This window comes from Diabrotica undecimpunctata, chromosome 5 (assembly GCF_040954645.1).
Source record: "Diabrotica undecimpunctata isolate CICGRU chromosome 5, icDiaUnde3, whole genome shotgun sequence".
NCBI lineage: Eukaryota > Metazoa > Arthropoda > Insecta > Coleoptera > Chrysomelidae > Diabrotica > Diabrotica undecimpunctata.
The window spans coordinates 26,848,468-26,909,415 of record NC_092807.1 but is presented as its reverse complement, the minus strand read 5'-3'; the positions used below and the strand labels follow the sequence as shown (position 1 = coordinate 26,909,415).

The window sequence follows — 60,948 nt, the reverse complement described above, 5'->3', positions numbered from 1 at the left end:
TAAAATACCATCAGACTAGTTATACCAAAAATATCCAATGTCACACAATGCGATGACTATCGAATATTAGGCTTGATGTCTTATGTCCTGAAGAAAGATCAAAAAGAATTACTAGGCATAATCAAAGAGAGGAAAATAAAATACTTAGATCATGTGTTGAGAGGTGAAAGATATGAATTATTCCGAATCATATTGGAACGTAAAGTACAGGCAAAAGATCCGTTGGAAGACGCCTAAACTCGTGACTGAAAGAACTAAGGACATGGCTTGACCGCTCATCCGCAGAAATCTTTGGTGCAGCAGTTTCTAAAGCTACAATTGCCATTTGGATCGCTAACCTTCGAAAACAGATAGCGCAATAGAAGCAAGATTTTCCTAAACCACAAGTATCGTACTAAAGAGATTTACTAAAAAATCAAAGCGGCTATGTGTGTCATGGAGCGCTTGATGTTTTTCTTATTTGTCAAGGCTACAACCACTAGCAATTTAATTTTGTTATATTCAAATATGTCGTTTTCCTAGCTCTTATACTATAAACAGTATTTGATAGAAAACAAACACAAGCCGGTACTGCTCTGCATCATGATATGAGCGGCCCCTGACTCTCAATACAATCAAGTTAGAAAATATTCTTATTTAGTAGACAGATATCTAAATTTCACATATCGCTTTTAATATTTTGTGAATAATTCACTGGTTAAAAGATCGACATATTACCACATTGGAACTAATAAATAGTACGAGCATTTCCTTAAAACCTAGACAAAGTTCTTACACTTTACTGTTCAGAAAAGTAGTCATAATTTAAGCCAAAAATAACACGTATATCAGAAAGAAGTTTTGCTGGTGCTTCTATTTACATTTCAGTTCGAAGATGCTCACTATCTATTGGTTATACTGCAGTAGTACTACCCACTGAAATTGCATTATGAAGAGTCATTGGATTGAACTTAATTAAATAGGTAACTTGTCGCTGTTTATTAAAGTGATGTACTTACTAAATTACGTATATAAATTGTAAAAGTGACGAATCTTAAATTATTCTGAATTGGCTTTTATAGCTAGTAAACGTTTTTACAAATAAAACCCCCCAAATGGTGTTAAATTTATTACTTTAAATTATACCAACAAGAAAATTTTCACTAAATTTATTATTAATTCACGTCAGCGGTTTCAATGTAGGCCCTTTAAACTTCGATAAAATATTTTATCGCATTTAAGACATGATTGTCTTACTTTTCTTATCTATAAGTGTAGGGATCTGCCTTTCCTTATACGTGAAAAATATTATCACTAAGTTAACGATTTCCAAATTCTGTCTTCTAAATTTCTCGAGAGCGATATCTGAATTCCGAAAAGGTCTTAGTTGAGATTCAAAGCATTGAAATAAAACAGTATTATAGAAAATACGACAGCTTTAATATGCAAACAAAAATAAATGAATTAACAAGTACTAAAAAACAAGTAACTATATAATACTCAAGACGATGACTATAAAACTATTACAGATGTCAAGGATAAACTTAGATTATGGAAAATATACATAACGAGACAATTCTATGATGATAGAGAGATATGAGAAGAACTACAGAAACAAGCAGAACCGGAAATATTTAACAGATAATTAAAACAAGCAATTAAAAATGCAAAGAATGTAAAAGCAGTACGACCAGGTTGGTATATTTTCCTTCTTTTAGTACCCTGTCCGACTATCGAACGTTGGAGATCATATTGCTTTGTTTACAGCAACTCCAAACAGATTGGTGGATGTCTCTTGATATCACTCTCGGAGATTTCGGAGCCAGGATGTTCTTCTTCCGTCGATTTTGCCCTCTATTATGAGGTAGGTTATACCTCTCTGGATGTTCCATTACACGACCGAAATATTGTATCTTTCATTGTATTAATTTGTCCGCAATATTCGTCGGTAAAGCAACATCTCAAATGCCTCAAGTTTTTTTATTAGTGTTGCTGTAAAAGTCCAGCTCTCCATGTCATACAGCAATGTGGAGAATATGTAGCAGCATATTCATATGGTTTTAAGGTTTAATGTAATATCTCTATTAATCAGAATTTTCTTTTCCAATGCGAAATTCCTTGCCTCACTCCACGTCGTATTTCCTGCTTCCATCGTATTCTGATCAGTTCGTATACTTGCACATTAATACCAATACAAATTTTTAGAATATGTCTCGGTCATCAATTCCACAACTATCAGTTTGCCGTGGATGGCCCGGTCAAAGGTCTTTTTGAAAGTGATCCAGACTCTAAGTTAACTGAGTGCATTGACGATGAAACCAAACATATACTCTTAAACATATTTAACAGGGTCTACATAACCGGAGAAGTACCCGAAGAATGGTTAGTATGAGACTTGGCAAGACTATCAAAAACAGTACATTCATCAATATGTACAGAACACTGTCTTTGATAAACCACACGCTTAAGATATCCCTGAAAACAATACACGGAAAACTATATACAAAAAGATATATGTTGTAAAACAACCTATTTAAGAGTATTGTAAATGCAGTTATTTTGTCAACTTGTACGCTCAGCTCTCGTGTTAATGTGTGTGCGATCAGCTCCAGTATATTCTCTCTCCACCCCGCGTTATAGTTCAGTGCGAATTTGCTTTCCGGCATGTGAAGTTGTGAAGACCGGGTTTATCGGCGCTCCTGTATACACTGCGTGAGTAATAGATGCGCCAACGTGTAAAACCAGTGTTTTGTGTTAAATCGTATACCACTTTTGTTTCTCTCAATACTCTGTACTTTGTTATTGCCCCTTAGCAAAGCTAATGATATTTGTATAACTGTTTTTGTCACTATCAGAATTGCGATAATTATCAATGTATTGGAACACCTTAAGTTCACTATCAATACATCGAAGGAAAAAAGCGTCTGAAGTTTTTATTGCTTCAGTGGTCCTTAAATATTTTGGAGCAATTAGGTGTACAACTACGCCTCTCTAAAATGTGGAAAGTTTGGTAATAAATTTATCCTCTCCATCAATATACCAATATAGATGATACCCAGTTTGGCTTAAAATTATGTAGACGGTCAAGTATACATATTATAATTAATCTGTATTGGATCAAAGAGTAACTGTTCATCTTCTTCTAGTTGCATGACCGTTATTGATCATTGGATATCATGTTGGCTATCATATTCGCCATCGTGATTTTATTGATAGTAGATCTAAATAATGCTGTAGTCAATTTTTCGTACCATTGTCTTAGATTTTTCAGCCATGATGTTCTTCTTGTATCAGGACCACGTGTCTCATAATGTGACTGAAATAATCCAGCTTGCGTCTCTTTATTATATAGACCAGTTGCGTTGCTTGGTTCAGGCGTCTGAGGACCTCCTTATTTCTAATTCCGACTCAGTTTATTCGTAGGAACTGTTAGAATTGAGATAATACGTCTAAACGGATATAGCTGTTAAAAGGGGAGTTAGACAGGGATGTGTGTTGTCCCCGTTGTTATTCAACCTTTACAAGCAAAGCTTTTTTAAATACGCACTATCAGAAAAGAAATATGAAACTCTAAACAACATTTGATTGGATGATATGGGACAACTTATTTTTAAAACTTAATAGCTTACTCGCTGGTCTACGCTTTTGTCGGATCAATTAGATTATAGATGAATACTTCACAACTCGGAAAGGATCATTACAGATAATACAGGTATTGGAGCATTGCTTGATGAAATGATTACGTTAAAAAAAAACTTTTTTTGAAAGCATCAATTGTCGTTTTGATTGTCAGACCTAGAACTTTTCGGACTACCCACGTATATAAGACAGGACACTAACGCTTACTTACATAATATACAAAATGGAACTATAGAAATGTAGTAAACAATCTAAAACGAAGATACTCCACACATTTTAGTATAAAATAATCAGAATAAGTTTATTAGAGAAGGTTTTTGAGTAAACCATCAATGGATGATATCTGCTAATATCTCATCTTAAGTTTATTTTATCCCATCAATATACTGTATAAATTGTAATATATACATAAAAATTGTTATAAACAAATATAGAAGCTAAAATTTATCACCATTTGACTCAGATTTTAATAGAATTGCCCCACAAAACAATTAAACACCAAATTCAGAATAACTGTTCGTGATTTGTTGTACTAATATAAATAATACCAGTTATAACTAAAGTTAAACAATTCCTTTTTAGTAATTAAAAGATACAATTATCAGTATTCCAAATGCAGTAACTTTGGTATTTGTACTTAAATTTATATAGTTGTAGCGCTCGGTTTCATTTGTGTTGTTTTTCTGTTCCTTCGGAACAATGGTGAGTGCGACACTAGAGGAACGAATTGCCGTTAAATTTCACATGAAATTTGGAATAATTGCTACTGAAATTTATGTATAACAATCAATGTTATGAGTGTAGGTGTTCAGAAGAAGTTTCAAGGTTTTCAAGATGACCAAGAAGGCGCTGAAAATGATTCAAGCTTCTATCCCTCTTCCACATAAAAAATAGATGGTGTAAGACAGTAGAATTGTACAAATAAAAACACATTGCATACAACACCAATATGAAAATATCTTTTATGCCTACTTTTATTCCCGTATATAATTTTTGCTTTTATATCTTATAAAGGAATTGTTTATCTTATCTTAAAGCAAACTGTAACATCTTTATCGGCTACCTTTTAAGTTTTCACAAATAGTCACTAGATGTCGCCTATGACAAGTATTATCACTATATTTTTCGAATTCGAAGGTAGACATTCATTCAGTGGCGTATCTGCGAATTATTGTTATTATAACAGTGTTGTATTTGTGAATATTATATACCGGCTATTGAAAAGTCTTTCCCTCGGCGTAATAAAACATAAACCAACTATTACAAGTAAAGCAAACAAAATAGGGTTCTTTTTATATAGGATATTGAATTAAGCGTTTACTCTCTTTAAATTTAAATAAAACAAAGTGTTGAGAAAACTCCAATTTTCCATGATTTTGGCCCATAAATTAGGCTGAATTTGACCAATAGCCTAAATTATTTTAGCTTTGAGGGCCTCTGTGATTGTGGCTTATCCGCATAGACCTGCGACTTAGGAAAACGGCGCAAGAAAGAGTATAACGGGGTCAAACTGCAAGATCTCGGGGGGAAACTTTGACAGGAAAAACTATAACAAAAAACAAGAAAAGCATAAATCATTGGGAAGAAGCAAGTCTTACAAGACGAAAACATCAGAATTACAGACAGAAATGAAATAATACAACTCGTGACTAAATTCTACAACGAACTATACAAAGCCCCCGACCCACTTGAAGAAGTAATCAGTAACCAAGAAGATGTACCAGAAGTCCTTATGGAAGAAGTAGAATCGACAATTATAAAAATGAAAAGTGGTAAAGCAGCTAGAATAGAAGATATAACAGTGGAACTGCTTAAATACGCTGGCAATAAAACCTGGAAAATTTTAGCAGGCATATTTACGAACTGTCTAAGATCAAGATGCATACCAGACCACTGGAATACAGCAAACATAATTCTCCTTCATAAGAAAGGGAGCAAAGGGGATATCAAAAACTACAGACCTATAAGTCTACTACCAATCATACACAAGATATTCACAAAGATCATCAACAACAGATTAACAAATGCATTAGATGCTGCACAGCCAAGAGAGCAAGCTGGCTTCAGAAGTGGATTCAGTACGCTGGATCATATCCATATCCTTCGAGAACGAATGTTGAGTTAAAGAATATGAAATACCGCTAGCATTAACCTTCATAGATTTCGAGAAGGCTTTCGATTCTATATATCCCAAGGCAGTAATAGAAGCTTGGACACTACTAAGAAAGAGATAATAGCGAAACTCGAAAGTCACTCAAAGGTCCGTGGAGCGATGCGTGCTAGGCCTAACAAAGAGAGATCGAAAAAGAATAGAATGGATCAAACAGAAAACCAAGGTCATTGATGTAATCCACAGAATTAAATTTTTAAAATGGCTGTGGTGGGATATTTAGCGTGAAGAACTGACAATAGATGGTGCACTAGAATTACACTGTGGTATCCAAGAGACCAAGAAGATGGGACTATGACATAAGGAAACAAGCCGCGATAACATGGCACAGAAGGGCGAATATTAGACAATCGTGGACAGAAATGGAGAACAACAATCGTGGATAGAAATGTAAGGGAGGCTGCACCATAATCGATAGAATACGCTGAGACTGATGATGATATAAAATTTGAAACAAATTTCACAATTGGTCACTTTTTGTTGTTATTTCGATGTGTTGTTTGTAAAAGATGCTAGCATAACCACTGAAACTATGTTTCCGTTATATTCTTTTTATTAATCGACCGATCTCGATGAAATTCTTACAGCCAATGAAGTACTGAATTTAGATTTTGGCATTGGATTACTTTCAGTACTAAAAGTAAAGAAGATATGTTTTTTAACTTTTTTTATATTCGATCAAAGTGTTTGATTGTTTGTTTATATAATTTTGGCAGAAACTATTTTTCTATTTGTAAAAAGTTAAAAGGTAGCCGCACCTATCACCTAAATAATAAGATTGACATCATCTAATTCTCCTCCTGGCAATGGGCAACTCGCCATTAATCATTCAAAGTTAACTTTTATAAAAACTCAATAAACTTCTAGTCTAATAAATAAAACTTTTGTACTGTAACAACAAAGGAAAACTCTTTCATTCATCTTCACACTTCGACTTCCAAAAATCATAAGCCACTTAAACTAACCAATAAATTTAGAATGATACAGCCACCAAACTGAATTTACTCGGGGTAACCAGTGCACTTGCATATATCCTATTTAAAACAAACTGAGAGTTGGGTAGGCCTTTATATGATTTTATCAATGGAATGCTAAAGTATTTTACGGATATCTTATGGAAAACATTGTAAGTTATGTATGAAATTCATTATAGCAATAAGTACATTTTTCTTTTTCTGTCAAGACAAATGGTTTAAAAAATTATTATGTTATATTACATTTATACAAAAATTAACTTCTGTTTAATGTAAAGCTGTTCAAAATATTAAATAACAAATGCTAGTAAAGAGGTTTTTAAACTGTTTTGTTGTGGCATGTCTAAGACACGTTGCATGCTAATCACGCCTATGAGCTTCAAGATATCGCTTCAGTCATATGCCGATGACGCACATGTGAATTTTTAAGATACCTATGTTTTGTATTGTCTAGCATAAATATCCTTGTGTATAAAAGTTTACTTTTTGGAAGAGTTTGTAGAGGAAACTATCTGTTAACCTATTTATCAAGCGGTTCCCAAAAACATTTTCTACCTTCCCTTCTACTACCAATAGTTCCATAGTTCCCGTTTTTATGCCTAAAGTAATTTAGGTATTCTCGGTTTACTTTTTTTATTAGCCAGTCGTTTATATGAAGCTGTTCCAGAAGTGACGGGTTGGTCCTGCCAGACCGACCACGGCATTTTTATATACATAATGAGAAATACTCTGTCTATGTCCTTATTATTTCTTTTTCTCCTGTTAGAATTTTTCCATTACGTTCTTCAATTTCACTTGTGTTTCAGTAATTTCTTCTCGGGTGCTGTATTAAATCAAATTATTTCCGATTTGCTTCGTAAATTGGGGTTAAAAAATAATGTTTATGGTAAAATTTTTCAAAGAAAAGCAGTAAAAATTTCAAGTAAACTAAGCATTGATATGAAGGCTTCTAGTTCTTCTAGGTTTGAGACATTTTGAAAGCGACAAAATAGTTGCTTCAAATTTATATATGACGACACAGCTGCGGAAAATTCAGTGAATCCAATAATAGTGTAGTTCTGTCAGTTGAAGACACAGGTATGTTTATTATAAAGTACAGATATGATTCCAACACGAGATTTGAGAAATGAATTCAAAATTATATCATAACTTCATTTGCATACATGTTTTGAAATGTTTATTTCTAATATCAACCTTTTAGAATATTATCAACAGAATTATTTTGCAGCATTAGATTTTCTTGTCATCATCATCCAGCCTTTAGAGTCCACTGCTAAACATAGGCCTCTTCCCCATGTTTCCAACCCCGTCTACCTTGCGCCGCTCTTATCCAGTTTTTATTGAGTCTTCTTAAATCGTCAGTCCATCTTGTAGGTGGTCGACCGACGCTTCTCTTGTCTTCCCTTGGCCTCCATTCCAATAACCTCTTTGTCCATCGCCCATCTGTCATTCTGGCTATGTGTCCTGCCCATCTCCATTTTAGTCTGGCTATCTTCTCGATGATGTCAGTCACTCCGGTTCTTCTCCCGATGTCTTCGTTGGTTATTCTGTCTCGCAGAGTTATTCCTAACATAGACCTCTCCATTCTCCTCTGCGTGACTCTCAGTTTGGTAGCTGCTGCTTTTGTTAAGGTAAGTGTTTCTGCTCCGTACGTCAAGACTGGGGGGGACGCACTGGTCAAATACCTTTCTCTTTAGGCATGTTGGCAGCTCACTTTTAAAAGTTTCTCTCAGTTTTCCAAATGCTGCCCACCCAAGGCTGATTCTTCTCTTCAATTCATGAGTCTGGTTATCCCTGCCAATCATAATTTCATGTCCCAGGTATTTATATCTATCTACGAGTTCTATTTCTTTCCCACCAATACTGATGTTCTGGTTGGGTACCAAATTGGTCATGATTTTTGTTTTCGAGATATTTATATTTAAACCTACACTTTCTGTAGGCACAACGAGTTCCTGTACCATCTCTCTTGCCATACCTAGATCTTCAGCTATTATAAGTATATCATCGGCTTAACGTAAGTTGTTTAGATATTCTCCATTTATTTTTATTCCCTTTGTCATCCAATCCAAATTCTTAAAAGCGTGTTCTAGCACCGTATTAAAAAGTTTAGGTGACATTGGGTCTCCTTGTCTAACCCCCCGTTCTATTTTTATGCGATTACTGTTAGTATGCAATATGACGACAGTGGTTGTTGCCTGCAGGTATATTTTGTATAATAATTTAGTATATCTATAATCGAGCCTGCATTCTTTAAGCGCCTGTAATATTTTGCTTAGCTCAACTGTGTCAAAGGCTTTGTGAAAATCGATAAATATTTTTATTGTACGATTTTCTTGTACAATTGCTTTATTTTCTTTTTTTTTTTTTAGATATTGAAGAAGAAAACGATAATTCTGTATTGGTTGAAGCGTTACATGGAAATGCAGGTAGAAAGAAAATATACAGGAGGAGCCAAATTTAAGTGAGGATTCGTGGAAAGACGATCCTATTGGAATGCAAAATTTTAATTTTACCAAATCTTCTGGGTTATTAGTAGATGTTCCAGGGACTGGTGTTCCATATGATTTTTTTTTGCCTTCTTGTAGAAGATATTTTTTCGAGATGATAGTGCAGGAAACAAATGTTTATGCCGAATCGTTATTTTTATCCGGTGTTGCAGAACATTCACGTATAAATCAATGGAAGCCTGTGCATGTTAATGCATGGAAAAGCAATAGAATCCAGAAGTACTGAAATACCGATCCTCTTTTTCAATTGAAATGTTTCCATAATAATATGAGCCGAGATCGTTACTTGCTTATTTTGATATGTCTACATTTTGCCAGAAATCCAGAAGAGGGTATAATACAAGATACACTATAAAATGAAACCACTTTTAAATCACTTCAATAATATAATGGCTGATATATATCAACCAAGAAAAAATCTATCCCTTGATGAAAGTATGGTATTATCTTTTAGAATGTATATGAAAAGCAAACGTCACAAATACGGACTTAAATTGTATGTGTTGGCAGAATCCAACGGCTTAGAGCTTTGTATGAAATTATATACAAGACGTTATGACTCTGCAGGTGAAAACGCCACTCTGAAAAAGTAGTTTTAGAACTAATGCGAGATAAACTTAATGTTGGGCATTCTTTTTTTATAGATAATTTTTGTGGAAGTGTTGATTTAGCAAAAACGCTTTTACAAAACAATACCTTCTGCACAGGAACTTTAATTTCCAAGAGAAAAGATAACCCTAAAACAGTTTTAGAAGCTAAACTAGCACAAGAACAGACAGTAGGGCAATACAGAGATGACATTTTAGTAGGAAAGTGGAGAGATAAAAGAGAAGTTATGTACATATCCACGAAATTTAAAAATGATCTTATCGAAACTGAAAACAAAAGAAACCAAATAAAAATAAAATCCCTACCTATATCCAAATATAATAAGTTTATGAGTGGTGTTGATCGCAAAGATCAAATGCTCGCTTACTATCCATGTGAGCGAAAGACGCTCAGATGGTATACAAAAATATGTATTCACATATTTCAAGTTTTGTTATTAAATTACTATTATTTGTACAAACGTTATACTCCATACACTGGTAGAAAAATGAATTTATATGAATATCGTTTAGAAATTATCAGATATCTTTTAAAAAATTCGGAAATAGTATTGGTTACTCAAGCATACAAACAACAACAGACAAGCACAACATTTTAAAATTTCAAATGTTGATAGTAAAGGTCGGATAAAGAGAAAAATATGTAAGGTTGTTCAAAGAATAATTTAAGAAAACACACCATATTTGGGTGCAGCTTCTGTCCTGAAAAACCTAGCCTTTGTCTTGTAAATTGTTTTGTACAGTTTCAAATCTTGGAAAAGACTAGTGAATTTAATATAGACACACATCATCTTTACATTGACTTTGAGAGTGCCTATGATAGCATCCATCGAGAATTTCTGATCCACGCACTGAAAGAGTTTAATATTCTAACTCAACTCATTGATATCATAAAAGAAACACTTAAAGTACAAAGCAAAATTCGAATTCAAAAAGAACTAACAGATACAATCCATGTGAGAACGGACCTTACACAGGGAGATGCCCTATCCTGTATTCTATTCAACATCACATTAGAGAAAATAATTAGGGAGTCAAAAGTCAACACCAGAGGAACAATAATAACAAAAAGTGTACAAATATTGGCATTTGCAGATGATGTTGATATCATAGCTAGAAGCGAAAGAGAGATGATAGAAGCATTTAATGCGATAGAAAGAGAGGCACAAAACAGTGGCCTAAACATTAATGAAATAAAAACCAAATACATGAAGGCCAGTAAATCGACAGGCCAAAGAAACCTACAGAATCTGACAATAGGAGACTATAACATCGAAAGCGTGAAAAATTTTACATACCTAGGATCACTAGTTACCGCAGATAACAATGTCAGTGAAGAAGTTAAGAGAAGAATACATATCGCTAATAAAACATATATTGGACTAATTAAACATCTAAGATCTAACAACATCACAAGAAAAACCAAATGCAAAATATACAAGACCCTGATAAAACCGGTCCTTGTATATGGATCAGAGACATGGACACTGTCGAAAAGCGATGAAAACCTATTAGGCACATTTGAACGAAAAATCCTTAGACACATATATAAGGGGGTAAAGGAAAATGACATATGGCGCAGAAGATATAACTTTGAACTATACACAGCATACAATGAACCCGAGATCATAACATCCATAAAGATCGGACGTCTGCGCTGGATGGGCCATGTTGAAAGAATGTTGGAGACTGAAACACCAAAACATATTATGAGGCAAACACCAGTAGGAAGAAGGTCAAAGGGAAGACCCAAACTTAGATACATGGAACAAGATCTGAAAACACTTAAGATTACCAACTGGAAAAACAAAGCAAGGAACAGAACAAAATGGCGGAAAATCCTCGAACAAGCCAGGACCCAGAAAGGGTTGTCGAGCTACTGATGATGATGATAACAGTTTCATAATGATAATAATTGGTAATTATTAATATTATTATTGTAATTTTTTCTATTAAAATTTCCAGTAAATGTTTCTTTTGACAATAATGACTTTCTGCAATTTAAAAATTAAAGACGCACATGTGAGCCTCTTAGCATATGGATGAAACATTAATGATCTAGTTCTGACGACGCCTATGTGCGTCACGTGTTAAAAAAGACAAAATTTAGCAAAAACTTTATAAATGTATTCTGCCAACAAGAAACTAATCACAGTTATAACGATTTACAAAAAAAAAGTACTCTCAGAACCTATCAATAGCATATCGTTTGGCTTTAAGCATGCGACGTGTTAAATATTATGTTTATAGTTAATTAAACCACAATTGATTGTAATGAAAATTATATTTTATAATTGTTTGACGTTTCGACATCCACTCCGGAAATCGTTTTCAAAAAATATTTAAAAAATTAAAATTACTTTAAGGAGGTTATTACACATTATGTTGTTTATTGGTTTGGAGCTTAATCAAAAAAATTGACAGGTTGTTCACCCTGCCTCGATCTAACAAAGATATAGCCTTGTTTTGAGTTGTTTCACCTTGAAGTTGATATCAAACTGTAATTTGTTGTGTATATATGTATTGTCTATTGTGTGTTTACGTATTGTTTATTATACAGTGCATAAATCTTTCAGCTGGACATAGGTAATATACATTGAGCTAAGTGTGGCAACTGCGCTTTCTTAAGCCCACTGCTGTTGTAACGGCCACCTGTTGGAAAATCATACAATTCCAGAGGCAGGGTTATTTCATTTTTTTTTTAGAATTGAATTATTTTAATATAAATTAATTCTATCATTATGTCTCTGTTAGTGCCTTTGTCGCTCTATGAATTTCGTAATTACCCGATCTTAACTTACTATTATAGGAATATAGGTACGTGACTTCATATGATTAAAGCTTTTACTGGAATCAATTTCTAAAATTTACACATATCATTCAAAAATGATTCATCTAAAAACTGTTCTCGACAAGGAAATGTGTGCTGCGACGGCGAAGATAGTACTACCATGAAATTCATACTTGTCATTGTATTACATTTTTGTTGATTATTAAAAATTAAATGGATAGTCTGGATAATATCTTACTGGGAATTGCATAACTGGTAAATGATCAGTCAATAGGTAAAAATGTTATTTAAAACATTAGAACAACGATAAAAGTGTTTATCGTTGTTGTTATAGTATCGGCTATTTGAAATTATTTAATAAAATAAAATAATTTCTTACTTTACTTACTTAGATTTATTCAACTTACATTTTATTGATTATTTTGTCAATGTTACTTTTACATATTTAAATAATTGTTTCTGCTCAAATAATTTAATAAAATTTAGATAAAATAAAATAGATTCATAGAATCTATATAATTCTCAGTTCCAAATGTATGAACCTTGGACTAATGGAGGTTGAATCAATCTTCACCTGTGGCTGGCTATTCTGCCACAGCATTAACTTTTTAAAACATGCCTTGCTGTTCTGTCAAATTTTTGACCTCAAGGTTACTGTCTTTTCTCGTTCGGCGTGGTACCTAAATTCCTGTCGCAGCGACTGAGAAGCTTAAGAGTGGTAACTTCATTATATATTTTTTTAAATATCTATAATTCAATTTTAATAACGTTACCTAAAGATAAAATCAAATTTAAATAATTATATACTGTTGGAAGTGCATCATATGATATTTTTGGTTCTCTATAGATTAATGTTTTTTACTTAAGTTTTTTCACATATTTTTTTTATATACATGTACCATTACCACATGTCTTTTGCTGTGCTAAGTTGAGTTAATTTGTAAACTGTATTCAGTTCAATCAATTGTCTATACAACATAATATTTAATGTCCATTATCATAAGCTTCTTTACACATTGTATATCTTTGACTGCTACATATCTTTTTAAGGTAACCCACTTATAATAACTTTTCCATGGATGTTTGGTTTTTCATATTGTTCTTTTTAGATGAACTGATGATGCTTCTTGATTTAGAAGCGAAACGTCTTCAATAAATAGATGAAGTAGCCACCTTCTTTGTCTTTTATTTCTCCACTTTGACCGAAAAACCCACCACTCTTCGAGTGTTCCTTAGTTTATATTGGATTGATGGTCGTACTCCTTTTCTCGATATATATATATATATATATATATATATATATATATATATATATATATATATATATATATATATATATATATATATATATATATATAAAGTAGTTAGGTATTATTGACTGACACGTTATGTAAAATAAAGTTTTATTTTGAGGTTGCAGTCATTAATAGGGCGGGAAAGTAAAACTCTTTGTTCTTATTCAAGCTTTCGCAAAATTTATTTGCTTCTTCAGGATATGCTAAAATATGGTATCAGTAAATACAACGAAATTAGAACTAAATAGCATTGTATAAAACTAGTATAAAAACTTACAACATGAGGTTAATCCATTAAATTTTGAAATTTGCAAAACATTAAAACTTAACTTATTTTAAAAATTATACAGTTATGTAAGTACAATATTCCAATTTAATTTAATTTTGTAAAAATTCATTATGACATTGATTATGTTGATGTTTGATTTATGTCAGAAAGACACTCGTTTCTGTTTATTATATTTTTTGTTGTTGATAACTAGCTCTTGATTATTATTATGGTTAGGTACAAAGTGGCGCCAAATATGAATATTTAAATTTTTTGAAATTCTAATATTTATAGTCAGAAAATCTAATATTGGAAAATTATAGTATTAATTTTCGTAAGACAGAATGTAATTATAGATATTGCTTAGTTTATCAATATCAGTTTTTTTATTAACGCATTGATATTTATTTATGCATACCATTTCTAAGAATTCTCTTTTATTTAATTGGTTTTCACGTCTTAATATATTAGTTTCATTGAAATTAAATGAATGATTTTTATTAATTGCATTTTGTATTGCCACTTTGTACCTAACCATAATAATAATCAAGAGCTAGTTATCAACAACAAAAAATATAATAAACAGAAACGAGTGTCTTTCTGACATAAATCAAACATCAACATAATCAATGTCATAATGAATTTTTACAAAATTAAATTAAATTGGAATATTGTACTTACATAACTGTATAATTTTTAAAATAAGTTAAGTTTTAATGTTTTGCAAATTTCAAAATTTAATGGATTAACCTCATGTTGTAAGTTTTTATACTAGTTTTATACAATGCTATTTAGTTCTAATTTCGTTGTATTTACTGATACCATATTTTAGCATATCCTGAAGAAGCAAATAAATTTTGCGAAAGCTTGAATAAGAACAAAGAGTTTTACTTTCCCGCCCTATTAATGACTGCAACCTCAAAATAAAACTTTATATTATATATATATATATATATATATATATATATATATATATATATATATATATATATATATATATATATATATATATATATATATATATACATATATATACATATATACATATATAATCATCGTGTAATAATAATACATCTATAATAAACAATTCATTTATAATGAATTTAAGTCAAAGACAAATTGAAGTCTATTAATACATTAAATAATTTAGTTAATAAACCCAGACACGTGATTCGTTTAAACCACTTTTAATCCGTAAGTCAAATTATTAAAACATCTTTTCTACCACTCTTAAATTATAGATAAAGGTCAATTCCAATAGCTAAAATCATATAATTCCACCGTTTCTACTCTCTCCTCAACAATAGATAGAAAACAATTAGGACGTAGAGCACTGAAGTAAAACTCTTCAACATTTATCACTCACATAAGAGAATAGACAACATCATATCTAAAAACTCAAATGTTACCAGAATTACTTGGGTAAAAGAGAAAACTTCCCGGTCCGTAATGTACGGGAGTTTTGGGACTCGAGCAAGTGTAAATGAAGTCGTCCGATTGAAGGTGAGTCCTGTTCATGTTCGGTTCCGAAGTGGATCTGCTGATTTTTGGATGATTGCTTAGTAATCCTTCGAGGGTGGCGTGAATTTGACGGAACAACGGCCGTTCTTCTCGTTTGAACTTAATGCAGTCTTCTGTCAATCGTCTGAGAGCCTTTGATGTGTCCGACCTAAGCAATAAAAAGAGAAGAATATAAAAATTTTGGCTTTAAACAATTAACTAAAATATAATGTAGATCTTGGGCACAAAATGGGTATCCAAGAATTTGCATATTCTAAATAAATTTGTAAGAGTTGTGAAAGTAATATATATATATATATATATATATATATATATATTATATATATATATATATATATATATATATATATATATATATATATATATATATATATATATCTAAAGTAAAATCATACCCCGGAGCTGATGTGAGATCAGATCACAACTCAGTTGTAGGAAGGTTTAGAATTAATCTAAAAAATCCCGTTTGAGAGATCCATCAACAAAGGAGCAAGTAACACTAAAAATTAAAGAAGAGCTCACCAAAATAGAAATTATTCCTACTGAAGATGCGAACAGGAAATGGCATATGTTAAAAGATGTTCTAATACGCACATGTGAGACAACACTAACACCTAAGCTGATCAAGAACAAAAATTAATGGATGACCGATGAGATTCTGGATCTCATGGAAGCAAGCAGATCCTATAAAACCAAAAACAAAAACATGTATAATATTATACACACAGAAATAAGGAGAAAGATCAGAGATGCAAAGGAAAAATGGTATAGTGACAGATGCGAAGAGATTGAACAGTTGGTAGAGAAACATGAATAACTTAAACCTTTATAAAAAAAATTAGGGAAATAACAGGCACTAATATTAAGAAAAAATCATACATACTGCTGGATAAAAATGGCAAAATAATTATAGACGTCGGTGAAAGGTATAAAAGATGGCAGGAATATATTCAAGAGCTATTTAAAGACGAACGGACTGAGATAGTACTAGAGCAGGAAAAGTTCGACAACGGCCCAGACATAACAGAAGAAGAGGTATTAGAAGCGATAAAGCGAACAAAGAACAACAGGGCAACAGGTCCTGACGAAATACCTGTAGACATAATACGGTTAATAGAAGAACAGCAAATTGGAATATTGGTCGACTTATTCAATACAATATACAGTACAGGAATCATTCCCAGAGATTGGCTGATGTCAACATTCATAACACTACCAAAAAAACCAAATGAAAAAGAATGCCAAGACCACCGGATAATAAGTTTAATGAGTCATACGCTCAAAATATTTTTAAAAATTATACACCGGAGAATACACAACAAACTTGAGCAGGACATAAGTGACACACAATTTGGATTTAGAAATGCACTGGGAATGAGGGAAGCTCTATTCGCTGTGAATGTACTTGTGCAAAGGTGCATGGTTGTTAATCGGCCAGTATGTGTTTCTTGGATTACAATAAAGCCTTCGATAAGGTCAGACATAACCGTCTTATCGAATTACTTGAAAAGAAAAACTTAGATATGAGAGATATCAGGACCATTAGCGCTATCTATTATAATCAGATCGCTGTGGTAAAAGAGAACGTCTTTTCAAATGAAATACAGATTGAGAGGGGTGACAGGCAGGGTTGTGTCCTACCTCCTACTTTGTTCAATTTGTATTCAGAGGAAATAATCCAGCAAGCACTAGAAGAACTAACTATGGGAATAAAAGTAAATGGCCGACCAATCAATAATATACGGTTTGCCGACGACACTATTTTATTAGCGGAATGTCTTGAGGATTTACAACAAATGGTTGACAGAGTGGTAGAAGTCAGTGAAGAAAACGGACTGTCCCTAAACACAAAAAAGACACAATTTATGATAATTACAAAATCCCAACAGCGCCAAGAAAACATAACGATACAAGGAGAAAAAATTAAAAAAGTTGAAAAATATAAATATCTGGGTACAATAATTAACGAAAATAATGAGTACACAGAAGAGATTAAGGCAAGAATAGGACAGGCAAGAAATTCTTTCAACAAACTGAAAAAAGTACTCTGCAGCAGGGATATTTCAATTTCTTTAAAGATAAGACTTCTGAGATGCTACGTGTTCTCCGTATTATTTTGTGGGTTGGAGGCTTGGACTTTAAAGAAAGATGTTTCGGACAGATTGGAAGCCTTCGAGTTATGGGCCTACAACAGGATATTAAGGATAAGTTGGATGGATAGAGTCACTAATGTGGAGGTGTTGAGAATAATGGGAAAAGATAAAGAGGTTTTAAATACAATTAAAGTCAGAAAACTGCAATATCTGGGACATGTCATGAGGGGCGAGCTTTATAACTTGTTGCAATTAATAATGTAAGGAAGAATAAAGGACAGAAGGAGAATAAACGTTAAAAAAGGTCCAAATTTGCAAATCATAATATATATATATATATATATATATATATATATATATATATATATATATATATATATCTCTATATAGTGGGTAAACACAAATAATATAAAAAATTGTACCTAAGTTTAGTAAGGTCAGGTTTTAGATATCCTCTGCCGACCATAAAGAGAATCTGATCCTTGTTGTTAATGTGAGAATAAGGCAACTGTCCCGCTAACTTCTCGAACATCACAATACCAAATGCGTAAACGTCAGATTGGAAACTGTACGGATTATCTTCTTGCATCCTAATAACCTCGGGCGCCATCCATAGGATGGAACCGGTTGGTTGGCGGAATTGTTGAGAACCAGACCTAAAAAATAAGTAGAAATTAATCTTACTACATATACGTAATCTGTTGTCTTCCAGTTTTATCTCCCGTGTATAAAGACGCTTTTCCATTATTATGAAAGTTGTCGCTTAATGCTCATTTGCCTTACAACTTTCGTTTCTGACATGGTCCGTTCATGGAATCTTCAGAATGCGGCGAAACACCCACATCTAAAAGTTGTTGGTATTGTACTAATTTCCAACGTCCATGCTTCCAAGTCGTACAGCATGGTGTTATATACATAGCATTTCAGCAAGCGGTTTCTGACCATTTGGAGAGTAAGACACACATTATTCTGCAGTACATACATTTAATTATTTCTTCAATGATATCCACACTATTCATTTAATTTCTGGAGAAATTTTGTTGCTAAAGGAATACTTAAATGCTCATTTTTGCTGAATAAGTAAACTACATCCTTTGTATTCTACTCGGAAATGCGGAAAAAAGATTTTTTGTCTGTAAATAAAATATTTAAAGAAAACTTTACATAGTGATCAAATCCGAAAAAAAACCTCTTTATTATTATTTGACAAAACACCATCCGTCGTTCTCGGTGACTTGATAGATTATACTGAATATGGTGGACGAATCAAGCCAATATTCGTATTTTTTTTAATGGGTTTCTAATCCCTCGTGATTAGACAAGACAAAAATGGAGATGGGCGAGACATGTTGTAAAAATGAAAGACGTCAGGTGCACACAAAAACTGCTTAAGTGGAGACCACGGACCGACTACCTCAAAAGAATTGTTACCAATTGGATGGCAGAGATGCACAATGCACAAATCGCCATAACCAAATCTTTAGAATTGTTTTACATATTTTTGTCCTTTCAAGAATGTTTAAAGTTATTAACTTAATAAAAAACTGGCAAAGATAAGCCTCTTCTTCTGTCTCATTTGAAATCATGCCATTGAATACCTCGTTAAATCTTATATACTCAGTTTCTAGTTCATTATGATATAAATTCTTCAAGCAGTAAATCAATGTCCATACTTACCATCTAGTTTTAGCTGTAGCTAGACCAAAATCGCCAATTTTCACTGTTAAATCGTCATGTAAAAATATATTATTAGATTTAAGATCTCTATGGATGATATTCTTAGCATGAAGGTAATCCATTCCTTGTGCTATTTGCCTAGCTGTAATAGCAAACAAGTTTATTAATAAGACTAATAATCGTTGATGAATATAGTTTAAATATACCAAGAATTTCACACATAACTGATAATTTTATCTGGTCATATTAAGATTAACTGATAAGACTATTTTCACCGTGTTTCAGTTATTTTTAAAATAAAGTATACTATTTTATTTATATTCATGTTGATGTTAAATGTTACCATATGGTAACGTTAGTCAGATACGGCTAGTTGATAATTTTTTTTATCGTAGTATGACGTTTGAAAAAGCTTTGAAAATCGTTTATAATGATGATGAAGACTCGGTTGCAGAGGACAATGATGATATTGTTGCTAATTTGAACCGACAACATCTAACAGTATGATTCAAGTCTAATTACGACCTCTCAAGGGTAACACAGGCACTGCAGAGAAACAGGACCAAATTCTTCGAAGAACTTGGTTTCTGGTCCTTCATGATTTTGAGTGACTGATTCATTTTGCGTTGCTGTATTGATGGTACCACTGTTTATGTTATCCCATCTTTCTTCGACTGTTGGTATATTGTATTTTTGGGTGATACTGTCTCGTATTTTGTTGTTCATAGTGATGTTTAAACTCATCTTGTTTTAATTTTTGTCTATTATATTTCTTTTTATAAAAAGGACTTTTTAATTGTCTTTAGTTTTAGGATGATTCTGTCTTAGTGCATTTACATGAGTTTCGGAATCTATTATTTATAATGATATAATCTATTTGATTACGTATTAGACTACCATGGCCATCTCTCGGTGATATTCATGTACAGAGACGCATTTTTACGACGTAATGGTCGCAGTCATTTACACCAAATAAAACCTAAAAAAGAATATCTAATAATGATGAATACCCATTCCAACGTACGAATAAAATATTTAAAATGTGATGTAGAATATGTATAGAACCTGATCAAATACTTAATACCAGATCAACATGTAAATGACTAGCGTTACGATATGGCAACAGTCTTATTTTGATAAAATTATCTAAATTTTCATTAGATACGTGTATATCATAAACATTTCAATATTTACTTTTCGCTTAAATAACAAATACAAGTTTCACTGTTACAGGGTTAAATACCATTATATACAGGGTGTTTCACGATGCGCCTATCTACATATCGGAATCTATTTACACGATATTTATTAAAATTGGTTTATGGGGATTATCATTTATGACGAACTTAAAGTAAAAGTTTTAACAGATACCATTTCCGGAAGTGAACAGCAACTTGGTTATTTTAAATACAACACCCTCTGTATTATTGTATTTTTAGATTCTGCGTAAAATTCTAGAGGACATTTGTATGAGGTACCATAGGTCAACACTTTATATTTTTTGAGTTACTCATCTTTTTAACAAATTTCGACGTATAGAGACAAGTTTTTTAAATATCTCATTTATTTACAAACATTATGCCTTGAAAACTTTTGCACACAAAGAATAGGTAACGTTCTTTTAGGAATTTACACCGAAATCGAATTTCTAAATGCAGGGTGTTCACAAATATTACTCCATTTCTTTAAATTTCAAACCATAGTAAATCAATAATTTTAAATGAAACATATTTTATAATTTTAATTAAAAAAAGAATAAGTGGTCTTTCAAATAGTATTGGAGTTCCCTTTACCTAAATTTAATACTTTTGGAGATAACTGTGGTTTAATGTTAAAGATAAGAAAGATATTTATCTTTTTATTCTATAGAAAATGTCACACTGAGAGTGCAGTACGGGTAAGATACGGCAATGCTTTTCTTATGGAGAATAAACGCTCAGGGTTGTCGGTTTTCTCCAGCTGTTGATTGCTCATTGTCTCACAGGACCGGCTTGGATAAAATGCATCTGCCGGTAGTACGAGTAAAATATTTTATATCATATATACGTATACAGTAGAATAAAAAGGCATTGATGAGTTATTGACAACGAAAACTGTGAATTTTGCATATAAAACGTCAACATGAGATATACAATTGAATCATATTCATAAGAGTAACATTTGAACACCTCTTTACAAGAACAACATACAATAACTGGAGTTTTAATGTTTTACATAAAATAGAAAAAACCTACATAATTTCTAGGAAAGAATTTGGAAACTTAGAAATGATATTATTTATAGATATTACATATATATAATATTCAAATTTCCAATTCTTTCATAGAAATTAGATTTTTTCTATTGTATGTAAAATATTAAAAATACAGTTATGTTGTTTCTATAAATAGGTCTTCATTTCTTTTGTAAAACTTCTGCTACAAATTACCATCATTAATATAATCACCTAAATATGGCCATAAACTTGTTTGTCATAATTGGTATTTGATAAACTCCAAACTTTCCCTATTTCACCCCCTACCCATCCTAAGGATTTCAACAGAGAGCATGGAGTCCCATAAGTTTAAATCCGGTGAATTATTCAACGGTTGCGCTAAACTCGTAGTGTTAAATGTGTTGTGTTTTTTACAAAATACGGAACAACTTAAAGTAAGTGCTGCTGTAAGACGTACTTCGTTGATGACTGGTGTTAGCGAAAGAAGCATTTACGATTTCAAAAAAGAAAAAGAACAGAGTGGAACGTTGAAATCGCCAAAAAAACGTAAAAAACGAGTGTGTCAATCAAATTCTAGAATATTCACATATGACGAGGGTGTAAGAAGTATTCTACGGAGAATTGTTCATTGTGAATTTTTCATGAAAAATTTGCCGCCATTCTTAAAGCATATACATAACTTCATACAAGGTAATGAGAATATACAGCCGTTGTCTCTTTCTACTTTATACAGACTTCTGAAAGATATTGGATTTGTATATAAGAAACGTGGCCGAAGAAGCATCATGGTGGAGCGAGAGGATATTATTCATTGGCGCCATAATTATTTGAGAACTATACGACGTTTGCGAAAAGACCATTGCAATATCATATATTTGGACGAATCGTGGGTTAATGTTGGCCAATCTATAAATTACGAATGGTGCGATACTACGATACAAAACAGTCGTGATGCTTTTCTCAAAGGTTTAAGTACTGGCTTAAAAGCACCTACTAAACGAGGTCCACGATATGTTTTATTGCATGCAGGTTTTTCAGGAGGTTTCCTTCCTGGCACACAGCGTGTTTTTCTGGCAAAGAAAAATGATGGCGACTATCACGATGAAATGGATGCCGCATATTTTGAGTCGTGGTTTAAGGAGACATTAATATCAAATTTACCAAATAATGGTCGCAGGAATGTCATTGTAATGGACAATGCATCGTACCACTCCCGTAAAGAGAGATTCCCTAACAATTCCTGGAATAAAGCTGCAATCAAGGAATGGCTAGTGGAAAAAGACATTTTTTTCGAGGAGTGTTATTTGAAATCCGAGCTATTAGAAGCAGCGCGTGCTTTTAAAGTTCAATACGATAAGTATCATCTTGATGAGTATGCTTCACAACATACTGTTTATATTTTAAGGCTTCCTCCATATCACTGCGAATTGAATCCTATAGAAATGGTGTGGAACCAAGTTAAGCGATATGTAGGTACCCATAATACCACTTTTAAAAACGACGAGGTACGCCAGTTGATCGACGACGGTTTCGCACGCGTCACAGAGCAAAATTGGCGCAATTATGTCACTCATGTTGTTATGAAAACGGAAACTGAGATGTGGACTGCGGACAACCTGCAAGATGACGTAGACCAATTGATAATACACGCGAACACAAGGGAGAGTAGCGAAAGCAAATCCGACATCTCGGATGTAGAGGACGACTTTAGTATAATTAATTGAATATCTGTGAGTAACCTCGATTATTTTACACTGTGTAACCAATAAAATGCATTTACCAGTCCAATCAGAGTATGGGCTTTTCGGATATTGGGCTGGGTGCACGGAAATCGAGGGCCCGGAGGTTCCACCCGGTATATTTATAGCTATCAAGAAATGTAATTTAAAATACATTTGTTAGTTTAATAAAGTATACAGTTTTATAATAAAATTCTTGCTAAAAACTTAAGGTCTTTTTATTCAAATTCATGCCTCTTATTTGGCTACTTGAAGGCAATTATTTTATCAATATATTATTTTATAATAAATAACAGAGCCCGGCGTAGAGATCTGGGTACGGTTCTGTGACTACCACTTGGACCTGTTTGTATCGCCAAGCACAAGGCGTGAAATCCGGCAATTGTGCATTCCTATATTAGCCGTACTGCACTCTCGGTGTGACATTTTCTATAGCAAACCGTGTATGAATATGTCACAATTGTCATTATTTATGGTTACCAAGTGATAGAAATGTCTAGTTATAAATTAAACAATGAAGAATGCGTAAATTTCCTTTTAATACATGGAGAATGTGACAGAGTTTTTACTGGAACATGTGCTTATTTGCTAACCACGAACAACCCGTGACACTGTGTAGAGATTTTTGTGAAGAATTAATACATTTTGGTTGTTTTCAACAAAAAGTTAACAAACCGAAGTCTATTGTTGATAATCTCTCTCTCTCTTGTCGTTTCCCCATTACTGAGGATCGTGATTACTTCCAATATTCCTAACAATTTTTCTCCATTGATCTCTATCTTCAGCTGCTGTGAGAGCTTCGCAGAATGAGTTTCCAGCTGAATTCTTAATTTGGTCAGACCATCTAGTTGGTGATCGTCCTCTTGATCTTCTCAACGGAACGTTTCCAGAAACAATTGATCTCTCCAAATTATCGTCATCTCTGCTAATCACGTGACCGAAAAATTGCAGAATATGTTGCAGACATATTGTGGACAGACTTTTTTTAATCTCGAGTTGGTTTAGAATGGAAACGTTTGTCCTATGAGTTGTCCAAGGTATACGCAGCATGCTTCTCCAGCACCACATCAATTTTTTGGCTCTCGCGTCCGCGAAGAGTCCAAGTCTCTGTCCCGTACAGAAATATGCATAATACAAGGGCATTCTTAGGTCTCATCTTGATATTTTGAGAGGTAGATCTGTCTTTTCAAATTTTAGTTAGGCGACTTATCGCATTTTTTGCCCTACCAATAGGTCTCCGAACTTCTGCTTCACAGTTACTATTGTTAGTTATACTAGACCCGAGATAGACAAAACTGTCCACTATCAGGTATTTCTGTAACATTTTAGTCAATTGAATATTGTGGAATCTGTCGATCACCATTATTTTTGTCGTAGCTTTATTGATTTTCAGACCAACTTTATTGCTTTCGTACTTAACTCTTCGTAAGAGATTAAACATTTCTTGCTATAAGTGTAGTGTCATCAGCAAATCTTAAATATTATATGGTGTAAGTAGTTTTTGATATATAGATAGTGTAAGCTTGTCGTGAAATACCCTGTATAGTAACTACGTAAAACACAAATAAAAATATATTTATCTATTTAATAAAATAATTTTAATATTTACCTATTTCTATAAGCGTAAATACTTGAAATTTTGTTTCTAACACATGTAAATGTTTGTACAAACTAGAACTTTCACACCACTGTGTTACAATAGCCAACTGTGGTTTGCTGACACAACCCATGAAGAGGAGAATGTTCACATGCCGAGTTTTCCTTAAGACCGCCACTTCATTCTTAAACGCCTGTAATTGGGCTACTGTTGGAATTTTCACGTTAAGTGTTTTTACCTACAAAATAATTATAATTAATAGTTATTTACGAATCAGTTCTTTATAAATCACGACACAAATATGATTTATGCGCACATCTTAGCATCTCTATAGAGAGTTGTATATGAAGCCTTGTGAAAAGAGAGCAAACCTACCGACGGACAAATAAGAGCATATCATGGATTGATGAACTAGAACAACTAGAATGATTTACCTCAAAAAAAAGAAGAGAAAACATGGGCAGACTATTTTCGATCCCTATTTTTTAAATGTGACAATAATGAACCAACAATACCAGAGGTGACAACAAACGAAGAAATAAATATTGAAGAGGAAGAGGTAAAGGAAGCATTAAGGAAATTAAAAAATAGAAAATGACCAGGAGAGGACAGAATACCACACGAAATCCTAAAGTAAGAAGGACTAGATCTGACCAAATAACTATTAAAACTAATCCAAAAAATAATAGGACAAAACAAAATACCACAAGAATGGAGATCAAGCATCCTAATGCTTCTCTTCAAAAATCGAGACAGATCGGACACGGAAAATTACAGAGAACTTATTTATTACACACAACACTAAAATTAACAACCAAAGTCATAACAACTACTTTACTTTACTTAATCAGTAGACCCATTTGTACCTTTCGGTGTTGGGCCGTTTAAAATACAATTCATTAAATTACAATATTTGACAGTCTTCTGAGGTGTCCTAGCTCTTAACGAACTTTCTCCATTCCTTCATATTGGATGCCATCTGTGTTGCTTCCTGCCAAGTCTTACCCTTACTCTGCAGTATCTGCGAGATGTCACTGTTCCATTCTTTAATGGGTCTTCCTCTTCTGTTTTTCCCTATTGGTTTGGCGTCCCACACTCTTTTTACTTGTCTATTATTGTCCATCCAGGTTAGATGTCCGAACCATGCCAATTTTTTCTCTTTGATTGACTCGAGTATCGGTTTGATTTTGAGTCTTTCTCTTATTTCTTCATTTCTGATTCTATCAGTTCTTTTTACTCCTATTGTTCTTCTGAGGTATTTCATCTCTGCTGCCTGAATTCTGCTCTGATGTCTTTTGTTTAATATCCAATTTTCTGCTCCATATGTCACTGTAGGTCTATATATTGTTTTGTATATTGTCATCTTGGTCTTTGTTGATATTTCTTTGTTATTAAGGAATCCTCTATTTAGTGCTTGGAATAGTTTTCCTGTGTTTTCCATTCTGTTGTTAAGATCATCCTCGATGTCTCCTTTGTTGTTGATTACTGTTCCTAAGTATTTGTATGAATTTGTCTGTATTATTTTTTGTTGGTCTATCATTACTTCTATTTGATCTTCCGTCCCTTGTTTCCTTGATATTTTCATTATTTGAGTCTTCTCTTTGTTTACGTTTAAGTTGTATTTGCTTGCTTCTAGGTTCCATTTCTCTAAGTTGTATTTCAGTTTTTCTGCAGTTTCCGTAATTAATACTATGTCGTCTGCAAATATACACATCTCAGCATTTATCATTTGCATTCTGTTCCAACCGATGCAGTATTTCTTGAATGTTTTCTTACATTCACTATCTCATCTATTACATTTATGAATAGTACTGGGCTGAGACTTCCCCCTTGTCTAACTCCTTGGGTTGTTTCAACTGGTTCTGACTGTATATTTAACATTCTTACTGTATTTGTTGTTTTCATGTATATACTCTTTGTTGCTTCTATCAGTTCTTCACTTACTTGTTTCTTCTTTAGGCTTTCCCATATATCTTTTCTTTTGACTGAGTCGAATGCTTTTTCCATGTATGTATAAAGCTCAGATGTATTTCTTTATTTTTCTTTAAGGCTTTTTCTATTACTTGTTGCATGGTGAATATATGGTCTTGTGTGTTGTGTCCTTTCCTGAATCCACTTCGTACATCCTCTAATTTATGTTCTACTTATTTTCTAATTTTCCTTTCTATTATGGTTTCGTATACTTTTGCTGCTACACATAGCAGTGATATACCTCTATAGTTCCTTGTCTCTTGTGTTTCCTTTCTTGTATATAGGTATAATTACTGCATTTGTCCATTCTCTGGGTATTACTTTTCTCTTCCATATTAGGTTATATATGTATAACAATTTTTCTTTTGCTTTTACTCCTATATATTTCATCATTTCTGGTGCTACTTCATCGCTTCCTGGTGCTTTTCCAATCTTTATCTTTCTTATTGCTTCTTCCAGTTCTTCTTTTTCTATAGTCTGGATTTTCCGTGTTTCTCATGGATACTCTCCTGTTGTGGCTTTCCTTCTACGTTGTATTCGCTTGATTTCCATTTAGTATCAGCTGAAAATGTTCCCTCCATCTTTCCATTATTGTCTTATCGTCGTTTATTATTGTTCCTTCCTTGTTCATTATTTGTTTCAGTTTCGTTTCTTTGTTGCTTCTTCGGTTTTTCAGTGTTCTGTAAAATAATTTTACGTTTTCTGTGCTGTTTTCTTCCATTTTTTCCCCGAATTTTTCCCAACTTTTCTTTTTCTCTTTCTTAACTATCTCTTTACTTTTGTTCTTTGTCTCTTATAATTTTCATATTTTTGTTGTGTTTTGTCTTGGATGTATTCTTTCCATAATTTCTTCTTTTCTTTTATTTCTCTTTTCACTTCATCGTTCCACCAAGATGTTCGTTTCCCTCTGTTGTTATTTCTTGTGGTTCCACATATTGATTTAGCTGTTTTTATCATCGCATTTTTAAATTTTCCCCATTCTTCTTCTATTGTTTCTGTTATTTCATGTTGATTGTCCATCTCTTTCTCTAGTCCTTCTGAGTATCTTATTCTCGTTGTTTCTTCCCTTAGTTTATAAATTTTTATTATTTCTTTGTGTTTTCTGTTTATATTCTCATTTCTTTTCTTTTGCTTTTGAATGTGGTTTCTAGTAGATAGTGGTCACTACCAATTTCATAACTCCTTTTTACCCTTACGTCTCTTATCCAGTTCTTCTCTATTTTTTGCACTATAGTATAGTCTATAATTGATTGTTCGTCTCTTGATTTGACTTCTCTTGTGATCTTGTGTATCCTTTTATGTTGGAAGTGTGTGTTCATAATCACCAGGTTATTGTCTAGACAGAATTCGAGTAGTGATTTTCCATTTTTGTTTAGTTTGTCCTCCCCATAAGGTCCGATGACATTGTTCCATAACAACTGTCATAACAACTAAATTGAATGAAATTATAATACTAGCAGAAAAAACAACGAGGTTTTAGGCCGGAAAGATCATACACCGACGCTATATTCACAGTGAAGCAAGTGCAAGAGAAATCATTAGAATACCACAAACCGGCATATCTAAATATCCCATTCCTCACAAAATAGCTATAAGAGTCCAGACCTGAATATCGCCAACCAGAGGATACTAAATGCATGGATCAGAAATCAACATCGGAGACGACCTAACTTCAAACTTATAAAAACCATGTACAGGGCCTTTGGTATGGTAAAGCAAAGTATGGGTCACTTGGGCATGGGAAAATGTTGTATCTAAATAGCATTGTAAGCTCCTCCCACTCTGACGTCACACATTACGTCGAAGGAATCTGCATTACTGACTGTCATAATTCAATTATTATCCGCTAGTCGACGTCAGTATTTCGCCATTTTTATTCCAAATTAATTTACAAATTATTTTTGCCCATCGGCCCGTGGAAACTTTCTTATCGATGGCATCCTTTGATGTAATCGCCAGGGGGGCTCATTGGATAGGTGAGCTAGCTCTCATAACAATTGTTTGCCTTGTATTAAGGCGAGAGAGAACTGACAGAGACGCGAGTTTAAAGTAGGCAGGTAATAATGTAACGATAGTCCTTGACCTAACCTAAACCTTAAAATTTCATGACAACTGTTAGCATGAACCGTACCGCTAGAGGAGAGGATATTGAAGACAACATTAAAAGTATATATCAAATGTGCTTCAACGATTTGAAAAAGCTGTTACACAAGTGTTTTATATCTGAGGGGGATTACTTTAAAGGGATCAAAACAGATATTGAAATTTAATTTTTTTTCATATAAACATAGTCACATTTTTTAAAACTTCGTATATATACATAATGATTTTAGTGCACTATACCAAACGTTACTAATTTATATCTCGCTTGTCAACATTGGTCAGATATAATCAGTGGTTTTGCGGTCGATTGGGATTTTCTAGCCATTTTGAATAAGTTTTAGCAGCATTAGAACTACATAATTGTACTTTTAATTAAAAATATAATAAAAAGTAAGTATGTTAATTAAGGAATAGTTTCTATGCTCGGTAACTCCATTACCAACATTCCACAAGGGCAAAAATTTATAACCCTCCCTGTATATTCAGGTAAACATATTAATTCCGCGCTTCCTTGGTATGTACCAAACGATTTTTGCTTGTTTCAACATTCTTGACACACAAAGGAAGCAAATATAAATACTCACTGCTACAGGTCCATGCCAATGGGCTTTATATACGGTTCCAAAAGATCCTGATCCAACTCGGGCACCGACGAGAATCTCGTCAGCGGGAATTTCCCAGTCTTCGATACTCTCACGTGGTGCTAGAAGGGGTTTACTCTCGTCTGCCGAACGGGCCCGTGGCCGTCTGGGCTGTAGTGATCCTGTAGGAGATGCTTGGGTACTTCTACAATGTGGGGACGATTCTCCTTCGAGCGCTCTGCAATCAATAAATAATATAAATTAGACTAGACATATAATAAAATTGATACGTTAAGAGAAAGTTTCTAGATTTAATAATTCCACAATTATATGTTTAAGAATGCAGTTAATCACAAAACAATGATTGTTCAGTAGTTTCGATTGATACTACTAAACATACCATACATTGAGTGTATATTACCCGACATATAACAGATGGAAGATCGAAATATGGAACATCAACGAACAATTGATGACTCTCATAAAAGCTGGAAAAATTAATGGAAAAAATTGTAATTCAAGAGAGTACACTAAAATTAATAATACTGTCCGAAAATTAAGTGGACAACAAGCAGAAGTAAAAAATATAGTATATAAAATAAAACTATGAAATGGCTCAAACTCAAATAAGTCAGAATAAAAATAATAAAGATTAAAGACATAAAAGGTGGAGAAATAAATGACATAGAAAAGACACTAGAAAGATCTACAACTACTATCAAGAATAACATGAGACACAGTCACAAATACCAGAAGACATAAAAAGATATTTCCAACGGAAAATAAGAAATGCTGGGTTTTATCATCGCCGGAGAGTACACTTGTGCCTACGTCGACACTGAATCATGAACCACACACGGTAGTGCATTTTCACAATGAATAAATATTTTTGAAATTATTACAATATAGTCTTAAACTGATTTATACTTAATTGAAAATAAACTGATGACATTAATTAAAATTAAAATAAATTTTATGTATAAATTGGCAAGAGCAAGATACAAATTCATCAATTCATCAAAATGAAAAAGCTCTTAAGCAACAGCCACCTAAGCGTTAACCTCCGATGGCGCGCCACGAAATGCTACGTACTCTCTACGCTACTTTACGGAGTTGAAGGGTGGACGTTAACAGCAGCATGTATAAAGAAGTTAGCGGCTCTAGAAATGTGGCTGTATCGACGCATACTGAGAATAGCTTGGACAGACAGAGTGACCAACACAGAGGTATTAAAACGAATGGGTAAAGAGGTGGAATTGTTAACAACTGTTAAAAGGAGGAAAGCGTCATACCTGGGCCATGTATTCCGTAATGAAAAGTACAGTCTGCTACAGCTTTTCGTGGAAGGCAAGATTGAAGGTAGAAGAGGTTTGGGCAGAAAGAAGAAATCCTGGCTGAGAAACTTGAGAGAATGGTTTCAAATACCAGAAGCTGCGAACATAATACATGAGGCACAAAACAGAGAAACCTATCGTTTGATGGTCGCCAACCTTCGGTAGAAGACGGTACATAAAGAAGAAGCATAAATTGGCATGCCGTTTTTTAATAGTTTGGTGTTACTACTGCCCCAGGTCAGATGGTAGTCATTCGTATCATAGCCAATGATTAATTGAAGTTCATTTTTCATGCAATCTCTTCCTAACTGTTCCAACTCCCGTGACGGTTGTTCGGGATCATCATATGGGAGGTATGCTGATCTGAGAACTATCTCCTTCATAACTTCTCCCTCTATGACCTTTATCTTTACTATCGTTCAGTCTGTGGAACAGAGATCACAATCAGTCTTCTGTGTTAAGGTCTTGATTTTGCCTCTTTAGACGAATCCTGATGGTTTCTTTATCAAGCTCTTTCTCGGGGACGCGAGTGAGGACCAAGCGGCGCTTGGGCATATTATTTGGATGAACTGTATTTAAGTTTGCTCCAGCCCACAGACCCTCAATAGTCTTTACCACTTCAGTTCAAGTTTACCAAGTTCATTTTGACCTCCGATAGGAGCGTCATCAAGTGCTTGCTCCAGTTTCTTAATGGTCAAATTTGCTTGAGCCCGATCTAGTTGAGTATCAGGATGGTGTCTGTGTGCTACCACCATTCTGAATACTTTTGCCACGTTGCTTTATGACCTAGTCTGCTCGTTAAAGCCCCTTGGTTTCTTAGCAATTCTGTTACGGGGGGGGGGGTGACGGTATTCTCCCGAAGTCTCTTTTTATCCTCGCGTGTTGTTGATTTGGCTTTCTTGGGATTTGCTATGGTCGATGTCCCAGCAGCCATTTTTGCCTTTTTTTCTCATCTTTTGTTGATCTCTAGTGAGGCGTTATTTGAGACTTACTTATTTATTAACTTAAAAATCCAAAATTATACTTAACAATTTCGAATTTTCAAATTGTAAAAAATAATTTTTTGATATATGTGCTAAAAAGCAATTACTCTAGCGTACTAACAGCATCAGGAATTGTTTTTTGATCCTTACAATTGTTTGATCTTTCTCTCCCGGTGATTGACTTTTAATTAATTTTATTTATAGTTTATAAGAAGAGAGTTTTAATTATATTATTTGTAGATTTGTACATATTTAAATTTAAAATTTGAATCAAATGTTTTCTAAAAAGATTCGTTTATGAAAAGTTAAAATAATATTTTATTTTCTTCAAAAAATGTTATAAAACGCAAAAATTTAATGTTATTCTACGACCACGCGGCATCTACATATAAAAAAATATCTAAAGTTGCATTTGTTGCCCCACTCTTTCTTATTTTATAAGCAATGATAGCGTTGATATAACCGCTCCTTAGTGGTACAAATAAAGAACTAAAATCATGATAAACTTCTCATTGTTTTGTATATAACCTTTGCCGACGCTAAAAAATGACAGTGAAAGATTCTTCTATATGCGTCTATATTCTTTGGTCCAAGACTCTCAGATTCTCCCCAGCGACAGTACCTTACTTAATGTAATATACAAACTACAGACTAAAACAGGAACTTGATAATGAGTAACTACCAACAGAAAGAAAAAGCTGAATTTAAAAAAAGCTGTACCACAAAAGACCATCTACAAAATTAATATAATTTACATTTATTGGCTACGAAAAAGATTTATAACATTAACATTAAAGGTTATAGCGGGATCAGATGTGCCCCCGCACCGATCAGCACCACGACTTGTGCTTTAAATAAAGGCTTGAAAAAAGGTTGAATTATCAACTGAGTTTTGAGGTTATGTGCAAATAAATGAGTAAACGGTTTTTTTGATTTTTAGATGCTTTCCGCTCAGAAATTGAAAATTCTGCCTTGGCCATTTAAAAGAACGAAAAAAAAATACATAAGAAATTACTATTTAAAAAATAGCCAAAAATTATTAATATAACCTAAGAAATTATTGAAAATTTCAATGATTTTTTCTGAGCTCAATTTTCAATATAAAAATTTGAAAAAAATCAGGCTATTTTGTATTCAAAAGATACATCTTCACGAATTTTTTCAGATTTTTTAAAGCAAAATTGCGTCCAGAAAAAAATAAAGTCGAAAAACGCTTCTTTTTTAGATTTAAGAGGTTCTATGGACCCTGGGAAGCTAAAAATTTGTATGAAGTCATGTTTTTATATGCTTTATTGAAAGCACAAGTCGCGGTGCTGATCGGTGCGGGGGCACTTTTGACCATCTTATCCCGCAATATCCATTCTCTAAAATTTTCAAAATAAACTTAATAAATAAAAAGTGAATAATATTTCGTATTTTACACATTTTTAACTATCCTACTGTTAGTCTATTTTTAGTTCCTTTAGGTAGATTAAAATCTTTTATTTGTTATAATATTTCTCGATTTCGCATCATGGTATTTGAATTGATTTTCATATATTTTACTAAATATCCTGGAGACGATATTCTAGATAATAAAACAAAGCATATCGTATTTCATTAGTGGTTTTTTAGTAACTTCTAAAATTATACAAAGTAATCTTTATGGTATTATTACATAATAGTATAATAATTTTAAACCACTTCCTTATGGTTATTTACTGTATATATCTAAGTGTTTAAGTTGTTTGAAATTATAAATATATCAAACCTAATTTTGTTGTCGTTAATATTTATTGTTTATTAACCTTACAAGTAAAATAAGTATCTAAGGTACATTTTGACAAACTATTATTATTTTTAACGTAATATATGCTTAAAAATAGTATTCGATACTGAGAATTAAATGTAAACTATCAACTATTTATAGATGCCAATTAAGGTGTTCGTTTGATTAGCACCTTAACGTATAATTTTGTTATTATTTTCATTAACACTTCAGGCATAATAAGATTATATAAACCCAAATGATGGAAACTGTAGCAAAAACAAACGTTTACACCAGTCTATCTGAGAAAAAATTATTCATTTCACGTAAAAATTTTATACAGATAGAAGACATACAGCTGATTTTGCTTTGTTTTTGTTTTAAATAATCTTAAAAAGTGAAAAAGATATTTTTTGCCTATAAAACGTTTTTTATGCAGTTTAAGAGGAAAATGGTTCAAATAAAAATTATAGATCTTAACATGTCCTTCAATTTGCGAGTTTTAAATTAAAATACATACAGAAAAGAACAAATTATGTAATAAATTGTTCTGACGTAGATGTTGGAGAACTGACTGTGGGAGATTGAAGACGTAAACAAAAAGATATTGGACAATGGGTTAATAAAAGTGTGAGTGGAGGAAGTGATTTGTTGCGGAAAACTATGAAAAAAGGAGAATACGAACAGACTTTTGAAGCCTTATTTTTTCGAATACAGCTTTAGAATATAGTTTCGAATCTTCGAGGGTTGGGAAGTCCAATTAGTGGCATCATGCTTTAAGCTAAGGCCGTCAAGTTTCACAAACGGTTTAAGGATGGCGAAGAAAATTTTACGTAAGTGATGGTTAGCTCCACAGATGAAAGAAGAGGTATGGAATCCAACAACTGAACATTTCGGGTGAAAAACTTTCAGCCGATTCATCTGAAATTGAGCCGTTTAATTTAAAATTGAGAGATCTCATTTTAGAGCATGGTCTCACGTCAGACCAAATCTTCAATTGTGACGAAACGGATCTCAATTTCAGAATGCTTCCATCCAAAACACTGGCAGCCCAAAGTGAGAAAACTGCGCCTAGATTCAAAAAAACGCAAAGAACGAGTAACTCTTTTGATGTGTAGCAACTCGTCTGGATCCTTAAAATTAAGACCTCTACTTATTGGAAAATCGAAGAATTCACGGGATTTTAAAAATATTCAAGTAAACTGCCTACCCACCAAGTACAGGAATCAACGTAGTGCGTGGATGGATTGCCAAATTTTTAAAGATTGGTTTTTCGACGAGTTCGTTTGCGTTGTTGAGGCTTACTTAAGCAAGTTCGTTGGCTAGCGCTGTTTTCTTGCCACCAAACGTCACATCTCCCATTCAACCTCTGAACTGAGGAGTTTTAGAGGCTATGAAATGGAACTATCGTCGAAGTCTTCTCCAAGTGTTGTTGATCTGGTTGGATGAGGGAATGACTGTGACAGCAGCCCTTAAAAAGATCACTGTTAAGGATGTGTCTTACTGGATAGATTCAGCGTGGGATGATGTGAGAGTAACAACTTTGCAAAAGTCATGGCGAAAGCTTTTTCAAATTAAAGCGAAAAGTGATGGAAAACATAACAATAACTGTATTGCTGAAATAGTAGACCTCGCTAGTCAGTTACCAATGGACCTGCCGATAAATGATGAAGACGTAAACGAGTGGATTATGCAAGATATGCAAATGGACATAGTTGTCAACTCACACAATGTCACTGAGTGTGTCTTCACTTTAAATTCGGATTTTTTCAAAACTATACATTCTAATGACACATATGAGATAATCGAGAAAATATCTCATTCCGAAGGATTGAAGGCGATTGGAGCTGCCCTCACCTACACTGAGCAACAGGAAGAGTCAACCTTTACCGATGTTCTTTATTTTCAGCATTGGCGCAACATCGCAGCGTCAAAACGAGGCCATAAGTTGACTTAGAAATCTATCAAAGACTTTTTTAAAACATGAAGATGATCCAGTACATAAATGTTTTTCTATCTATATATTTTAACTCGGTACTCTGTATAAAGGTTTACACACTTCAATTGTACATAATAAACTAATTACATACGTCACAACTTTTGAATTTTCCGTTTATTTTAAGCAAATACCCGATCTTCGTGTTTCAGAGTGATTCGGCATCCGAGGTATGTGCGGTACCAATTATCTCGGATAATCGCGAGTCTGTACTGTACTGTAATACAACTACTTACTTAAAATTATGGCAGTTAATGAGTTATTAAAATGTGTTAAACAAATAGATTGGCCGAATAGTTTATAAGTTATTCAATTTGTTTATCCCGGAGATAATTTAAACAACTGCTCTTGACCAGGCACTCACTCTGGTATTCTGTGTGTCGAAATCGACTCTAAAAGGGTGAAAAAGCACACTGTACATTAGCATTTTTTCCGAGTTATTTTGAAAAACAAGGGGATTTTTCGAGAAATTCCGAAAAGGGTGTCTTCACTTTAAATTCGGATTTTTTCAAAACTAAACATTCTAAACCAGTTAAACTTCCAGAATGTAATGATTGCATATAAATCAAGTAAATTGTAAATGAACAACGAATACTTTCAACCAGGGTGGTTTTGGCGGGGGTGAGTTTGTTACTTTCTGTGCCACAAAAAATATATGCGGACTTTATTTTAGTTATATCTTATTTTACATGCAAATCACTTTTACCAGTGATCATTTTAAAGGTTTAAAGGTTTTATATCTTTAAAAAAGTTTTGATAAAATTCCCATGAAAAATTTACTGTTTTCCGGCTATTCAACATCATATGTTTGGATTTTTGTATTCGACGAATAAAAGTCTACTTTTGAACAGCCATAACTTAAGTTAATATCACTCAATGTTTTATTTATACTAAAAAATATAAATCCACTTGATTAAAAAATATGAAATACATTTAAAGCATTACTTAAAGACTTAAAGCATTAATCTCACCTGGTTAGAGACAGCACTTTTGGATATTCATCCCCAGAAGCCTTAACGCTATTTAAACAAACATTAGGAGCAGAACTAGAGCGATCATGATGCCCTAAAGTGCCCGAATGTCTTCCTTGTTTAGGGGGCGGTCCCAATTCAGCTTGTCCAGTGTGCAGAATACCAGCAGGACTGGAATCTGCAGGTAATGCTAATAATGCTCTATAGTAGTCATCTGTCATTCGAACCTAGAAATAGAATACATTTTTGTGAAAGTTATTTAGCCGGCCAGTTTCTTTCTTAAAAAATTTAAGGACACAACAGCGCCTTCTTGTATTGAATATATTTATTTATTAAATAGACGGGATCACTCCATTACAGCATTATAACAACATTATATTTTTTAATCTAATTTATCTTATAACTACACTCTGAAATACAATACTTAGAAATAATTCTAGAGTTCATTATAAAAATCATGGTTTTAAATTGATTTAAACTTAAATTAAAAGGATCTACATCACAGTGACTAATTGAAAATCTTAAGGCCCTACCAAATGTATTTTTGCGAACATAATTGGTAGCATGAAAATTTATATGAAAAAGTTTAAAAGATCTTAGTCTATGCTGTGGAATATTGAAGTTTACTTTACTTAAAAGTTCCGGACATTGAATTAAGTTATTTAAAATTTATAAATAAATACAGAATCAAAGAATTTGTCTGTTATAAAGTGTTGTTAGATTTAATCTATCTAAAATTACTTTTTTGTCTATATTTGCAACTAGAATTCCCATTATGTAACATAATACAATGCAAATTGCATTGCAACCATAATACAATACATAAGAAACTTATTCTGAACTTTTTCAATGGAATTGATATACTGGTCATACATAGGAGACCAGACTAGCATGCCGTATTCTAGTTGAGAGTGTACAAGAAAACAATACACAACTTTCGTTACATCAATTGGGAACTTACTACAGCTTCTTAATGTAAATCTAAGAAATTTAAGACCTTTCAATGTAATCTGTAAAATATGGTCATTGAAATTAACGCTTTCATTAAAAGTGATGCCCAGGTCTCTAACTTGATTTTTATATTTTAAGTTAACATTATCCATAAGATAGTTTGAGTCATATTGTTTATTCCCCCTAAAAAAACTGATATAAAAGTCTTTATCGATATTTAATGTAAGATTATACTGTATACTCCAGTCCCATAACCTGTCAATATCCTTTTGCAATATATGTATGTCAGCTATAGATTTTATACAGCTAGATTACTTTAAGTCATCTTCAAAAAGTAAAACTAATGATTTAAGATTATCAGATATATCATTTATAAAGAGAATAAATAGTAATGATGAACAGTGGCCTCCTTGGGGGGACACCTGATAAAACCTCAAATGATTCAGACAGGAAATTAAATAGTTTCACCCTTTCTTCTCGATCCTTTATAAAACTTGATATCCATTCTATGGCCTCCTTAGTAAATCCTAAATTGTGGAGTTTTGCAGGCAAAATGTCAAAATCGACTCAGTCAAAGGCCTTGGAGAAGTCAGTGTAGATTGAGTCTACTTGTTCCTTCCTCGCAAATGCCTTCAACAGATCCATTTCATATACTGTAAAGTTAGTAATAGTGGATTTTCCAGCTGCAAACCCATGTTGAACTACAGATAATAATTCTTTACATTGCCAATATTGATTGTATACTATTTTATCAAATAACTTTGGTATTGCTGATTGCTTAGAGATACTACGATAATTTTTTATATTATTTTTGTCACCAGCTTTAAAAATAGGTGATACATAGCTTTCTTTCCAACTAGTCAGGAAGGAACATGTAAGCAAAGATAAATTAAACAGTAGGTATATTGGTTTGGAAATTGTAAATGATCAATGTTTCAAAAAATAATTTGGAATATTATCTCTTCCTGCTGAAAAAGAGTTTCTGAGTTGACATATATACCATAATAAATATCAGAGATTTTAATAGTATATAAAGAAATATTTGCTTTTGAACATGAGTGTTTTGGGCATGTGGATGAATCATATACACTAGCAAAATGTTAGGCAAACAAGTTAGCTATGTTTTGGGCATTATCTGCCATTTGGTTATCAAGGTACATGTGATTTGGAACATTGTTTGATTTTTTTTTTATCATTAATGTATCTCCAGAAATGTGCTGGATTATCTTTCAGGTTGTTAACAGTTTTTATATAATTAGAGTGACATTTTTGGGTTTCTATTTTACATTTAGATCTTAAGTTAGAAAATATCAAGTAACCTGCTTCAGATTTTATTTGTAAATATTTTTTGTGACTAGTTTTCTTTGCAATAATAAAATTTTTTAAATATGGGGAAAACCATTTTGGAAAGTTAGAGCTTTTAATGAGTTTTCTTGGAATAAACTGATTAAAGACAGCATCTAGAGTTTCTTAAAACTTTTGTACAGCAGACTCAATATCTAATTCATAATATAAGTTGTTCCAATTAATACCTGTCAGATAATCATTTATCGCTATATAATTACCATCTCTGAAGTCAACATAGTATTCTTCATATGTTAGGTTAATTTTAGTACTTAGTACATAAAAGATCAAATGTGTAAGCTATATAATTATTATGTGAAGGCATTAGAAGGTCTACAGCTGGTTCTACTTTGACTTTAGATATGTTTGTAAACATTAATCTAAATATTTACCCCTATCATTTGGATGTATTACTTTTTTAAAAAAATTATAAAAAGAAAAATATTCAGCAACTACTAATGCATTCGAGTTCTCAGGACAATCTACACAAACTCCCAGTATACCACATCGCCTCAGGTAAATTATATTCACCTAGTATTATAAACTTGCTATCTGTGTGTCCTTGGTATATGGTATATACAGTTGGACCTTTTTCTTTGCTTCATGGAGTTTTCTTGTATTTATTTTGGGTTACATCCTCATCAGATGCCCATACCAGTTCATTTGTCTCTTTTCTTCATTATTGGTTCTCATCTCCATTGTATTTATCTTGCTCTTATGTTTTTCCAGAATTGTCCAGTTTTCACTTGCATAGAGCAGAGTCAGTATCACTATTGTGTTACATATTTTTATCCTTGTCTCTCGTGTAAGTTCCCTTTTCCCAGTATTAGGGCTAATACATAGTTTAACTTGTTTGATTGCTTTGCCGTATTAGTTATTTCCCAGCCTTTTTTCCGTCATTAGTAATTAAACTTCCTAGGTATTCGTAAGTTGTAACTGAAGTATTTTTCACCTAAGAAGACTGCTTTGCAATTAAATGCTGGTAACTTTATTACTAGCGGACGATATATTTTACACTACCTTTATGAATAACATTTTACTGCTCTGTTGTTTCAATCAGCACTGCTCAACAAGTTATCATTTATTGGTTTTAATATTTTATTGCAATAGTACAAGTACGGAATCATGGGAAAATCATTTGTTTCCTGGTCTATATCAAAAATCACATTAGTTAATATGGCAAACAATGATATAAAAAGAATTTTCAGTGATACAAAAGAAATTGTATTAAAAAACTGCCTATTTTAAGCGGGATGAATACATTATGGATTGACCAGGCATGAAATGAGAAGTCTATGTTTTCAGTTTGCCTTGGCAAATGGCAAACTGTATCCATTTGGAATACTGATAAGAATGCTGGGAAAGAGTGACTAGGACAGTTTTTCTGTAGACACACTGATCTCACACTTCAGGAAAGAGTGACTAGGACAGTTTTTCTGTAGACACACTGATCTCACACTTCAAAGGTGAATTTCAAACCTGACATTTTGGAAGGTAGTCCTCCAGGGACATTAGGTGGAGCCAATTAACCTGGATGGTTGTTGTTGTTGTTGTGGTGGCAGTTGTTTTTTCAGTTTTTAATTTTACTTCAATATATAATATTGAAAGTCATGTTGGTGTTAAAAACATAGACTTCACCAAGGCTAATGGTATCATCCTTCCAACATTTCACCCACACTTATTATTCATAAAATGTCTACATCTATATGTATATTATGTTATAAATGGACATACGATTTATAACATAATATAGCATAGCCTTGTTTAAAAAATACCAATATTGGATTTGTTTATAATCTTCTTCAAGATACTTTCCAGAGGCAAACTGAAAGGTACACCTTTTGTTCTTAATAATTCACAGTTCAATGTACCTAGTATTCTATTATTAAACAAGAGGTGTAGCTTTTATGCCTCATTGGACATATCCTAATCTAATGCGAATATAGAATCACATTCACTGGATACACCTAAACAAACAAAGCACCAATGAACCTCATAAACTTTATATAATTTCTGTGTGTCCCAATATTATTAGAAAATTATCAACTATTTCGAGTTTCAGGATTACAAAAGATACTATAAAAGTGATGATTATGCTTACCTGGTGACATAGAGATGGTACTCGATTAGAACACCTTTGATGGAATTTATAGCCACAAGTCCTACAGTAAAAACCTTGAAATAACAGTTTTCTACAGCACTCACAAAAAGCTAGCGAAAAATAAGTCTTTCTAACAAAATTATGGGAAATACTAGTAGGAATAGGAATTTTATCCAAAATTTTAACAGTAATTTCACCACAGTCTAATGTACTAATATCTGTATCCCAGTTTATGGGTTCTTCTGATGGTACAAACCCTGGATATACCCTACACGTCTCACACACTAAATTTCTAAGTTTCATAGCTTTTGATAAAGCATCTCTTAGTGAAAGTCCCTTACGCACTTGAACACTCGTTCGTTGCTCGTTAGGTAGATAAGCCCGCAGAAATTTAGGCCTAAGAGTGTCGTACTGCGGTTTAGCTTCCTCGTATTGTAGATAATAAGGTTCAGGCTCGGGCTCACTAGGATCTTCTGGAGTCTCTTTTCCATTACTAAGCTGTTCCATCAGTCTCATTTCTTTAGATTCAAGCTCGTGAAGTTTGGACGTTAAATCTTCGTATTCTTTAATGTACATTGATGGTGGGTGCTGAAAGCCGGCAAACTTGGCATTTAGGGCATCGATATTTGCTCGAGTTAAACTGATAACATTTTCAATATTTTGGAGCTCTTGTTGAATGTCCATTTCTTCACTACTGTCTGATGACATTGTTTCGTTGAGAGCATCCACACAAGACAAAGGAATTAAATTTGCGATTACTTTTTTTTCTTGTGAATTTACTTCTTTAAATTCATAAAAAATTGCCATTGCACTCATCCATGTTTGTCAATTTGTCAGAGATGACAGTGACACTTATGTGACACTGACAGAACATAAACAAGTGAAATCCATCTGCGAATTACAGTATTTCATTTCACCAACGCTTTAAATCAATAACATACATCACCTTGTTATTATTCATAGGCTTATTTTAAACAAAAATATTTGCAGTATATCCTTTTAATTTGCATGTTTGGTTTTTATTATAACTTTACCTAAAACATTGTGTAATTTAATTATTTCACCTCGTATGTTTGTGTAATATAATTCTATGTAAAGATAATATTTTAAATTATTTATTTATTACGAAAATTTAAAAATTTTTACAAATTATCATATTTTACATGATCTGAGGATAATTTTATTTGACGTGAATGAAAATTATGTTAGTAAAATCAACAGTTGAAACGAAATAACGCTCTATTTTGACGATAGATGGCAGCACAAACAAACTTAAGCATTGGCGTAGCTGATTCTTTTAATTGGTATGTATTTATATTTTTGTTAACACATCATCGAGCAAAAAGACAAAAGAGGGAACCTAATCGTTATGAAAAGGAGACCAAAAAACTGGCCTCTGATGGCGTATATATCCGGAAATGCGAATGCGCCAAATTTAAATTTCATGACACTTCACAATAATCATACAGTGGTGTAGGAGTTCTAATTTATCTATGTATTTGTTATATTAGATAATATTAATATTACATAATATTAATACATAATACACTTAAAATACTTTTTTTAAACTAGGACACAATAAAGTTTTAATTAAATAATAACAATAATAGTCTAAAATGTGAAGCAATTGTTAAAAAACTTCAATAGAAAATACAAATAATCTTTCATGTGACAGTTGGAACAAACAATAACATCAGAAATAACATAACCTAACTAAATTTGATTTCTGAAACAAGGAAAGAGTCTCTCTTTCCTTGTTTAATTTGGTCTCTCAAGATGGCACTTCCTGTCTAACAATATTTTTGCCCCCACTACCTTTACATTCCCTCTTTTGCCTTTTTGCTCGATGTAACACATACAATAATGTGTTAACAATGTATAACACACAAAATATACATACTATATTTTTCTTTTCATTATTTTCGTTTGTATATTAACCATTTGTACAATAAATAAGTAGTTCACATTCAAAATGATATTTAAATATTTTAAAAAGAAGAATATTACTATTCAAAATTATTTAGTATAATATTTTAATATTTAAAATGATTCCTTTGTTTAGTTATTTTAAGTTTTAGCTGTTTAAGTCTGCAATAAATTATTTTATTACCATATTTCCTTGTTGCGTCGATTACATCTGGCATTGGAATCATCTATTGGATGTACCTATATGAAAATTGTTGAATAATTGTAGCATTTTATTATACAACATAAATTTGTATGTTCTTAATTACTGTAATATCGCCAATAAATTATGTAAAATAAATCATTTTTAGTCTAAATCACCATGTTCGATTAGATTACTGTTTCTATGAACCGTTCAAATAGTCTCTTTAACTAATTTTTATTTTTGTCTGATATTATCGATAGTGATTATACTTAACAGTCTCTTTCTGAATTTGATTTAGGATTCAGATGTCTTGAACTTTCAAGGTCTACTCGGGAATTCGCTGTCAGCTATGGTCATTATAAATTTATAAGTGAGTAATGAGTTTGTAAAGAAAACTTAAGGTCAATTACTACAAATTTTTAAAAATGAACTGCATGAACATTTTGGCTTTTCTATTCATCAAAGTGATAGCACGCTTTTGCTGAAATGTAATCCCTTTGTAAAGCCCATGTGTGCGTATGATTCGCATATCCAAAAACGGTATGCTATTATCAACCTCCAATTCACATGTAAATTGAATGTGAGGATCAACGCTATTGAAGACTGATAAGGTGCTCAAAATCTTATCAGGTGGTGTTGGTAGGATCAAATCGTCGACATAACGCTTTACAAAGGGAACCTAGAAATCTAATTTACTGATACTCTCATTGATAAGGTTGTCGAGTACGAAATTAACTAGAATGGTTGGAATTGGAATAAAATCTAACCACACAGTCCAGTATCATGGGAAACATTCTCGAAATTATTAAAACTGAAGGTTTATACCAATTATCTAATATTTAATGACAAATACTATCGTCATATTTTTGGAACTCTCATGGGATCGTCCATTTCCCCCATTCTAGTTAATTTCGTACTCGACTACCTTATCAATGAGAATATCAGTAAGTTAGATTTCCAGGTTCCCTTTGTAAAGCGTTATGTTGATGACTTGATCCTAGCAACACCACCTGATAAGATTTTGAGCACCTTATCAGTCTTCAGTAGCGTTGATCGTCAACTTCAATTTTTGGATATGCGAATCATACGCACACATAGTAACACATTGGGCACTACGTGGTACAGGAAGGAAATGGCGAGCAACCGGTTCTTAAATTATCACTCCACACACCCAATGAGATACAAACATAACCTTGTACAAGCTCTTAGCTTTAGAGTGCACATGTTGACTTTGGGAATCTTTGGATTTACTCAAATCCATTTTTATTGATAACTCTTATCCCATATTCATCATCACATCATCAACAGATATCTTTTCAAAGCACGTGGTGTTCGTGTGTATTAAGGTATAAAAACTATATTTTTATACCTTAATACACACGAACACCACGTGCTTTGTATTCAACAGGTATACTAGCCACTCCTGGATATTTCCACTTCATGGTTTGTTCCAGTTTCACTTTTAAGATATCTTTTCTCTAAAAGCTATGGTCACTCTATTTCGGAAGCACCTAACGGTGTAATACTAGCCTCCCCTGTGTAATAAATTCACCGTTAACCCCAAAATCAGTCACAAAATATGCTTCTCTTCCCTATTTCACACAAATTACGAACAAGCTTACTAAATTATTCGAAAACTAACCTGTCAAAATATCCATAAAAAATACCAAAACAATTGGAAAGTTATTCTCTAAGTCTAAAACTCCACTAAGCTCGTTAGAGCACACTAATGTTGTCTATCATATACCCTGTTCTGAATGTAACTCCTACTGTATTGGCCAGACCAGTTGGTCGCTTCTAGGGCGTATAACTTCACATAAAAGCGATATTAGACTTTCCAAACCCTTTTGTGCCCTTGCACAACACGCCATTTCCACCAAACATCACATTGACTTCACAAATATCAAAATACTAGCGAAACAAAATAACCATCAGAAACGCTCCTTTATTGAAATGTGTGAGATCCTCAAGAACCCATCTGCAATAAACAAAAGAACCGACATTGACAATTTGAGCCAGGTTTACCACTCTCTCATCTTACGAAATAAATAATACCAAATATTTCTTCAGTTAAAATGTGGCTTATTTTCCATTTAAAATAATAACACAATCATCTCATATTTCCAAGTTTTATTAAAACATAAATTAAAATAAATATATCAAATATTTCCGCCATACAAATCCACCCGTCCAACTAATCATTCAATTACCCCTGTAGAAGTTCATAATCGCCTCAAAGCTTAACAGGGATTGAATTTGGTGACATATGATCCTTAAATTTTCGCTTCACGTCGTTTTGCATAGATTGCAATAAATCAGTGCTGTGTAGCTGTGTTTGTCTTCATTGGAGAACCATCTCTAAATGAAGCCAAATGTCTGTTTAAAAAAATTTAAAATCTTCGTATTTTCGAATATGAACATTATTATCTGCAGTGTTTGTGTGTTTTTTGTTTTTTTTTGTTAAGTTAGTTTTAAATGTTGAGTAAAGTTTACAGTACATATTATAATAACATCGATAATATACTACATATTGAGTTGTAAGTTATGAACTATTAACACCTGTATTTCTTATAAACTCTATGTCATCTGTTGTATTTTTGAGAACTGATGAAGCTTTAGAAATATACAGCGAAACGTCTTCGATAAACTAATGAAGTAGTTGACTTCTTTTTTTATTTGCCAACCTGAATGACCGAATACGTGAGTGCAAAATTAACCGGACATCCAGATTCTTTCTAAATATCTGGCGTTTATAATAGTTTATGGTAGGTATTTCTAATTGAGTATTTAATAATAAACAAAATTTAAAAGTAAAATTTATTAAAAGTCAAGAATTTAACACAGAAAAAAAAATAAAAAATTACTTAACTTATTATTGTTCTAGTCATAGATGATATATAGAAGAGCAAGTATGATTTTTTAAATGTATTTTGAGCCTCAGTGATTAAACTATTAACATTTTATTAATCATCAGATCTATTTCTTAATCTTATGCCAATTCCATTTTCGGATGAAAGCACAACATTTGGGATTAATTTGACCTCGTGTGGTGGATCTGTTTCAAGTACTTCGAAATTTCTTATAACTTTTGATATAATACTCTTCATTTCCAGCATTGCAAACTTTTGACCTAAAAATAATGTTATTTTAAAAAACCGAATAATGTCCAATGTAAAATTTCAATATTTATTTGCTGGAGTTATAGTAACTTTAGTGTTTATTGTAACGAGTATTTACTACTGGTTTTTATATACATGTATTATACATGTTGTGTATGATTATTATTGTCTTTACTTTTGTTTCTTTTTTAAACAAATAGATTTTTTTTTGTCATGCAATTCCATTGCTTTTCGCCCCAACCCAACCATACCAATTTATTTTTTTTTATAAATATCTTACCAATACAGTTTCGAGGTCCCAAACTAAAAGGAAGATATGTAAAATTTTGAATATTATTGCCTTCCTCAAACCGTTCAGGAATAAATTTTTCTGGATCCGGAAAGTATTTGGGGTTTCGATGTATATAATAAACCCCGATTGCTACATTCTCCCTTTTTCTAAAAAGATTTCCTCCTAAAAATAATTTATTTAATCGAAATGTGAGTTAAATATGGTTAAAACTCTGTTAACATTTTTTAAGTTACAAATTGCATAAATATTTTCGTTAAATTTAAAATGCAGTAGGTAGCGGATTTGGAGATAACAGACGATCAGAACCAGAGTAATGAATTAATATATTCCTGCACAAGACAGGAAATAATGGATACCATTAAAGCGCTAAATATATAAAGCCAAAGGTGCTGCTAACATACCAGCAGAAATTCATAAAATTTGAGGATATACACTGATGATATATTTAATAAACTAATAACAGACGTGTGGAACCCAGAAGGAATTCCAGGAGACTGAAAAAAAGCAATTATTATATGTCCAATCCACAAGAAGAGAATTACTATTTAAATAGGAATAAGTTAAAGTAAGTTTATTCACGTTTCAATAAAAAAGAAAATAGGAAATTTTTTTATTACACCTCATTACAGTAAGACCCTTCATTTTTATGGAGTACCGAAAGTTCATAAAATGAAAATAACACTTAGACCCATTTAAGTACCAAGAATTCTCCTTGTAGTGAACTATCAAAATTTTTATTAAATATTATAGAACCATTTGCAAATAAAAATGACACATTTATAAAAAATACACAACATTTTTTAAATAAATTATCAAATATTGAATTTAATTCAGGTAATATTTTGGTAAGTTTTGAATAAATAGTTTATTTACGAATGTGCCATTAGATAAGACTTTAAATATAGTCAAGACAAAATTAGAGAGTGATGATACATTGGCAACTAGAACAAGACTAAACATTGTTAATATTAAAAAGGGAATCATTAACTCATATGATAGAGCCAAAATTGCTTGAACAACTTAGAACGAGATCCTACAGCATACACAAGGAATAATACGAGGAAAATAACAATAACATATATAAAAGGATTATCAGAAAAACTTAAAAGGATAAGAAATAAATTCAATAACATTTCAACAATATTCAAAACAACAATCACATTGAGATCTATTTTGTCTAAAACTAAACCTAACAATGAACAAGAAAGGACATAGAATTGCATTTATAAAATACCTTGTGAATGCGATCAGTTTTATTTAGCTGAAACATCAAGGCCATTAAATGTTAAAATAAGTGAACATCAGTCTTATATTAAAAATAGAGAATTTGATAAATCTCAAATATGTAAACACGCATGGGATAATAAACATAGGGTTCAACGGAATGATTCAAGCATAGTCCTAAAATAAACGGATGGTAAAAAGAGAGAAATAAAAGAAGCGGCTCTAATTATGATAAATGAGACCAATTGTGTCGCAAATTCCTTGGCAGAATGCAGTAGGATCTGGTTACCCATTCTAAAAGAAGAAGTTAATTAAAAGGAAATACCAGCATTAATAAGTCAGTAACATCCTAAGGCCTCTGTAAATATCATAATACTAATTACGGAACAAACAAATCTGTTCTGCTCCCAAAACGAAAATATTCAGAGAAGCCATATAAAACAATGGAGTAAAATAACAGTAAGTGAAATGTACTGTTTTATAGCTTTGTCAATTTTGATGGCGCAAGTAAAAAAACTACGGCTGGTAGACTATTGGTCTAAAGATTCTTTGTTGTCGACACCGATATTTTCACAAATTTTTACGCGAGACCGTCATTTATTGATTCAACGAAATTTGCATTTTGTCGCCAATAACGACGATACTAAGAAAAACGATAAACTACATAAAATAAGATTAGTTGTATCTCATCTTCTGAAAGCATACAAAGATGTGTTTTACCCGTTCGAAAATTTATGCATTGATGAAAGTTTGATGATGTTTAAAGGAAGACTAAGCTTCAAACAATACATACCTTTGAAAAGACATAGATTTGGGGTTAAATTTTTTGTTTTATGTGATTGTGAGACTGGATACATATTAAATTTTTATATATATTGTGGGACTGGAAGTAATATACCAGAAGAGGTTAATAATGTCGGTAAATCCGGAAATGTTGTTCTTGCTTTCATGAAAGATTCCCTAAATGCTGGCCATACTCTATGTACTGATAACTGGTATACCAGTCCAAATTTGTATAGCTTACTGTGATGAAAAAAGACAAATGCATGTGGCACTGTAAAAAGTAATAGAAAAATCATGCCTTCTATGAGACCAAAACTAAATCGGGGCGAGATAGAAGCCTTTACATCAAAAAATTTACTTGCGCTCAAATGGCAAGACAAACGCGAAGTTCGTATGTTGAGTACATTTTATAAACCAAATATTGTTGCTACGGAAAAAAAAAGACCATGCTGACAATGTTATATCAAAACCTCAGGTAGTAGTTGACTATAATAGTAACATGGGTGCTGTAGATCATACGGACATGTTACTAAGTTCGATCGAGTCTCCACGAAAAACCATCAAGTGGTACAAAAAAGTATTTTTTCGACTTCTTGATATGTCTATTCTAAATGCGCACGCTGTCTACAAAATGAAAACGTCATCTAAAATATCATTGGCAGATTTTCACCTTACATTGACACAAGAATCACTCCAAGGCAATCCACTAAAACTAAGGACCATCAAGATTCTCCTTTGTGACTCATTGAGAGGCACTTCCCATCACGTTTGGAAACGACTAATCAAAATAAGCAAATTAGAAAAAGTTGTCTGGTTTGCAGTAAAAAAAAGTACGCATATCTTATGTGGACCATGTCACCAACATTGAGGTCCTACAGCGCATGACAAAAGAAAAAGAAGTGCTTAATTTAATTAAACAACGTAAGCTTGAGTACCTCGGCCACGTGATGCGGAACGAAGAAAAATATCGAATTCTTCAACTCGTTATGCAGGGTAAAGTATTTGGCAGAAGAGGGCCGGGACGCCGTCGTATCTCGTGGTTGAAAAATCTCCGACAATGGTTTGGGATGAGCTCAGCGGAGCTGTTTTGCAGAGCAGTCAACAAAACCATGATAGCCTTGATGATCGCCAACATCCGGACCGGATAAGGCACTGAAGAAGAAGAAGAAAGAAAGGATCTATTGTTGCCAACAGTATGAGGCTCCTCTTTGTATGGTATCTTGTTTTGAAAACTACCATAATAAAAAAATATACTGGGTCTAAACTTCTGCTATTCTAATATAGAATTATATGTTTTAGTTTTTTGAATAATAGCGACAAAAATAAACGAACGAATATCTCTGCAAGAGGAACAGCACGGATTTCGGACAGGAAGATCATGCACGGATGCAGTTTTTGTAATAAGACAAATAAAAGAAAAAATTTTCAATAAAATCCTTTATAAAAAGGTATATAAAAACCCAGTCGGGCTATGTTAAATAGACAAAACGTTTTCGGAATAAGTATTCCATCATCAGTGTCAGGTTAATACATGAATGTAGCCACTAAATATGGGGGTAAAAACCCTTTAAAAATTACTAAATGAAATTTAGTTTACATTATGTCTTGTTTAAAATTAAGATGGTAAAGTTACCGTTGGATTCGTAACATGGCGACATATGACTCCACATTAAGTTGCAAGTCCTGAGACGGTATGTCTACGAGGACTTTATTAAAGCAACTGAGTTGCTTTAATAAAGTCTTAAATAAAGTTATCTTTATAAAGATAACATAGCTATGGTAAGATGTAAAGGAAAACTATGGCAACCTATCAAATATGAAACTGATATTTAATCTGATAATGGATGAAATCATAAAGAAAGTTAAAAAAAGAAGAGGATATAGAATGGGAGAAAAGGAAATAAGGATAATATGCTTCACTGACGACGCCATAATAACAGCCGAAAATGAAGATGACCTACAAAGATTAATTAAAGAATTCAAAGATACGGCGCTCATATACAACATGAAGATCTCAACAGAGAAAACTAAAGCGATAGTGATATCAGCGGAACCGAGAAGATGTAAACTAGTCGTAAATAACAAAATAATAGAACAAGTAATGGAAACTGAATACTTGGGAATAAAACTGTCAAGCTACGGAAAAGTGGAAGAAGAAGTATAAAAACAAGTGAACATGGCAAACAAAGCAGCAAGATGTCTCAACAACACAATCTGGAGAAACAAATACCTCACAACGGAAACGAAAACCAGGATATATAAATCAACAATAAGACCGATAATGACTTACACAGCGGAAACAAGAGCAGATACGGCGAAAACACAAAGACTACTGGAAACAACAGAAATGAAAGTCTTACGAAAAATAACAAACCAAACTCTAAGAGACAGAGTAAGAAGTGAGGAAATACGAGAGTGATGTGGTATAGAGGAAATAAACGCGTAGACCAAAAGAAGAAAAGTGGAATGGAATCAACACATCGAAAGAATGACAGAAAATAGAATAGTACGAATAGCAAGAGACAAATCGCCAAATGGAAGAAGATCATTGGGACGACCGAGGAAAAGATGATCAGACAACGTCAATTGAGGCTAAAAACCGAAGTAAAACAGGCATTTTGCCTATTTATAAAGTAGGAAGAAGATAACAAGTTTTTTGAATATTTTCTTTGATTTATATGAATTTTTATAAATAATTAATAAAACATTTATCTTCTGTACTTATTTTTTCAATTTTACATTTACTAACTTGTTTACTACAAAAGTCGGGAGACGCATATATGCGCGTATATATATATATACCACCTTTAAAGAATATCTACACTTTTTGAACTAAACTTGAAAGAAACGATAAAGAGAAAAATACAGACACATCAAAGTGCACCTTTTACCATTTATTTGGAATAGAGGACACTAAAAATTACCCTGAGCTAAAAGGCTCGTAGTCAAAAAATTGAGAAGAAGAAGAACCACCGCACAACTTTAATAAAAAATAGAAGTGATAACTGGAATGCACCATTATCTTTGTCTTGGCTAAGCTTAACCGATATTAACAAACTTTGTAGCTATTAAAGTTAAATTTCTATAAGGATTAACAGTTAGATTCTACTCAGACGTCATGAAACATGAGTATTAATTAGACCTGGAATTATATTATAGGGTCTGTCAATTAAAGTTTCTGAGCTTGTGATCCACATTTCGGATTACAGACGTGATAAATGCCAATTATATTCGTGGTAAACTGGGAAACATCGAAATATGTTAACTTAACAATCCGTGTATTTATTCAATATTGCATATCGATACCCTAATACTGATAAGTCGTAACCCAATTTTAGAAAATTTTACAAGAGGCACAAAAAACTGTATAGCATAATTATAAAAGATGGCTTGTGTAATGTTTTCTTAAATAAATAATTATGTAATGGCTACTAAGTGAGTTTATTGTAAAAATATAAATTTGTTTAATTTTGATCAGGGTACTAAGGGATACGACATATTGTAACCAAACTCATGGCGGCTTACGAGTATATCGAATTCTTAGAAAATGTAGTAAGTTATTATAACTCAAGGTGTTCTCATAAAAGTGTGGTTTACGTCATTTTAAATCATAATCCTTATTTTTTTTATTTTTATTAATTTCAAATAAAAATAGATACAAATGTGTGTTTACTTTAAATAAAATGTAGCAAACTAAGCGAATACCATTTAAACAACGTTACAGTTAACATTTTTAGGAATAATTAAAATAAAATAACTAAATAATAAGTTTAAATCTTGGCTTTCTTTTTTTGATTTTTGTTATTGTCTTTGGGGATTAAGTCTTTGTGAGGCAGCGTATCATAGAAGTAGTGCACATCTGCAGGTAATACAGACTTTAGATCTTAGAAATGGAAGGTCCTTCCATTTCTTTGTGGTTATTTTTAGTCTATTCGAATAAAGTTGATCGTAAACCAAATCGTGATTGACGGTGTTCTTTCTTTGAGGAAGGAGTTCATATTTATCCCCATTTGGTAGGTATTTTAAGCCTCTAAGATCTGTTACCTTCAAATCTCTTTTTGATTTACCTGGACGAATTGAGCTGTAGCGAAAGTTTTTAGAGTCATTGTAGTTTATAAAAAAAGTGTGGGTGAGATAGGATACTTCCAAAGGTGCAGGATTCTTCCTGGCTTCTGATATTACCGAAATATAGTCTGAGGGTAGGAATATTTGCCGATTTTTTAGTCTTCGTTCAATTAGACTGTGGGTAGAGTCACACTCCATCTGAGTGTGGCCTCTTTCTAGAAATTTTTGCTCAATCTCGACTTCATACTTGGAAGCTAAAACCGATAAACCATTCGCAAGGACGACATTCCTATTCTGATAACCACAGCCGTCCATGAATATTATAACATTTTTCTTTTCAAAGGTCAAATATTGTTCTAGATGTTTTTTTAAACACGTAGTGAATACAGATGAATCAAGGTCTGCCTCAGTCTCATTCCAAACGAAATTCATGCTGCGATGGTTTTCCAAGTTATATACTGTAAAGTTATGTACTTGTAGCTTTGTTTTATAGTACAAAGAACTAGCCTGTAACACTGGACACAATTTGACTGCCTGCACATCAACGACAAAACAGTAAATTTCTTTATGGATGGCTCTGGCTTTATCGGTTTCTTTTTCGACGCGTGCTAGGCCTTTTGCTCTAATGTGGGATACGTATTGTTCATCTGTAACCTGTTTCATCTTGTAAGATGAACATATATCACATTGGTCCTTAAGTGGTTTAAACAATGTTAAATTCATTTCGTCAAATTCTGTAGAGAATTTACAATTTGATAATGGTACCTGCCTGTCTTTACATTGTTCTTTTTAAAGATTATATACTTCAGTTTTCGATTTGAAATTTTGTTCCAGGTATAACTTTCCAGTAGATTTGCGGCAATAGTGGCTCTCTATTTTAGGCAGCCTCTTCAGAAACTCTCGTAAATTCTGCACTCGCAAAATGTCCTGTTTGGCTTTTGGTATAGACTCTCTTTTTTCTTTGATCCTTTTTTGCATCATGTCACAACTTTCTAGAAATCCATCTTTTCGTGCCGCACTTACCCAGTTCTGTACCATCTTTTCTCCTACTCCTAGTGTGTTAAGAAACATCAATTTGCAGACTTGTAATTTATCGCCTTTTACTGTCAGAAAGTATTCGAAGGGACCACTTCGCCTGGAAGGTCCATCTACATAACATCTTTTTTTCTCCTTGTATGTAACCATATGAGCGAAGAGCATCCTTTTTTGTTCCCAGGACATTTCCCAAAATTTTAAAAATATTTCTTTTCTTAAGTTTTCTGATATTATTTGGCAAAAGCGAGTCGGCGCGATAGCTCAAAACTTTGAGACACAGGCTGGCTTCATTTTACGTTCAGGGCGTAGAATATCATGTTTCACAATGTTTTGTAGCCTTCTATAACCAGTATATTCCCTTTCTAACATTCTTGACTGTTTTGTCTTGTTTTTATCCCAGTTATCCGGGTTCGCAACTTTGCGCCTTTTCATTAATCGGACTTCTTGATCTTCTGAATCTTCGATGTTTTCTTTGAGCCTCTCACTTTCTAAGTCAATATCTTCGGGTTCTTGTACATTTCTTTGACCGCCCAGCTCTGCGTCATTAGCTTCTTCTGATCCTTTATCTTGTAAGTGTTCATTGTTGATTTCTATTTCGTGTTGTTCGTTGTCTAAATTTTCATTGTCAGCTACACTGTGGGATAAGATGAGTTGGAAGTAAACAAACAACGCTAGCGGATTAGGACTTGTTAGAAATCGCGGGAATGGCCACCTTACTATTTTAGTTAGGTTACGAGAATTTAACAGCATATAGGGATGCACGGTTGGTTGCTTTTGACACAAAAATATAAATTTTCAATTTTTTGTGGGTTACGATCTGTCAGCATTAGGCTATCGATATTTGTTTACATAAATAATTTATTACTCTTACAGAGCATCTATTATACAGTCAGTTATATCTGTTGGAAAATATAATAGAATGAAATTGTATAGATCTTAATAAATAGGCTTTAATAAAATGTTGATTTAAAAAAGATTCGGTGCGTTAAAGGTATTTTTTTTTCGGTTTCTGCTAATAATTTCACTGTCTATTTATAAGTTCTGATTAATATAATAAAAAATTTGTAAAAAATATTTAATTCTAAGGAACACGCCAGTATGAGAAATGGATCAATCACGGTCTCAGCTGTTAGAAAGCAGAAGATCAAACCTTCCAATCAAGGACAAACTGTTGGAACCGGAGAACAATGATTATCTCCCAAACTCTTTACGGCAGTTCTGGAACATGATTTCAAAAAATTGAAGTGGGAAACCAAAGAAATTAATGTCAACGACGTAATGTTCTTCCACCCACGACTTGCGGATAACATTGTTCTGATAACAGATAACTTGGCCTGTTCTGATAACAGATAAGAGAGTGGAATTGGAACTGTATAAAATATACCACAATTGCTAGGTATTATCGTACAAGTTCAGCTTATGGTGGCACCCTCATTCTTTCTACAAATAATGACTTCTCACCTATAACAAAATATGATTTTCTGTCAAATGAAGCCTTTTTTGACTTTCCATTGGTTTACAACAAGAATCAGAATCTAAACATTATTTACATTTATAGATCACCTTATACTTCCACGGAACTATTTTTCAGAACCTGCTAATTTTGTTAGACGACCTACCCAATAAAAGCAGAAAAATTCTATGCGTATGGTTTCACAATGCACGTTAATTCTCTTACAAGAATTACTAAAACAACATCTACCATAATTGATTATGTTGTCTCAGATTTCTCACCCCTTGATGTACGCTTTACAATTAATAATACAGGACTATCGTAAATAATAAAAAAAGAACTTTCGTAAATTCCAAAATTTGTTCTTGACTTTCTCTTAAATTGTCAAATTAAGTCAAAACATCACAAACCCTGAACTACCAAAGGTATCCGCATATCAGCCAAGAATATGCTTTCACTACTGTAGATCAAGAAATTTACTACCAACGTCTTTGTCACTGAATATATCTCCAAGTACAGAGGAACCTATCTAAAACCTACTCTTCTGCTTCTTCTTTTTTATATAGACATGACTCTGTCTGTTGTTCAGTGTGCCTCCAGTAAGTTGTCGTTCCATCGTTTTCGTGGTCTTCCTACTGATCGTTTTCCTATTGGGGAACCGTCTCTTGCCGCCTTTACTAATCTATCTGTTGTCATTCGTCTTATATGATCGTTCCATTCTACTCTTCTATTTCTTACCCACTTCTTGATGTTCTCCACCTTGCATCTACGTCGTATATCTGTACTTCCAGCTCTGTTCCATAGTGTCTTACCATCAATTTTTCTAAGTGTTTTCATCTCTGCTGTTTCTAACATCCTTTTTGTTCTCTCGTTGTCAGATCGTGTTTCTGCCGCGTATGTCATTATTGGTCTGATGACTGTTTTGTAAATTCTGCCTTTCGTTTCTTTCCCGATATTTTTATTTCTCCATATTTATTCATTCAGACAGCCTGCGGCTCCGTTTGCTTTATTCACTTGATCTTCCACTTCAGTTTCGAGCTCTCCGTAGCTAGATAATGAGGTGCCTAGATATTTAAACTCCATCACTTGTTCTATTATCTTACCTTACAGCTCCAATTATATTGGGAAATAGTAGATAAATACTCCTGTAGTGATCCTTTCCCAAGTTAATATGCTCCTTTTCTAATTTGGCTGCACCGTACTGACGACGACCAATAGTCAGAAATACGTATATACGGTTGCCTTCCATCTTATTCACATATTTTATTATATTTTTTTTCCTTTGTTGCGAGCTATGCCGATATCTTTTACCTTTATTTTACTATTAACTCGCATTAACTTTTTCTTATATATATATATATATATATATATATATATATATATATATATATATATATATATATATATACAGTAGACTCCCTCTATAACGAGAACTGAAATGACAGACTAATTACCTCGTTATAAGCCAATCTCGTTATATCAGACAATAATAATACTGTGCATACATATGAATCTATAGTTTTCTAACCCATTAACTTCCTATAGTGAAGCCATTCGGAGCAATATAAGATGCTAATAAATATTGTTTGAATGGCGTTTTTGAAAAAAAGTTATTTACTTTTATTGTCAATGAAATATATTAAAACATAAAAGAGTTGTTTACTTTTATTATGAATGATATACGTTAAAACAAAAAATCTGTACTTATATTTTTTTCTCCAACTACATAATATATAAAGCGTATTTTCAAGGATAACATAAAATATTGTTTCTGCAATTTTAAGAACTCATTTTCATTCATAAGTCATTTTTAACTGCTTTAAATGGTCCAGTATCATTCTATCATATTTTCTAAAGATGTGAAACAGTTGTATTTATTCATTGTAAAGAAGTTTATTGCGGGCTGCAGTTAAGTTTATTGAGGGGCTGTTTGAAAAGGTATTTATTTATAGCCACGACCCGACCAAAAACGTAAAAAACACGTTTTTGGATCTTATTTTCTCTCGTTATAACCAAATTTGCCTCGCTATAGACGGTTATAGTTCAATAGAAATTTCACGGGACATCTAATGTATCTCGTTATAAGCGAAACCTCGTAATAACCGTGTTCGTTATAGAGGGAGTATACTGTATATATATATATATATATATATATATATATATATATATATATATATATATATATATATATAGAGAAAAGAAATTTAATCTTTGCAGATAAGTTAAATAGTAAACTCTTAAATATTGGGGAAATCTGCAAGAAAGACTCTAATGAGTATCAATTGTTTCGCCGAACGTTTTCGCCAAAGAGAATTAATTTGGCTTCTTCAGGGCTGAAAGAGAATAAATTATAATTAGCTACCATATATTATCAGTTAAAACGTTATTGATCTTACCGTAACTTAGAATTGTAGAGGTAGAATATTAAAAAACTTTGCTAGTAACATAGTGGTGTTTTTTGTTACTATGTGCAAAAAAAGTTTTTTTAAGGTTTGAAATGTATGGTAGCTTTGAACTTAACACGCAAAGGTTTACCCAAGGTTAATCGAAAAACCCAATGTAACTGCATTTAAAAGGAGGTAATTCTTTAAATTGTCGGCAATAACTAAATTTTTGATTTTTAGAAAGTTTAAAAGTGAGGTTCTGTTTTAGCCAGAACGCATGCGATGACAAATTCAAGTAGTTCTTATGAATCTTTATGTCTTTAAGGTTCATTGGTGAAAACGAATGAAATTAAATCCCAGTATAGGGAAATATTATTTTGATTTTCTTTATTTAATTATATTCTATTGTTCATGTATTATTATAGCTTATGGAGATGTATCTAAGAAAAGCAAGGGAATGTTATCTTTTTAGTTAATGAAAATTAATTATAAAGGTAGGGTAGTTGTTAATGGATATATCAGTCAAGTTAGTTATCTGTGATGTTGTATTGTTCTTGGTATCTGATTTAAGTAAGAATTGGTATATATCGCTTAGATTCTTAATGTCACTCTTAACATTAATAGAGAAATCGTTAAGGAAAATATAAGACATTTCAATGAACTCTCTTTTAGATTTATTGTTCTCACGGTGGAGAATTGTAGTGTTCGTATAGTCTATGAGATGACCAGTGGAATGGACATGTTTGGCTAATGCACAACGGTCAGGGTGAAGTCGAGAATCACTTTCGTGTAGTGTAATACGTGATTTCAATAATTGAGATGTTTGACTGATGTAGAAATTGTTGCAAGAGAGACATGGAATGTTGTAAACAATGATACTAAGCCTATCTATGGGAGTCTTATCTTTTTTATAATAAATAGATATAGAATATTTAGAATAAAGATTATTAATTGTTAGGGCTGATCTACAAGCCACATTAAGTTTAATGTTGTTATGATTATTACCAAAGCTATTTTCAACACTTTTCAGAATCCTTGTTAACCCCGGAGTGATATCTCTGAAATATGGTAATGAAAAACTATCCTCCTATCAACAAATATTTTGATTGGTTTGACAATCAGACCAATGGTTTGAAGTAGTAGGCAGACCTGTTAGTATGCGTAGACTATACCGTCATATTCGAGCCCTTGGACTGGTTTAATTCCGTCCATGACTAGTGGTTCCTTTGACTGCGGACCACTGTCATCAACGTTTGAATTGGTGCAGTAAATGGCAGCATTGGATGGCAGAATGGCGTAATGTAGCATTCAGCGATGAATCACGATTCTGTTTAGGAATACATGATGGTCGTAGGATGGTAAGACGCCACCGTGGAGAGCGACGGGATATCGGGTTTGCTGTTGAGAGGCATGTACACAAAACAGTTGGAGTAATGGTTTGGGGGGCTATTGCCTATGGTAGCCTACCACTACCTGTGTTTATTCGAGGCAATATGACAGCTGCGCGTTGTGTTGATGACATCTTACAAACCACTTTACTGCCTTATCTCGACGGCTGCCGAGACGTCCTTTTTCAGCAACACAACACTGGTCCCCATATTGCCCGTCAAACTATGGACTTTCTCCAAGAAGCTGGAGCTAATGTTTTGCTGTGGCCGCCCCGTGCTCTGGACTTGAATCCCATCGAACATGTATGGGATATGATGGGAAAGAGACTGCCCACTTTATACCATCTTCCACAGACTCTGGCACAGTTAATACATGAAGTTCAAGTTGCTTGGAATGAGGAGCCACGGCCAGACATCGATCATCTCATTTTGTCAATGCCTAGAGGTATACAGGAGTGTATTCAGCTACGGAGTCACCATTAATTTTTTTTTATTACTTGTTATTAAAAATTCTTGACAAGGTTATCGTTTCATTCTTGATGTAAATCTACCATGTTGCCAAAAAATTAAGTTCAAGAAATTATTCCTTCTGGGTGTAACACTTCTAATGTCACTGAGTATATTTGAGTATCACATGCAGCAACTTAAACTTATTCGTGTTTTTTCTCTCTTCCATAAGTTCCAAAATATCTTTCATCACCCATTTTTTTTGTTTCTTACTTTTCGTATTTTTAATTTAAAATTTACAAATTTTAAATAATTAAATGTAACTCGTCATAAACAGTGATTTATGTAAACAACATTTAAAAAAGCTTGTAAAGGCGTTAACGGCTAAAAATCTAAACGATTAAATTAGAAAATTTTTAACAATTCTACGTAATACACGTTTCTTCTAATGAAAAGTCAGACATTTTCCGCAGGGGCGAAGCCCTTTATCATCCGAATGTCGGAGAGTAAACTCCCAAAGGGTTTACCTATTCTGGCTTATTCTACCGAAACAAACACTCCAGAAGTTTCGCGTAGGTAATTTAATACCGACCAAAACTTGCTAGACTCTATTGAAATTGAACGATAAAACTTTTTGCTTTCCAGCAATTACTAACGAGTCAACATTGAAACATCTATACCATAAATACGGTAAAACGTAGAAATACTAAACTTAATTAAATTAAACAAATGCAATTTGATCATTACGTCTATCGCAATTTCAGGGGGATACTTTCATTAACGAAACCAAACAGGTTCTTTCATGTTTGTACTTTTATGTTCATGTGTTACTGTTATTATCTTTTAGCCCTCTGTTAGTCGCTATTTACAAATAACTGTTATTTTTCTATCGCCTCTTTCTGTACCTCTCCCTAACAACCAAACTCGTGTTATTAGTGTACATTCTTACCTGCCTGGGTACAGTTGTACAAGTTTTATAGTTATTTTCTAATAATAAGCTAATAATTTTTTCGTCAAACCAAACTTTCCTCGGGGATTTTATGATGCAATAATTTTTCCTCTTTATAAGAAAGGAAATATCGAAAGTGCAGGAAGTTATCGAGGTATTAGCTTCTTAAATGCAGTAACCAAACTCATTGCGGCATTGACTTTAACCAGACTGACCTCGTAGGTACAAAATAATAACATTTTAAATGAGTTCCAGGCAGGATATAGGACTGGCTATTCAACTATAGACAACATTTTTAATCTTACGAGTATAGTAAACATCCAACATGCATGGGGAGTAAAAAATGTTTATACATTTTTTGTGGACTTTAGTGCTGCATTTGATACAGTTGATCGGCGGGCCCTTTTTTACAAGTTGAGTCTCTTAAGGTGGGTACACATATGCGAGCCGAACGGTATACGTACCGTACGCGTACAGATCCTTGAAAAATATTCTACATCGTACTGATCGCATACTTATCTCGATCCATGGAAAGCGACAA

The 60,948-nt window shown here is 32.9% G+C and overlaps 1 protein-coding gene across 1 annotated transcript; it reads right to left on the bottom strand.

Moving 5' to 3' along the window:
- Positions 1 to 15,233: 15,233 nt before the first annotated feature.
- On the bottom strand, positions 15,234 to 41,996 carry Raf (serine/threonine kinase raf oncogene). The gene is made up of 7 exons (XM_072531785.1): positions 41,159 to 41,996; positions 36,763 to 36,989; positions 29,735 to 29,969; positions 25,089 to 25,314; positions 19,526 to 19,667; positions 18,271 to 18,504; positions 15,234 to 15,903 (listed from the first exon to the last, which is right to left on the bottom strand). Exons 1-7 carry the CDS (start codon positions 41,972 to 41,974, stop codon positions 15,633 to 15,635), a joined length of 2,151 nt encoding a protein of 716 aa, XP_072387886.1. The 5' UTR covers positions 41,975 to 41,996; the 3' UTR covers positions 15,234 to 15,632.
- Between the last annotated feature and the right edge of the window lie 18,952 nt (positions 41,997 to 60,948).

Coding starts and splice junctions, on each gene's coding strand:
- Raf (XM_072531785.1), bottom strand. CDS start 41,974: ATGAGTGCAATGGCAATTTTTTATGAATTTAAAGAAGTAAATTCACAA. Junction 25,315..29,734: donor ATTGGCATGGACCTGTAGCA/GTGAGTATTTAT, acceptor ATTATTTTGTAG/GTAAAAACACTTAACGTGAA. Junction 18,505..19,525: donor GCTACAGCTAAAACTAGATG/GTAAGTATGGAC, acceptor CTTATTTTTTAG/GTCTGGTTCTCAACAATTCC.